Here is a 68,928-nt window from a genome sequence, read left to right as displayed (position 1 = left end):
CCAAAAACCAGGCCTGAAATTCCGTGTGTCTCCGTTTCTTTATTTCTTTTCACAATCGAAACTCCAAAGGACTAAAAGAAATCGAGGGTTAAAAAAAAGGAAAAAAAACAAAAAGCTCAACAAAAAGACAAAGCTTCGCAACAGAGTCTTATTATTTATTCTCTTTCTGTTTCAACCCTTTGGACCTCCTCCCTCTCTCTCTCTCTCTCTCTCTCTCTATCCTTTCTCTCTCTCTCTCTCTCTGAGGAGACAGAGAAGAATATCTGAAAAATGGTTAAAGGTGATCAGAGTCCACTCAATAAGAGGTCTAGAGCGTCTTCTTTTGACAATAATATTGGGCAACACATGAATATTAATATTATTCCAGAGTCACCAGATTGTGTAACGAGAAGTAATTCTAGATCATCAGTAGAGGGAAGTGTAGATCATGATGACCATCATAATCTGATGATGACAGAGATAAGCTTGAAATCTCCTGTGGTCAGGCCTTATGTCCGCTCCAAAATGCCTCGCCTTCGATGGACTCCTGATCTTCACCGTTGCTTTGTGCATGCAGTTGAACGCCTTGGAGGAGAAGATAGTAAGCTTTATCAGCTCTCTTACTGTATGTAATTACACACACACATATATATATAGTCGTCCAAACAGTAGTTATGATCATTATAAGTTTCAAAATAGAAGAAGTTAAGAATATATAAAGATTATTAGCAAAAAAGAAAATATAAAAGGGCAATTAATATAACTAATTAATGAAGGATTTTGATTGCGCAGGAGCTACTCCAAAAATGGTTCTACAGATAATGGATGTGAAGGGCCTTACCATATCTCACGTGAAGAGCCATCTTCAGGTTTTGAAGCAAGCCCTTCCCTCTAAGTTTATGAATCTAGAATTTCAGATTTGGGAAATTAATCTTATAATGGATAATTAGTCTTTCAAAAAAAAAAAAAGTTAATTTAATCTAACAAAAAGTTCCTTTAATCTATCCGGGTATTGGTTTGAAACTTTCATTGTTTTTTTTTTTTTCTTCTCACGTACGTACGTTATGTTATGGTTTTTCCATGGACAGATGTACAGGAGCATGAAGCATGAGAAACTGATGCAAGGTATTTATTATGTAAACACCATTAATTATATATTACTGCATGCCCTAATGGCACACACTCATGTATATGCAAAGTAAGGACCATAAATGAATATTTTCTCAAAAAATTAAACTAAAAATTAAAAAATCTCAGTACATAATTCTTGAGAAGAAGCACCAAAATTTAATAACTAGCTAGGGTTTTGGTGACGGAAAATTAAGACCTCGTTCATTTCATCGATTCGAGTTTTATTATAGTAAAACGCTATCAGAAACAGTCACATTTAACTTTTTTGTTGCAGTAAAAAGCTCTCACATAAAGTTACATCTCAACTCGAATAAGTAAACTAAACAGATCCTAAATAGTTTGAGCAGTCAGTTAATTATACATGTAGATGACAAGTTGACAACTAAGGTAACGCATAGATGCTGTCAAGGAATAAGTCTTCAGTTTATATATATTCATGTAATTTCAAATATCTTTTCTTGAATATTCAAAAAAATATATTTTCTTGAAATAATAAGAAATTGCCTTTCCATAGAAAAAAGCAAAAAACAGGTAAATTGGCTAATTACCTTAATTAATTAATGCTACTGCAGCAATGCTGGATCCTATAATACCAAGGAACACATACATATTCATATATAAACTGCAATTGTCAAATGTCCAATACATAAAGAAAGCCTTCATCATGAAAAAGAGGATCCAAAAGGGAAAAAAAAAATTATAACATTTTAAAAAAGTAATCAACCTATCTATTTAAGGAATTATGGTCCTCATTAAATGATATTAATAAAGGTAGGAAAAATATTATAGTTCCTTAGGATTCATAAAAAATATAAGTTGTATTTGTTTAAAAATTTTTCCCGGATTAACCTAGAAATTTGTATTTGTTATTTGTTTCTTCGCAAATTAAATAAAAATAGATAATTGTTTGCGGTGAGCGTGGATCGAACACGCGACCTTCAGATCTTCAGTCAGACGCTCTCCCAACTTAGCTATCCCCGCTTGATGAATGTATTCGATGTTTAAAATTTAATCAAATCGTAAAGTTATTTATTAGTAATAAATTAACTGGTCTGTAAAGAGTGGTCTAAAGTATATTTGTTACTTTTCTTGTTGCAGAAGCAGCAATGGCAGCGAAAGAGAATGAAAAAGCAAGGGCGTTCCAACATTCAAACTACTATTCATCACATTTGGACACAATAAATTGTCAACAATATGATTACTTCCAAGATAACAGGTGCAATGAATTAGTAAACTTTTCAGTCCCCTATCACACCTATGGGACTTGTCACATCGATCATGATCAACTTGATCTCAAGATTAACACCGCCAATATTCCAGGAGTACAATGGTATAATTACTAGTTTTATTCTTCTGATCTGCATATAGCTTTAATCTCATTCCTCTAATTAACTCATATATATATATATATATGGAGGTAGTACATGATATAAGATATATATGACAAAGGAAGCAGTATTTCCTTCTAGGCTTTCATTTCTTACTTGTCATGAGATATATTAATGGTTATCGTTTAGGGAAAAAAGATGCATTTGTCAGTATTATTAAGTAATTTTTTACCATTAATCTCATTTAGATTGTATTTTGCACATTTATAATTATGAATTCTGATATGATTTGACATTATTTAAAAACGCACAATACTAATATAGACCGCATTTTATATAAAGAATTATTATTAAGATATTTCTGTTATCACTTAATATATTCTTTTTTAGTTCTTAATTAAAATTTTTCATGTATTTTTTTATATTATTATTCATATTCTACCCTATAAAAACTTTAATGACGACTCAATAAGTGCATCACACGTATCTAAACTAGTATTAGGAAAAAGATGGACCATTTTTCTTTCATTTTTCCTCTATTCACTCGGAATATAATATTGTAAAACGATAAACTTAATCAAATTTCGAATATATCAGAGAAATATATTATAAATGAGAATCAATTAGACATGTCCTTTTTTGTTTCTTTTCATAACTCGTGGTAATCAGGAAAAAGAAGCAAGACATGTGGAATGTTGAGAAGAAAGTGAGAGAGCCATTATCGTCTGAAGTACAAAGTGAAAGAAGGAAATATTGGGAGCAGAAACCAAGCTCGTATATCATCTTCAAGAATCTACTCAAAAGATGCACTGCTCATCATCATGAACTGGTACTATAGTACTCTCTCTCTCTCTCTCTATACATATATATACAACATCACACGCACACTAGAGACACAAACATATATATATATATATATATATATATATTTACACACACACACACACAAATATGTACTGACACCGCATGGACGCACATGATCAGAGTACTTGATATTCGGATGAATCAGCTAGCCAAAGTTTCTCCCAGCTAATTGATATATTCCGTTTGATATTTTGTCAGGAGAGCAATATTGGATTAAAAGAAAAAGAGTCGCTACAAAATATGAGAGCTAGTAGTAGTACTACTACGTCCAAGAGCAATGATAAAGAAGCGGACGATAAAGCTGCGCCAAAGAGAGTAGTACTAGACGCGGACGATGCCTGCACAGTACTGTCTCTTTCGCTGAACTCATATAATACTTCCGGCCATGATCAAGTTTTGTGGCAGCTTAGTCAAGCCTCCTCAGGGAATTCAGATGCTTCCAATGATGTCTCTCTTGAGCTAACTCTTGCCCCAAAGTCGCGCATATAATCATAAAAACTTCTTGTGATATTTGACTAATTATATTACCTTTTTTTTTTGACATAATGTATTCCCGCGGAAACTAATTTGCATGGTAATGTGATTGTCGGATTAGTCTAATGGTGAAATTTTCATAATTGTGACCTCATAGTACTTTGAATTCCTCACCTCCAAATTTCAAAATAATATAGGGGTTTCTTTAGTAGAATTGAAAAAATTGAACTATTAGTAGTTCTAACTGTCATATTTTAATTAAAAATTTTTTGTTCTATATACTTTTTTAATTTAATGTGATTTTAACGAGATTTAAAGATCAGAAACAAACCTATTACTAGACCGGCCTACTGATGAAGAAGGTCACAAATTATATATATAATAAGAATACACACATTAATTTAAGTCACGACTATATATATATATATATATAGAGCCACACCAAAATCGTTTAATTCGTTACCGCACATGATATACATATTGCTAGTGGGGTATAGTACTTCTTGCTACATATAAGTCCACTACAATTTTAAAAGAATAAAAACTTTTATTTTACGATCTTTAGGTTGTGTTTGGAATTGATCCCGTGTTTGAAATTTTACTTCTTGCTACATACAAGTCTACTTTTCAACTGTTATATCTGTATTAAAAATGTTCTATTTTGCATACTTTTTCAATTTGATATAATTTTAACGAAATCTAAAGGTCAGAAACATACCATATTATGAAGTAGGTCACAAATTATATATAAAATAAGAATACACACATTAATTTAAGTCACGACTATATATATATATATATATATAGAGCTGCACACCAAAATTGTTTAATTCGTTACATGATATACATATTGCTAGTGGGGTTTAGTACTTCTTGCCACATATAAGTCCACTACAAGATCTTTAATTTTAAAAGAATAAAAACTTTTATTTCACGACTTTTAGGGGTTGTTCTTTTGTCCAAAAAACACAAAAAAAGACAACTCGAGTTCTAACTTTATTTAAGTTTATGTTCTTTTAAGTTTAACTTTATTCAACTTTACTCAACTTTATTCAAATTACAACTTCAACTCAAGTTATAACTCAAATTCAACTCAAAAACTACACTCAAGTAACTCAAATTCAACTCAAGTTATAGATGTACATATGCGAGTATAATGAAATTCTTGCAGTATATGTGAGTCATTGTGAAATCGATTCCACGTTTTCAGAATATCTATGATGAGATTTATGTGTAGAATTCAAATGAAATTAACATCGTTTTCCAATTAAGGATAGTTAAGTTGGTGTTTAGTGGACAAGTTACTTTTAACGTATTAAGTCTTGAATTCAAGTCTCAGGAACTTCCTGGAAAAAAAAAAATCGCTTAATTTATTTGATATATTATTATAACTCCATTATGATTCCTAAATGCATATATGCAATTATGTATTTGTTCAATTATTTGGGGCCGAAATTAGGATACCTGAAGACCTGCCAGGACCAATGATAGAGTGAGCACGTGACAAATTATGTCCATTTTTTGGTGGGTTAATTTCACCAACTATATATTTATAATACGTTGATTATTCTCGGCTGATTAACTATATATCTATAAATATATTGATTCTCTCTGATCTCTCTTGATCACCCGAGAATAATCAACGTTGTTTATACTAACCACTTATCAACCATTAGGAAACAGCTTATAATATTGGTGATGATTAGCACAAATCTTTATTAGTGCGCACAACATAATTAAACAAAGAACTGTTTATTTTGTTATTGACCGGCTGGTTCGCTGGCTGAATCCCAAACCAAAATACGCTGAAATTTTCTCCAGGCTTATTGACCGACATGTGTCCGAGAATCATAACACAGTGCCTATTCTACTTTATTATTAATTTTATTTAATTCTCGCCTTTTGCTTTGCTTTTTGTATATGTTGTTGCATTAATTGGGCACTGCCCAGTACCGCCCAATTTTCTAGCTAGTTACCAATTTATTGCGAAATTTCGGCCCATTTTAACTTGTTGTAAAATAATTTTATTTTTTATATGAAAATTAAAATAAAAACGTTTTTAATTTTAGATAAAAATTATTTTTAAATATATGTTTAGTAGTTTTATTAAGAGATTATTTTTAGTATAAAAAAATCTATTAATATCTCTATCTCTTTCTTTCTGCTCAAGAGAGGAGAAAATTCATTTCTCTCTTATTTTACACTAAACTAAAAAATCATTTTCATTTCCATTTTTTACATTTACTACACCAAACGCCGTTTTAAAAATATTTTCATTTTTTTTTCTTGAAAAACGTAAAAAATAAAAACGGAATCGATTATAAACACGGCATTCTTTTTCTTTCTCTCATTTCCTGGAATTTTCTAATTATGATCTTGGCATTCACAAGTTGGCCATTACTTCTAACTACTTACACGTATGATATAACATCATAAATCCATCCACTATTCAATTACACGTATACTACATTAATTTGGGATAAAATGTGGGATTAAAAGAGTGCAAAACTATTAAAAAAGAGGACTAATTAAGTACGCAACTCTAATACATATATAGAAATCATTTGGCAATTTCATCCGGAGGAAGATATAATGAATGAAGGGCTGGATCGGAACAACATAGAAAATAAAGATATGTGATTCTTAGAAAAATGAAGGGCTCCGGTTTGGATAATCTTTTCTGGACTCGCAATCGGATAAAAGGATCCGACGCTTTTTATTCTTATACTGCTAATCAATCATTGATAGAAATCATTGTCTAAAATTAGTTAAATATTTATTATATCGGTCAATAACTATTTTCTTAATTCAACAAAACTTAGAGATATTTATTAAAACCTACCATAAAAAGTGTCATTTTTTCTCATATTGCATTCATGTGCATGTAAAAGCTCTGTACCATTAAACACATATATTTATAATACTCTTGTAGCTAGAAAATAGTATAAATTAGCTGGCACCTTTGTTAATATTAATTACGATTACTAACATAGAATCATAGGTATATGATAGCGTTTCGCGGTGGATGATGATTTTAGATGGATTATTACTTCATCATTAAGTAACTAGAAAGAATTATAGCAAATACATGAATACACCATGATCGGAATATATTTGTTTTTATTTTATTTTTATTATTATTATGTTTTTACTATATACTTCACTGTTGTCATGCTTTGATCATTGATCTAGAACATTGAGGGAAGACCTATGTGTACGAAAGCTGGACTCCACTGGAAGGTGAAAATAATTAATAACAGGAGTTGCTGAAGTGGGAGTAGTTTGTGTTCCAATGTCAGACACTAGCTAGCCAGGAATACAAATTAGCCATATTATATATAAGCCGCGTTGTAATTTTATTTTATTTTATTTTTAAGCCGCTAAATTTTCTACGTAGAAATAGACAAGAACAGGAAAAAGAGAAATCTATATAAGATATTACCACAGAAACTACAATCTTAGTTAAGGCCCGTTTAGTTCGCTGATTTGAGTTTTTAATTTGAGTTGAGATGTGATTTTATGTGAGAGTTTTTCACTGTAGCAAAAAAGTTAGATGTGACTGTTTCTGAGAGCTTTTTACTATAACAAAATTCGAATTCTAAACTCAAATCGGTGAAATAAACGAGATCATATATGCATTCATCTTACTGTGTCTCTATCTTCTGATAGACTTATCTCTATCCGCATCAAATTAACCCTTATCAATCTCATAATGACTCTCATATGAATATATATATATATATATACACACACGTGTGAATACATACAATATATTATATATATATACATATATATAAACTGGAAAATATCCTATAGGGCTTTGCAGTGGTCCATATATAGATATATGTATATATATATATATATATATAATTTTGGTCCCTTAAATCCATTGTGTTCCAAAAAGAGTAAGTTGCTTATAATGAAAAATGAAGGAATAGGGGGACCCGTACGGAATAATTTTTGAGTTTCCAGGCGTACAATTTAAGAGTGTGCCACTCAGACCAAACCAAAGTTTCATAACCAAACCAATCTTACTTTTTTAATTTCTGGCACTACATTGGTCACATGGTCATCCACATGGCTAATTCGCTATATTTCCACATCTTATTCGTCTGCTTATGTGGACAACCCCAGCTAATAAAAAGCATCCACTAATTTGATTTGTTTTCTATTATCAATATTCCACAGCATTAATTTAATTTCTTTCATTTAGACAATGACACGTGGGTACTTTAGCAAATTACTTAAAAATGACCTTTATAATAATCTGATCCAACTAGCTAGTTCTCTCTTGCTACGCCAAATTAAAGGAATTCTCAAGAAGATATATACAATCACCTACTCCACCATATAGTATATTATGCCCTCGTTCGTTTCGCTGATTTGAGTTTAAAATTCGAATTGAGATGTGGTTGTATGTGAAAGTTTTTTACTGTAGTAAAAAAATTAGATGTAATTATTTGTGAGAACTTTTTACTGTAGTAAAATTTGAATTCTAAACTCGAATCAGCGAAACGAATGAGGCCTATATATACTCTCTGCTTGACTTAAAATAATGTTTTCCTTTGCTAGATTATGTGCAACCCGACAAATATTATTTGGGCTTTTGATTAGGAGGAGGCAAGGAATTTAGCCAATATCTCTGGCTTAATTTGAGTTTTATAACATTTTCATTAATATATTTTCCTTGTCCGCTAATTATATTGTTGACCTCCCAAGACACAATTAGCTGGACTTTTCTTGACTCGGACGTCATTTTTTGTTTTTTTATCTGCTTAGTTAGTGCTTCCCGCCAATTAAAACTCTCTCTTTTTAACAAAAAATATGGACCAGTAAAATTGGTTGCCATTGTTGAGTACCCTCTAGCTTTTCCATGGCTATATATAGAGGAAACACGATCAATGGAGGCCAACCAAAGTACTAACTTGAGCTGCTAATTGATTATGACAGCCATGGGTACACTTCAAAAAATTTTATGCATGGCTCTTCTTGCATGGAGTGTTGTTTGTGCTTTGAGTGAGGAAGTAGATGAAAGCAGCTATGGAAGTCCAAAAAGATGGGCGTTTGATAATGACTATGACGATGACTATTGTTCGTATAGAAGTTGGCGGAGTTGTGGGAGTTTCTTCGGCAGAAGAGGTCAGGGAATGAGTCGAGCTAAAGGGTATGGGCCAGCAGGTGGAGGCAGCGGCGGTGGAGGTGGCAGTGGTGGTGGTGGGGGCAGTGCGGGTGGTGGGTCGGGGCATGGCGAAGGCTATGGAGCTGGAGGTGGAACGGGAAGTGGTGGTGGTGGTGGTGGCGGTGGAGGCGGCGGAGAAGGCGGAGGAAGTGTTGGTGCTGGTGAGGGGTCCGGTCATGGGAGCGGGTTCGGAGCCGGTGCTGGCGCTGGTGTTGGTGTTGGGAGTGGTGGTGGCGGCGGTGGAGGAGAGGGTCGAGGTGGTGGTGGCAGTGTTGGTGGTTCAGGTGAAGGGTCCGGTCACGGCAGTGGTTTTGGTGCAGGAGATGGTGGTGAAGGAGGTATGGGTGGCGGTGGTGGTGGAGAAGGTGGGGGTGAGGATTCAAATGGAGGTTCTGGTCATGGTAGTGGTTTTGGTGCTGGCGGTGGTGTAGGTGGCAGCACAGGCGGAGGAGGTGGAGGTGGCGGCGGTGGAGAAGGAGGTGGTTCAAATGGAGGGCGTGGTCATGGTAGTGGTTTTGGTGCTGGTGCTGGTGGTGATACAAGCATTGGTGCTGGAGGAGGAGGAGGTGGTGGTGGAGGCGGCGGCGACAGTTCTAGTGGAGGTTTTGGTCATGGTAGTGGGTTTGGAGCTGGTTTCGGTTTCGGAGTAGGAGGTGGTGGTGGTGGTGGCGGCGGAGGTGGAGGTGGCGGTGGCGGTGGCAATGGTGGAGGAGGAAGTGGTAGGGGAGAAGGTGAAGGATATGGTCATGGTGAGGGTGGTGGGGGTGGTTTTGGAATGGGAGGCGGTGATAGCGGCGGGAAAGGGGAGGGAGTGGGACGTGGTGGCGGCAAAGGTTATAGTGGTGGAAGTACTGGGATGGGCATGGGATTTGGAATGGGCTTTGGAATTGGTTTTGGAAGGGGAAGTGGTGTTGGAGCTGTTACTACTGGTGACCACCCTTAGGCCTTACCCACGTTCGTTTTTTATAGATGATTTTCTAAACATGATTCTCTCATTGGCCTGTGCTGTTATGTGTAGTTGTGGCAATGGAGAGCTAGGAAACTGATATTCCCGCATGATATAAGCACGTAAGATCATTTGTTTGTTTCAGAATAATCTCTTTGTTGGACAAACCTAAATGGCTAAATTTATTCATGTTATGTTTGCATTTATTCTCGTCAATTGTGTTTATCCTTAACTTCCTACAATACCATATAGTCACCGCTCACCAACCCAGGCCTAATATGCTTTTTCTTATTATCTGATACGTAGAATTATCAGTTATGAAAATGATGGAAATGACGAAGAAATATTCAATTACTAATTATTCACTAAAATAATAATAACAATAATTGCAATAGTTATAAAACTAATTAAAATAAGAGAGGATGAACACGACTGAAATTAAAAAAGAAAAAGTGTACACGAGTAGGTCTTGTTAATTTAATATATACATGTACACGATTGTAGTTAGGGGTGTAAATTGGCCGGATAGGGTAGGGTTGAGTCGAAAAATTGAGCCTATCCGATCAGTGTGGGTTGAGAAAATTTTAGGCCGCGACACTCTCTTAAGTCTACAAACCCGCAACCTTTCGGGTGACCTCGGGTAAGGTCGGGTTACTCGGGTTGAAGTGTTGGATATTGTTTTACCTACTTTAAACATGTTCGGCCGGGTAGGGTTACCTTGGGTTCATGTAACCCCACCCCGCGCCCTTACCCGCGCAGTGCGGGTTAAGCATAATTAAAACCGAAAATTAAATAAAAAATTAGAAACTCATAATTTTTGAGTATGATCGGCTCGGCTCGGTCGGGTTCATCGGGTTTGAGGTGATTTTTTACGGCCCTAATTGTAGTTAGTGATCATGTGAAATAACATGTGTAAACAATCAACAAACTTATACCACAGAAGATAGGGGATTCTCAATCCTTCTTTCTTATTAATGAAAATTGTGATTTTTCTCATTGGTCATCGAGGAAAAAAGTACTTTCATGTGACAGAAAAAAAAAATAATTTAATTGTCAACACAGATGTAATAAAACACGTTAAAAAAATATTGGGCATGAAAATAATACTTTTCATGTGCTACACTACAATATCAAAACAAAAGGGCATATGTGTAATTGCATATCATTACCCACTTGCATGTTAAAGCCTAAAGGAAACTAACGCAGCTTCATAACCACTAACAATATCCACATTCTAAACAAACAACCTTATAATTTTATTTAAATTCATCATCAAAACGCACATGCATGATTCATTCATAGAATATTGGGTTTTTCTTTTTTTTTTTTTTAAGAAGAGTTTTGAGAAGGTAATTAAAAAATATTTGAAAATAAATATTACATACTATTTCCCGAGCCTTGAACTAAGAACTCGATATATTGAAAACCATTCACACATCCACTAAACACTAATTAAGTTAGCCTTAAACGACTAATAAAAATTAACCACTAAATTTCATAGTTGTTGACTAAATAATTAATAAATTTATATTTGATAAGCAAATGAACTGATAAATGATGAGTCAAATCTGGTTACTGTTTTATCACAAATTATAAGTAGGAATTTTATTAAAAAAAAATTGATATAGATAATTACTTTAAGCAGATGATCTTAGTTTTACAAAATTAAGAAAATCGTATTTTCGAAAAAAAAATTTCCTTAATTTAACTGATTTTTGATAACTTGTTGACTCATTTTAATTTATCATTGATTCATTAATTATTAGTTTATCAACGTATCTCTAATCTAATTTATCAATTTTCATTCACATAAATTATTGATTCTTAATTTTTTAGCATTTATTTTTAATTAATATCCTTTTAATCAGTATAATTCTTTAATTAAAGAGTGTTAATAAAAATCTGGACCCATGTATGTCTCCTTTTCTCTTACTAAAAAATATTTCTCGTTTGAATAGTGTCCGTGTGGCGCTTGAGGCCATAAATGCAGTACCGGGCTTAAGATTTAGTTTAGTAGTTGTAGCCCAATACCGGCCCATCATCGCTTCCACAAACAAACCAATACCATCGTAATTACCCGCCCTAGCGTCTCCCTCCGTTCGCCGTTTTCTCCTCTCTTTCCTCTATCAGTAGCACCAGGCCTCGCAAGAATCCACAGAGCAATCTCCAAAACCCTAGAAAAATGGCGGACGTAGTGCAGTACCGCCTCGAGCGCATGGTCAACGAGCTCGACGACCTCGAGCGTCGCGGTCTCTTCTCCCGCCGCGAGATCGCCGAGATAGTGAAGCAGCGGCGGAAGTTCGAGTACAGGCTCAAGCGGCCGAGTCCGCTCAAGCAGGATTACCTAGCCTACATCGACTACGAGACTCAGCTCGACTCGCTCCGCCGACTCAGGAAGAAGTCGGTAGCGCGCGAGCTCAAGAAGCAGGGTGTTGACGACAAGAACAAGACTAAGAGGAAGAAGTCGGTTTCGGACTACGCCGGCCTGGTGAGGATTGTTGAGATTTACAGGCTCGCGGTTATGCGGTACAAGGGCGACATTGATCTCTGGTTTCGGTACCTTGAGTTTTGTAAGCAACGAAGGAATGGCAGGATGAAGAAGGTAAATTTTCCTTTTTGTGTTGATCATTTTTTTTTCCTGCAAAATGAAAGAATACAGGGAATATTCTGGTTTTGATTGATTTCCCTTGAGCGAAATGCTCACTTCTAGTGAAAGCGCATTTAATTTGGCCGAATAGAGCTTGATTTGGTGTTTTTTCAGTTTCTTATTGCCGAAATTTTGACAAAGATAACTGTTTTAGATGAAGAGTCTTCTTCGATTTTGTTTGTTTGCCGAGAAAAGGGAGGAAAGATAGGAAAAAGTTCAAAAATGTAGAAGTTTGACAGTTTTCTTTTAATCCTACGTTTCTTTCCCTGCCTCTATAAAACCTTAAAAATAGCCAGAATGTTTATGCAGTAATTAGCAAAGCTTAAGAATTTCAAGCTCCTTTTGGTTTGTGAAAAAAGAATGAGAAATACGTCTAAAATGAATTATATACACTATGTTTGTGAGGTTTACTTTTCTAATCATTGGGACTTTAGGGATTTATTTATTCTAATCATATCGGGAGACCACAACAATCAGCCAAAAAATTGTTATATTAGGTGAAATGTATCTTGGTCGTACGTTTTCTTAGGTTTTAAGTAATATACTGATCAACAAAACTGAAAGGTTTCAAGGTCCTTTCGGTTTGAAAAAAGAAAGATGAGAGAATAAGACGGAGAATATCTCTTATCCACTAGGTTTGTCCGAATTACTTTTTCAAATTAGCGTGACTATAGTTTTTTTTTTTTTACTTTTTTTTCTATTTAATTTTGCAGGTCCTGGCTCAGGCTATAAGGTTTCATCCAAAAGTCCCAGGGCTTTGGATATATGCAGCTGCTTGGGAATTTGATCATAACTTAAATGTTGCCGCTGCTCGTGCTCTAATGCAGAGTGGGTTGAGAGTTTGTCCCACTTCAGAAGACCTCTGGATAGAGTATCTCCGCATGGAACTCACTTACCTTAATAAATTGAAGGCCCGAAAGGTTGCTCTTGGAGAGGATGAGGGGACTCTGATCCGTGATCAAAAAGTTACCGAGGAGAAACAGTGGAGAGAAGAAAATGAAGATTTATTTATGTCCCTTAATGACCAAAAAGAAAATAAAGAACCAAATCCGGAAAGCAAGGAGACAACGGAGAAAGTAGACTTGTTTCGAGAGCAAGGATTCAATATTTTGAGAACCATATATGCTGGAGCAATTGAAGCTCTTCCTTCTAGTCTTGATCTAAGAAGGAGAATTTTTGAGATATTGGAGGCAGTAGACTTGGCTCATTCAGAAGAAATGCGAGAACAAATACTAAGCGAGATGAAGAGAGATTTTTCAACTGAACCGGAGTATTGGGATTGGCTTGCTAGACTTGAATTTGATCCTGAAAGCGCAGAGGAAATGAGTGAAGAACTCGTGCTTTCTCGGACACAAAAAGCTGTTCAGGTACAAATCTACATGAACTTTTTTTTTTTTTAAAAAAAAAATTTAATTCATAGAATTCTTCTCATAGGGTTCAGTATCAGTTGTTCTGCATTGTTTGGCAACCATCTGAGTGAGATCTTTTACTTTCTGTATATCGGTATATGAAACTGAAGTAGACTCGTGTGGATCACCTTAATCTGTAATCCTCTTGTGAATAATCCTGGATTTTGTTATGAGTAGGTATTTGAGGAGGCTCTTAAAGTTGTTCCTTCAGTCAGAGTGGTGAATTTCTACACAAAGTTTTTGATGGGTGTTATTGTTTCCAGTAAAGGAGAAAAAGAAATTTCGGGGCTATCTGGTCCATTTACAACTTTTATACCAAATCTTTTTGAAGTGTTTGAGAAGGCTGAAACAATGGGGTGTATAACGGAGGATCTTGCGTGCCAGCATATTTCATTTTATTTGCAACTGGGAAGACTTGATGAAGCGAGGAAACTGGCAGAAAAGCTTTGCCATGAGATTTTTTCGTATTCAATTAGATTATGGCTATTAAAGGCCTCGCTAGAAATTAGACAAATTACAAGGGGTTCTGTGTCTCCATCTAAAGCTGACCTGCAATCCATCTATGGACTCATAAAGGATGTTTTGACAAAAGCCCACGTCTCAAAAGCTGAGAGCTTGTGGCTCATGGTACTCACCTATACTTTCTCCCATTGTTTATTGACTTTTGTCTACTTATTTTGGTTGCGATCCAACCTTTTTTTTGGTGATTACTTATATATTCCTCAGTGACATGCTATATACCTGATGGTAGATAAAGTACTAAACATTGCACTTTGTCCTTCAAAGATGCCAGAAACGTTGCATAGCCTCTTAACAGTCTTGCTGACATGTTTTTGGCTGGTTATGTGCTTAATTACTTAAGGTTTCACTGACGGGCATGTTCTTTACCCTACAGAATCTGGGATATATAAAACATAACTTCTTATGCCATTTTTCCTTCCAAGTCTTGAGAACCATTAAAATGACTGAAGATTTAAATATCTGAAACTTCTTTTTGCAGGCATTCAAATTGTTTTCTAATCAGAAGGAATATTTTGACAAGCTGGTTGAGATTGCTATTGTATCATTAGCTAAAGATGGAGGCAGTGACGATGGGTTCTCCCTCTCTGCTGCTATCGTGAATTTTGTCTTCCAAGAAGATGGAATTCGAAAGGCAAGAGACATGTATAAGCGGTATGTCATTAAATCCAAACTAGTTATAATTTATTCTTTGTTCTGGGTGAAGAATTGTTCGTCTTCATTAGCACTTTGCATTTGAAACATGTATGGCTCCATAATCCAAAAGCAATATGTAGAAAGGTTTTGCGCCTAGTTTCTGCTCTTGCTCTGGGTGAAATTTCTAAGATTTTATCTTGCTTTTGTTGCAGATTTCTTGCTTTACCACGTCCAGGGCTTGCCATATACAGAAATTGCATCGAGTTGGAAACAAACCTAGCATCAGTTGGTGGTAAAGATGGGCTCGCAAATGCGCGGAAGTTGTACGAATCGGCCCTTACAACTTACAGCCAAAATGTGAGCTTATGGCAAAATTACTATGGACTGGAGACAAAGGTGAGGTTTAGGTTTCCTACGCTTCAAACACATTAGGTTGGCAATGCCATTTGATATAATCTGGAATGTGGTTTATAATTAGGAGGCTCTACTGGTTTGACATAAGTGCCTTTAATAATCTACAATGTTGGCATGCTGCTATTTCATTCTCCATAAAGAAGAGACGAAAGTTTATTTCGTTATCTGTAAGCAGTAAACATCAGTTTTGACTCCTTTTAATAAGGCCAATCTAAACGACCCTTTTGTAATTTGACCTTAAATTCCAATCAACGCTTAGAATATTTATGTCCACTGACAAGGATTTTGTATCATTTTGCAGATGGGAACATCCGAAACAGCTAGCGCTGTCTATTGGCGTGCTAGAAAGATTTTGAAGGACGCTGCTGCTCTCATCACTCCTGATATGTGAAAACTGAAATTTCGTTGTACATTCAATCCAATTTTGACCTTTTAAATATTTATTGTTATTACTGTAGTTGGACAGTAAAAAGAAGAGAGGTGTAACAGCACTTGTATCGCTAATGATATAAACATTTTTCTGCCCTTTTACTAGTGAGATTTATAAATAGCCAATAACTTTAAATCATATGGATAACTGCTACGTTACATGGCTTATTTGGTCTTCACATGAAAATTCTCAAATGTGGAAGCACATCCCCTGCTGTTTTTTTTCCCCCTTTTTTTTTTTTTTTTTTTTTTTTTTTTTTTTTTCCTTCAGCCTTAAGATGGAGAAGATTGAGCTGCACTTGGAAAAGTGTGAAAGTGCTATACTCTTGGCCACTGTGGACTCACTACCTGCACGTGCAAACAATTCATCAAGTAGATAGTCAATACAACCTAAACTTACCATGATCAGGATATCTGGATAAGGAAATGAGAATATATATAACTGTAGCTAATTCCTTTTTGGCGCCTATTAGTATATTAGCCTCTTGGAGAATCAACAAACCTCAAGCGTGCTAAACACTAATTGCATTCGACTAGCAACAACTGATGGCTCCTCAGCTCGTCCCACTACTGCCATTTGCTCTAGTTGAAGAGTCTTCACAGGAAGCCTGCAGGCCAAAACATCGAAAAACAAATATTTATTAGAGCCTCAGCCTCAAACGCACGAACAGAAAAAAGTTTTAAGAATAATTATTAGCCTTGATAGAAGATGACACTTCTTTCAAAATATATTCAAAGTTCGAGTGAGGAAAAACAAGTAGGAAGTTGTTAGGTTTTTCCTAAAATGATAGAATCAAGTTAATTGCTTCAGATATTTGGAGAAGCCAAAATCACTAGATAAAACTGCAGCTGGTGCTCAAAGAAAGAAATGGAATGTGCTAGAAAGCACCCTTACCATGCCATTCCTCGCACGTAATATGCATTTGCAATGAGAGCACAAAAGCCCTTCCACTGAAGCCTTACTTCATCCGACACTGGCGGAGTTGACGACCACCTAACTACAGTCGGTTGCGGGGTACACAATATGGTGATGAATATGATGCTCAACCACAAAATGCACTCATCAACCTGCAACATGAGAAAGAATGTAAGAAAGCAAGCAAGAAAGAAAGGGATTTCACTTATTTAGCCCTTCCGCAAATTTCACATGTACACCCTGCTTATCACATCTGCATTCTAGAATAAGACTACGCAGCGAAATTTCAAGCGCTAACAAAGATGGAACCTGTTGCTCCAAATGAAGTTGGCTACAAAAGTCACATTCCCAATCCTAAGAAAAAGGCTTTTCTTCATAAGCCGATTAAAAGATCAGCCCTTCACACACATGTTTAGTTTTCACATTGGGAAATTTTGTAGATGAATAAAATGGTATGTTTCTAATGGATTAACTTAAGAAAGGATCGCCTCACCTCCTCTGATGAAATCTTGGACTTCAAACTCGTGTTTCCGCCATAACTTTGCATTGCCTCAATTTCAACGCCGGATTCTTTCATATCAGCGAGTTCTTTCCTTAAGCTTTCATCAGTGCAGCCTAGTGCATAAGCATTCACCCCAGCACTAATAAACTCCTGATTAACCAAAAAGGTTATTCGAGAAAAGATAATTGAGCAAACCTAACAGAACAACCGATCAAGCAAACGACTGAATATACTTTTAGGTTGTCACCTCCTCCACGGTCAACCACATTCCTGTACCGTCTCAACAAACTGATTGCTATGTTGCGTGATGAACGATACTCCTCATCGGATGGAACTGAATCATCCAACCGGCACTGCAAGAGTCAAAGTGGAAGATCACTATCAAGAACTTGAACAAAACCACACAATAATCTGCTAAAATTGGCCCAAAACTTGCAACATACTCACCCGCCATTTCTTTGAAGCCACGAGGTGAGAAAAATGATGGGTGTTCAGATGATTACACCCTTTCCAAGAAAATAAGGAACAATGAAGTGTACAATTACAAGGAGTACTATATAGCTTGGGTGTTAATGAAACATAACTCAAGGAATTTACATGGGTACTCTTAGAGGGAAATGCCTCATGTAGTGTATTAGAATCTGGGTATGTCAAACACTTTGTATTGGCCACCGGTGCACAAACCATCAACATGTTTAGACCATGATAAAGATTACCTTCAAATAATCCAATATCAATTCCAAAAATTAGATACTGAACAATCTAATAAACAAGGATATATATACTAAATTAACCATAAAAAAAAAATCAGCTTAGTTACATCTCTTCCTACGTTTTCTAAGCAACTAATCCAATATCAATGCAAAAACTCAAATTATGTTACATACATGATACATAGTAATCCAAAAAAAAAAAAATCAGATTAATTACATCTTTATTTACTTCTTTTCTTGTGTTGTCTAAGGCTCTCTAAGCTTCTAGACAGTATGAAAGTAAAGTAGTCCATCAAGCAATGGTCAAGTTCGTCCTAATTTCAAGTTCAATGAAATTGATCAAGCATGAACAGAAATAATCGAAAACCCTTTGTTCCGTTAAAATAATTTCTTAATCAAACCAAAAAAGATGCTCAATTTCATAGCTATCCAAGCAGATAATCACTAGCCCACAAATGGGTGAGCTTTGGAAACAACTATTTCCGGTAAACTTTAGACAAGTTGAAATATTTTGATGATCACAGATCAAATAAAAACAGCAACAAGAAAACTCAAACAACAGAGAGAAATTCAACAAGAATCAACCTTGTCACGATTGAGATAACCTCATCTGCAAATTTAAAAATAAATAAATATATAAGGACTGCAAATAAAAGCTTACGACTTTTTGTGTCTGAAAGAGAATATCAAATAACACAAAGAGCTTCAATATTCTACAATATAGCAAGGGATTTTTATGAAGTTAGAAAATATGGAGGGTCTCACTGAAAGCCACCAATTTTATGTATGGCTCCTGAGATTCGCCTTCAGAAGATTCATATTATTTCTAAAAAAAAAAATATTGAAAAGAAAATATTTATGGCTGTTATGAGAATCCACAAAAGTGGGGGACTTCCCAGTTTGGCATTTGCAAGGCAACCTTGATAACGACGTCGCTTCCTTCTCATGATTTCCTTGCTGACGAGTTTTTATTTCGACACTGGCCTTTTTTTTTTCCTTTGGTTCTTCGAGTGTTATATTTTTTTCTTACAAATTGACCCTTGACATATTGAAGGACCTTTATTACACAATATGCACATTTTGGCACAATATCATCCAACTTTCTATGCTCGTAAAACTCTCAAAAAGTTCGTTACCACATTGAAACCATTTAGTGGATATATTAGTATGATTCATAACCATCCAAGTAAAAAAGTTGTCCATAACTTTTTGCTTCAAAAAAGTTGCCCATATTGCAAAGTTTTCCTTAGGTACATCTCAAATGCAGATTCTTTTATGCTACTAGGAAGAATATTTCCTTGTAACGTGTTAGGAGATACGATAATTTATGAAATTTTATGTTAAAATTTATAAATTTAAACGATAAAATTATAAACTCAGAACGATAATTTTGTGAAATTTAAATTCTATGATAATTTACGTTAGAACTTACAAACTCGAACTATTCATCATAAAATTTAAAATTTCACAAATTATCGTTCTCAATTTATAACTTTATCGTTTGAATTTACAAATTCTCACGTAAAATTTCACAAATTACCGATACGGTATTAGGAAAAAGTGCTCGGACAACATAAACTAAATGAAATCAACATGATTATTTATAGCATAACTTATTAAGAAGTGGAATATACCGTTCCTATTATAAAAAAAATACAAAAAAAATATCACAGTACTAGAAAAAGCATCTCAGAATGTCTAGTTCCGAAGTACCAAAACTTCTTATATTGCATAAGATAAAACAAAGTGCCAAGCTCTTACTTCAACCAAAAAAACAGAAGTAGCAAGCTCTTACATAGGACATAAAACACCTACCAAAAGCCAAAACAAACCATTCTTTCTAATTCTACCCTTTACAGAGAGACGTCTCAACAAATTAGGCGGTACGTCACTCTGATCACCTGACTGATGCTCCACCGAATTAACGTGGACCCCACTTCTGACTTTGAGGCCCAAAAATCATGATTCAGAAATTTTCAGCCGTTGGATTGGACAAGTACACATGGGAAGAAGGTGTATCTGAGAAACACCTGAACAGGAGAGAGAGAAAGAGGATAGATTGGGGCACTTGTCCGGTAGTGCCACCACCACTCACTTACGATGGGCTTTCCGTTGGGAAGAGGAACCCTCGTCCACCCACTACACCCACACACCAACCCCATCTCTCTCTCTTGTTTTTTTTTTTTCTTTTTTTTTGGGTTTAAAAATATTTTTTTTATTTTTTTTATGCCCACAATTACAATAAATATTCGGATACATTATCTCTCTCTTCTCTCTGCCTTTGCAAACATAGAAATTTGTAAATTGCAATGCAACAACAGTCACACACATATAAAAGGCCAATCTCTTTTTTAATCTTTGTCTGCTGCGAGAGATGCTCATTTGGGCTCTCAGATTTCCCTTCTTCTGAATAACGCAACCCATTGAGCTCGGTAAGCGTTTTCTGTCTCTCTTTTTCTCTAAAGCAATTGGCTTGTTTATCATCTTTTCTCCAATGTCATGTCCTGTATTTTGTCACGCGAAAAAGGAGTAGAATTTGGAGATCTGGATGATTCGTTTTTGGAAAACATGACTGGGATCTGGATAGCTTATTGATTTATATAATATCCAATTCTTTTTCAGCGCTTTCTTCTTCTTTATGGAATATAAATCATACGTATATATGAAGTTTGATTAAATATTGGATTTTACAGTGCCAAAGTTTGGGTCTTTTTTTTTATTTTTTATTTATTTATTTATTTTTTATAGTTTGTGAAGTGGGCTACTGCCTGTTAATGGTGTTTGATTGAAATTTGTAATATATTCTTGAACTCTGTGAGATGAAACTGTTTGAGAAGAGCAAATGAGCCTTTTAATGGCTGGTTTGTTGAGTGTGCAATGACAAAATGCAACGGCACCGAGCAGTCTGTATGGATTCTTAATTTTCCATTTTGTGTAGGAATACCCTTTTGAACAAAATTTGCTTACATTCCTTTGTGGCTCATTGCTCTGTACATTTTCTGGGGAAATGTTACAATTATGATTCTTTTCTACCAATCTAGCGTGTTATTTCGAGTGCTATTGGGAAATCAATATTCAATCTTTCTTGTGTTTGCGTTAAGTTGTGGTTGTAATACACTGAAATGGATTTGCCATTTGTATCTAAAGGCTTGTCTGATTTTGTTGATCAGGTATTTTCTGCCCAGAAAATGAGGGGGAGTTTATGGCAACTCGGGCAATCAATCACGCGCCGTCTTGCGCAGGCTGACAAGAAGGCTGTTGCTCGTAGATATATTGCATCTGAAGCTGAGCTGAAAAAGACAGTTCTTTATGACTTCCATGTCGCGAATGGCGGGAAGATGGTGCCGTTTGCTGGGTGGAGCATGCCTATTCAGTACAAGGATTCAATCATGGACTCCACCGTTAACTGTAGAGAGAATGGTAGTCTGTTTGATGTGTCCCACATGTGTGGACTGAGCCTCAAGGGAAAAGACAGTGTTCCTTTCCTTGAAAAGCTTGTTATTGCTGATGTCGCTGGGCTTGCCAATGGAACCGGGACCCTAACTGTTTTCACAAATGAGAAGGGTGGGGCAATTGATGACTCGGTCATCACCAAGGTTAAGGATGACCATATATACCTGGTGGTGAATGCTGGATGTAGGGATAAGGATTTGGCTCACATTGAGGAGCACATGAAGGCATTCAAAGCTAAAGGTGGGGATGTCTCATGGCACATCCATGATGAGAGATCTCTTCTAGCTCTTCAGGTTTATCCCTTGATTTCATCTTATTTTGTCCAACTATAGTCAATAGTCAATTTTTATTTTTGCTGTATTCTCGTCTAATAAACCTATACTGGTAAAATTTTGAGGATATTTAATCACCTGTTGGCTACAGTTTGTACTTCAGATGGTACGTGGTAAGTGTTATCAAAGTGTTGAACACAGCTAGTCTGGATTAGAACTCAATCTTCTTTGGAACAATGCATCGCTTTTGTGTGACTCTTTACCTTAACCTTCTATTTTCCTCTTTACTTTTTGTGTGTGTACATTTGCTTATGTTTTAATTTCAACAGGTCTATCTGCATATTTCTCGCAGAAATACTCTTTCAAGATGATTTAGTGTGTCAGACTGTTCATCAGGGGCACCTTGTTGCATTAATTCATCTGATAAGGACTCCATCACCTAGTATTTGAATAGGGCTTACTATTGAGCACATTTTCTTCCTTATCTAGTTAAGTGTCTTATGATAAGTTGGTTGCACCTATCAAGACTTTCTTGATTGCTCATGTGCAGGGTCCTCTTGCTGCCCCAACTCTTCAACATTTGACAAAAGAAGATCTGGGAAAAATATATTTTGGAGATTTTCGAGTGTTGGATATCAATGGGGCAACCTGCTTTCTCACAAGAACCGGGTATGTTTCCCTTTTAGCTTACTTCTGCCTATAATTAGCAATTTGCCTCGAAATGGTCGTGGTGAATGTGCAACTTAATGTTGATACTCCATTTTCCGCTGAGGAAGCATGACTTGTATCATTAATTCCCGGGAAGATGCTCTGAATTATCTACTTGTTTCACTGTCTTTCTTTCCCCACCGTCACCAAAGGGACATAAAGATTTATGCCCTTTCTAAAATACTATTAGATTTCTGTCCTCACTTTCTCCCATTATATATTAGCTTAAGAAGGGAAAAGTTCTAAGAGAAGAACAAAAAACTAAAAGAGTGAGTTAAGAGGGCAGATTCTGTAATTTTTATTTGTTATGTTGATTTGTTGGTTGTCATTGACAGATTAAAGTTTGTGTTTATGACTTTCTGCTGTGACATCTGAACAAATTACTCAGACTCTTATTTTTAGTCTTTACTGTGTGTTTGGTTTTCATTTGCTGGTTGTTGGTTTTTGCCAATCTTACCAATCATTCTGTCTTTAGGATTTTCCTAATTTCATTGCTCTTTTCTTTCTGCTGAGTTGTTTTAGGTACACTGGTGAAGATGGATTTGAAATTTCTGTTCCTTCTGAGAATGCAGTGGATCTTGCCAAAGCAATCTTGGAAAAATCTGAGGGAAAGGTGAGACTGACTGGATTGGGTGCTCGAGACAGTCTGCGACTTGAAGCTGGATTGTGCTTATATGGCAATGACATGGAGCAACACACAACACCAGTGGAGGCTGGGCTTACATGGGCTATAGGGAAGAGAAGAAGGGCAGAAGGCGGCTTCCTAGGTGCTGATGTGATTCTCAAACAACTTGCAGATGGTCCATCAATCAGGCGTGCCGGGTTCATTTCTTCAGGCCCACCTGCAAGAAGCCACAGTGAGATTCAGGATGAGAAAGGTCAAAACCTTGGAGAAATCACCAGTGGAGGATTTAGCCCCTGCCTTAAGAAGAACATAGCAATGGGGTATGTGAAATCCGGGTCGCACAAAGCAGGGACCAAAGTCAAGATTGTGGTCCGAGGAAAGGCCTATGATGGGGTTGTCACAAAAATGCCATTTGTACCTGCAAAATACTACAAGCCATCCTAGTTTAAGGTGTGGCTTTTTGGCTCAAGAATAATCTAATTGGTTTATCTTGGACATCTTTTTTTTTTTTTTTTTATAAAAATTCAACTACTACAGTCAATGCTAATTTCAATTATCTGTTCTCCATTTTCAGATTGGAATGAAATATGTTTCTTTTCTGGACTTTTCCTTGTTTATGTTTCATCAGTACCAAAAGTGAATACTTAGATCATATGGGAATTAGATCTTAATATGTGGAAGGAAAGAGAGATGCGGTTTTGTCTTCTTTCATTCTTATTGTTGGTGATAAAATCCTGCCTATTGGGGGGAAAAAAATCATATGTATTCCTTTAGAAAATGAATGGCGTATTTACATAGTAGAACCAAGTTAAGGGTGGCAATTTAGGTCAAACATGTACCACTCAAAATTCGCATGAAATTAACGGGTTTGAGTTTATTATAAATGAGTTTGAGTCATTACCGAGTTAACACGGTTAATACGATTAATAAATAGTTTGGGTTATGATTGACCTATTAACATGAAGTGACACGAATTAACACGATTAATTATATATGTCACATGCAATCTAATGATGATATAACATGAAAGTTTATATGACATATTAAATACAAATAATATGAATTTCAATATTTGTAGGTAAAATTTATTTATTTTTCTCTTAAAGGAAAAAATAAATTGACCAATAAACATGTTAAACCTGTCATGATCGTGTTAAATAAGTCATTATTATATTCATTATTTATTCAATATATTAATTTAAACGGGTTATGCAGGTTAACATGATTAACACGATTAATAAATGGGTCGTATTTGGATTGAGATTTATAACACGTTTAATAAATGAGTCATATTTGGGTTGATGTTTTCTGACACGATTAATAAACAGGTCGAAATTAACATGACTCATTAACACGAATTACCACCCCTAAACCAAGTTATTCATTTTTGCCTTTTTTCAAAAAAAAAAAAAAAAAGATTATTTTGCCACTGCCTTCTCAAAAATTGACCTTTAAAAAAAAAATGGAAAACTTTTAATATTCAAGGAGCTTGGTGAAGTAGAAGGCTAAGGTTTGAAGTCAAGATTTGAAATGCCAATACGTTGTCTAATTCAAAATATCTCAAGGATCATATATGACTCAATAACGTTCATAATTTTCAACAAAATGAACCAATGAGAATCAGACTCAAAAAATAACAAAATTTTGAGTTGTAATTCGATGTTTCGAACCAATAAAATGAGCGGAGAAATCTTCTCTCATATAAATTTATTTTTCAACTCAAATCAACAAATAAACAGGCAATCCCATTTTCAATCCAACTTGTTTTGGTCGTGAGATATTCATTGACTGTAGTAACTTATAAGTTAAATATTTGTTCAAGAAACTTGTTGGGTTAAGACTTCCATTAAATAAAATCCAATTTGTAGTTATCAATAAAAAAAAAAAAAAGTAAAACCATTATTATATTTACCGCTACATTTTGACCTGATCTAATATTGTTTGTTTTTGAGCGAAAACCAAATGAAAACCTATACCCAAGTCCATTAACAACATAAAATATTCGACTGTAGTTACAAAGTCAAAGACCACCCTTTCATATGGTCTGCGAGGGAATTATTCAGACCATGTCAAGATTATGTTTTGGTCCAACGTCGCATCAAAAAATTTATCATTCAATCAGCATATAATTAATACCAGTAGTTGAGAAATTTTGAATGTTCATAGAATATTCAATTTGTGTGACGACAAATATATAATAGAAACTAGAGCCCATTATCTATCTATACGATTTCCGCACGTCAGCCATGATATATAGTAAGAGTTTGGTTTAAAGATTCGTGATATAATTTGAATCATGATTCGTGACTCGTTATAGTATTTTTTCTCACAAAAAACATATGTAAATCGATAATGATTCTGAATCTATCAACCAAACGTACTCTAAGTAAATAAATAACAAACAAAATTTGGACGTGCGTGTTTTTTTTTTTTTTTTTTTGGGATAAATTTAAGTTGGACGTGTTATTTTAAAGAACAGCTGAAGGCTGGCGTTATTTCTATGTCATATATGTTTGCAAATTGTGTGCATTAAAGAACAAATATATAAAAACAATCCAAAAATGATTGTGGTGATATATAATTCCGTGGTATTTAAACAGGGATTCTGATTTCGAAAACTATATTTGTGTCAATTTTCTTTTTCAATGATTATTTACAGAGCAGGTGGACCAAGGAATAGAGAATATAAGGACACGTTTAAAACTCGTTTTAAAATAATTTTATTTTTTATATGAAAATAAAAATAAAAACGTTTTCAATCTTAGACAAAAATTATTTTTGAAAATGCATTTGGTAGTTTTATTAAGAAATTATTTTCAGTGTAAAAAAACCCATTAATATCTCTCTTTCTCTCTCTCTGCTTGAGAGATGAGAAAACGAAAACAAAAAATGAAAAACAACTAAAAGTTATTTTTCATTTATCTCTCATTTTACACTAAATCAAAAAATTATTTTCATTTCTACTTTTTGTCTTTATTGCACCAAATGCCGTTTTAAAAACGTTTTTATTTTATCTTTCTCGAAAAACGTAAAAAATAAAAATATGATCAATTCCAAATACGGCCTAAATGTTAAACAAGAAAACGATAAATGGTAATATTGTAACAGCTACAAATAACTGCAGTTTAATTTAAATTTAGTTTTAACTCTACACAAATTAAGGGAAAAAAGACCAAGGAGAGTGTAGCTAGGATTTGATGTTATTATGGCAAGTATCTTTTTCGTTTTACATACATAAATAATTTAGTTGCTTAAAAGTTGTGTATTCCATTAAACAAGTTTCACTTTATCCCTGCTTTAATGATCGTTTTCAAAACACGAGACCAAAACTTGGACCTAAATATCAAACGATAGAGAAATTCAGTTTGTGACAAAAATTAATAAAACTGAACGTATTATTATAAGTTATACATACTTAAGGAATGATTTCATCTGGTAAAAATATATCGAGAGTTTAATTATTTATGAAAATATATCGAGCAATATTATCGATATCGATCTGTTGAAAAAATTAAATCACATATGTCATATATATATATATATATATATATGTTTCTCCGCATTATTTTGTTGAGGACCTAGATTATTTGTGATAAAAGAATTTTAACAGTGAAGTTATATATCTCTATACATAAGCCATAATAGGAAACAATAAACAAAACATTTGGACGCACGTATTATTTCGCATAAAAAGTATATATATTACAAACTTGAAGTCAACGTTGTTATAACTTGTGTAGCTATGTCATGTTACATATTTATACAAAGTTGTATGATTACACGAATAAAAGAATAAATAAATAATTATTATCAGAATCTAAAATCATAACTAATTAATTCAAAAAAGCTTGCTGGCGAACTCGTCAATGGCGGTTCCATTAGCGCGAGAAGCAGCAGATTTCGCCGCCAGCTCCTCAAGCTCGGACAAGCTTCTTCCCAGCTGCAAAGCCACCTTCATCTCAAACACCTCTGAGTCTACACTTTCTCTCTCCTCCTCTATCGTCTCCTCTAATAACTTGAAGAAGCCAGCGCAGTTTCTGTACATCTCGAACACCATCCCCACTTGCCCGCCGTGCTGAAAAGAGTTGACGGCGCCAGCCAACGCCCCCGCCGTCACCGCCGTAACGGCTCCCCAAGACCCACCGTCACCGATAAACGGAGCGCTGACGGCCGCGACGCCAGTCAGCAACGGCCCCGCAAATGCCAACGCCTTGTTTATCTTCAACGCCAAGCTTCCCAGCCTCTCGTAATCCTCTAAGTCTTTTCTCTTCACCACTTCCACAATTTCCTTCATCATAATATGATCACTATTACTACTATTATTACTATTTTCTGATCGCTTTCTCGGCCACCAAACAGCGGGCTCGAATCTTTCGGGAAACTTCTCGAGCATGGCTCCGATCAAGGGGAGAGGGTAAGCTCTGTCGAGCGTCAAAACCTTTTGCATGGCTTCCTTCACGTCGTTTTCTGTCGGAGAGCGAAGAGAGAGGACGGTCTGAATCTCGGTTTGGATTTGTCTAAACAACCTCGACGCATTTCGCTGCTCCTCGACGAGCTGAGAAGGCTGGAGCTTGTTCATCACGACCAACATTCCCGTGGCGGCGGAGAATAGAAGAGTCGACGACAGCTTCAGAGCCAAAACGGCTGAAGTTCCCGGCGCCGCCGCCGCAACTCCGGCGATGGTGGAAGCCGTGAGTGTGATCATGTTGATGGAGTTCAAGAACAGGGCGTTCCAGTTGTCGCGCTGTTCGCCCATGTTTTCGTGCATTTCGACTCTGTCCGCCACGGCTTCTAGAACGGCGTAGAGCTTTGCAGTACTGAGAACAGTTTCGTTGTGTTTATCGTTTTTAGTTAATACGACGTCGTTAGTGTCTGTTTCCTCAACCGCAAGCTTGTTTGGCTTTGTTGTTAATGTCGTTTTTGGTACTGGTGATGGTTTTGGAAACGTGAAACGGAATTTTGGAAGCTTGGGGACTTGAATAGCGGCATTGATATATGATCTCTTTGATGATGGATAAGAAGAATTGGAGGAGAATATGAGAGGTGAAGATTGTAAGGAAGACATTTTTATTGTTGACGTTTTTCTGTTTTAGTAATTTGCCTTTTTTTTTGCTCTTTTTGGTTTCTGTTTTTGGTGAGATCATTGCTATATGGATGTGCTATTTATAGCATAAGTTCGTAACTACCAACATCAGCAACGGAAAAGGAATGAGCCAGCTTTTGAAAATGTTGACTGCCCAACAGGATAGACTCGGCCCATGCACAAGCGGACCCATTCACAGTTTTTAATTAGACTATATATAGATATTAGATATAGTTTTAAATTAGAATACCAAAATATTATTCAAAATTTCTACCTCTGAGTGAGTCTTGGTCTGTTATTGCAGGTGGTGGTAAAACCTATAAAACCTTGCACTCCACTTCATTGCAGGACTGCGTCTTCCAAATGTTTCCTTCTTCTTCGGCTGCAATATTGCATGATGACAATAATATTTCACTTAGTTGGGAGGTCACTTTCCTTAATACAATTCGAATTTCTTGTTACTAAGTTTGAAAAGTATAACATTAACGATTCGAATTTCTTGTTACTAAGTTTGAAAAGTATAACGTTGTTGTTGTTATTATTATTATTATTATTATTTTCTTTTTTTATTATTTTTATTATTTTTTGCGTTAAGCGTTGCGGCCCGTGGACCACTAGCTCTGATGACTATATTTGAAGAAAATTGTTAAACTTACCCTTATAGTGCACGGTTTCCTTGATTAATATCCTTTCGAGTAATATACTTATTTGACTAAAAAGTGTATTAATCAAGGTTAAAAAATAAAAATTTAGAGCTATGCATGCTAGGTGATTAATATTTATCTCCATTTCCTCTATATTTGTCAATAAAAGCATTTTTAATTCAATATAACGTGTACCACTTTCTACGTTAATACGATGTACATGCATGAAAAGTAGAACTACTGTGTAATTATGTGAATGTAGCAAGAGAGTGTGTTCTTGAATTACAATTAAATCAAATTTCTTGTCACTAGGCTGAAAAAGTCCATTTTCCTTTTTGTGAATCAAGTGTTTTCTTAAAAATAAGTTTGTGTTCAATATATTGCTTTATTGGTCCATATATAATCTCGTATTACTAATTAACATCATAATTTTTTTTAACACATTCTAGCATGAATTAGACACAATTAAGATTCCAAATTGGATTGTTAAAAATTTTAAATTTTAGGGAGAGAATTATTCAAAGGAGGGAAATTTTATTATTCTGGGAAGACAAAAATGACTCGTAACTGGGGTGGTTCCCGTACAGAGCCCTCAAGAGAGCAGTTGCTTGTTCGCCAAGAATCAGCCTCACTCTCCTAAGACTTATCAACGCAGGAACTATACCTCTACCCGGAATAAAACACCTTTGAAGAATGTACGTTCACGTGCTGACTATAAAGAAAGCCACAAAGTAAGACTCTGGATGGGCCAAGGGGGTTAACTTTTCTTATAGCATTATATAAAAAAGTACTTTACAAATGACATTGGTTTTTATTATTTTATTGTATCATTATTAGGTCAATAATTACCACAACTAATTGTTATAATTAATTACTGGAATAATATGACAAGATAGTCACATAAATTCAAATAATAATAATAAAATCTATAAATCTTTTATTTTAGTTTATATAAAAAATTAGCCCTTTTTTTGCTCCAAAAACACGTGCCAAAATGTATACCTAAAACACACACTTTTTTTTTACTTTTTTTTTCTTTTGAAAAAGGATGGGGCTCAGAACATGCATCATAAATTACCTTAAAAAAAAAAAAGAGAAAAAACACATGTATCAATTTAGGGAAGTAGGTGATTACGAAAAAAACTTTAGGGAAGTAGGTTTGAGTAAAAAGCGGATTTATGTACTTTGCTATCAACATTATTAACACATATTCTCAACCAACCATAGATTTATATATTAACTCCAACACTATGATAGAAGATTTCCCACATTTTTTTTTAAGAAAACTAATGGATTTACCATTGAAATGTATAATTTAGACTCTTTACTCTTAACTAATATCGTTTTAATTAATATAATTATTTAATTAAAAAAATATTAATAAAAAATAAAAAAAAATTTAAACTCATATATTTTAAAAGTATTTGTCTTTTTTTTTTATTCCTCTCCAAAACATATTTGATAGTTTCGTTTTCGTTGCACCTGTCGGGTCATCTTAACCGGACATGAACCCAGTACTTGGCGCGGTCTCACGGCCAATAAAACCCAAAAGAAATGGGGACAGAAATGAACTAGTTTTATGCATTGGGCAGTCCAGTCCGTTACTACTGGCCCCACAATTGCTCCAGTTCCCAACTTCCTAATAATAAATGCTTATTATTGGCGTGAGAGATATTTCTATGTTCTTTTTTTTTTTCCCCAAAGAGAGATATTTCTACTTTCTTTTTGGTCTTCTTCTTCGGCCACTAGGAACAGAGTGATACCTAACTCTCTAGTTTTGTAACTGAGACTTGAATTTGGGACAAAATCTCTTCTCTTCTATTCATCGAAATCATGGGTTCGATTGCAAAGAAAGGGTTCCAGCAATACTTGATTCAGCTCCAACATCATCCCCTGCGAACCAAGGTCTAAAACCTTTTTTTTATTTATTTATATATATTTCGATTTCGTTTGTCATATGGGGGGTTTTTTTTTTTTTTTTTTTTTAAATTTATTTTACCCTTCTATTTGTAAGGAAAAAGAAATTTCCCTTTCTGGGTTTTCAATGTTTGATCTTTTTTTCAATTTTTTTTTTTAATTGTGAGAACAGGCAATTACAGCGGGTGTTTTGTCAGCGATCAGTGACATAGTTTCTCAGAAGCTCACTGGCATACAGAAACTTCAGATGAGACGGCTTCTTCTCAAAGTGGTAAGTAAGCGCTGCTCACTCACTGCTTTAGTAGTTATAAAATGCTGGCGAGATTAAATTTGTGACATTGATTTGTTACTTTTGAGCGAATTAGGTAACAGTGAGTGTTAAGGTTGTGGATGAAAAAGCAATAAGCATCGCTTTAAAAAAAATATGATCTCGTACTAAAATTTCCTCGGTTACTTGCAAAGATGGCATATCTCAATTTTGCCACCAAAATGGGGAAGTTCATACCTATAAAATAGATGTAAGGTGGTGTTTAGTTTGATGGAATGGAATAAGAATGTGTATATCAATAGAAGTATAATGGAATGAATAGGAATAGATTTAATGATATGTTCTAATTCCATTGTTTGGTTGAATGTTGGAATCACAATTATTATGTTTGGTTAAATCATTGGAATGCAATGGAGTGGAATAATAATTAACTTCGATAGAAATACCCCTTAGTTTAATATGTTATTATTTTTTAAAACTAGTAATATTATGGTATAAAGTAATTATATTACCTGAATGTCACTAGAAAAAGAATTCAGACTATTGTTTAGTTACAGTCTACTAGTGTGAATGGAAACTTCGGAAAACAATGTCAGAGAAAATTTTGTCTGAACGATTGTGGGCTATGGATCTGAATCTGATCTGTTCTTCACCTGCGAGGTTGTCAATGCTTTGTAGAGGGGTACCTTGTATTATATGTTATCTGACACTTCAAATGCTATTATGTCGATTGTCCTATGTGCATCTGCTGCACTTTTGTGTTCTCAATCATGTTCTGGTCTATCTGAATGCAGATTTTTGGTGCTGCTTATCTTGGTCCATTTGGCCATTTCATGCATAAATTACTAGATAAAATTTTCAAGGGGAAGAAGGATTCAAAAACGGTAGCCAAGAAGGTATGAATATGATTACTCACTCTTCATCTCTGGTTGGTCTCCCAAAGGCCTAATGAAGAAACATCAGGACTTTTCCCGAATCGCTTAAATGCCAAGCAAGTGTAAATGAAAGAGCATTTTTATTAAGTGCTTGAATGTATGGATTACCCAATTCTATATTCCTTTTCAAATAGAAAAAAAGGGTTGATTTCCTATGTGTTTAGGCATCTTGAATGAAGCAAGAACCGGCTAACAATAACATCAATTAATTATTTTTTTTAGAGGAGATTATTGAATAACTAGAGCTTATGATGCAGTTTGATTAATTTAAGTCAAAGAGAGGTTTTTTTTTTTTTTAAAATCAGTTAGAAGTCGTTCTAAAAATGCCTCATCAAATAATTTCAGGTGCTGCTGGAACAGTTGACCTTGTCACCTTGGAACAACTTGCTTTTCATGATTTACTATGGATTGGTTGTGGAGGGTAAGTTACATGGAAGCATTCGATTTACCTCCTTTTCTTGACTCACCTTAGATATAGGTGAAGCGAAGGGATCCATTGTAAATTAGTTAAATCTAGTGTTGCTGGCACTTGTTTTTCATTAATTTAGGTTTGAGTTGACTTTCATGATATTGTCGAAAAGTCAAAACTTAAAGGACTCTAATCCTGAAAAGTCAGCCTGAAAGGAATGTCAAAATTAGCAGACTTAAGTATGAACATTTCACAGTGAACGTGTATTAGGAATTTTGCTGCTTATTATTACTTTATGAAAATGCGAAATGCAGGAAGACCTTGGGTTCATGTGAAAGCTAAAGTAAAGAAGGACTACCCAGCCGTACAATATACTTCTTGGACGGTAATATTCTACGCTGCTCAATTATGTGTTATATTAAACAAACACATGGATCATTTTGTAATCTAGCCACCTAATCATATTTTGTTCTTTCTGCAGTTTTGGCCTGTTGTGGGGTGGATCAATCACCAGTATGTGCCACTGCAATTCCGGGTCATTCTTCAGAGCTTTGTTGCATTTTTCTGGTATGGAATATGCCATTTTGCTCTGCTCTCTAGTATTTTGATTCTTGTCCCTACTATCTCCATTGAAAAAAACATTATAATGATCCCCATTCTTTTTTTTTTTTATTCCCATTTTTTTCAGGGGAATATTTCTGAATCTCCAAGCACGAACCATGGCGTTACCGAAGGCCAAGTGAAGAAAACAAGTTTCTTATGAACCCAAGATAAATTTAATTTAGCTTCTACTCACCAGCTACTTTTAGTTTGCTCTCAGCTGCTCTTAAGTTGAGCTATCATGGATTCAAGATTGGTTATGGGTTTTAAATCTTCTTCATTGTGTATGCTGGCTCATATTATAGATTGTTCAACGTCACAACTATGTTTTTCCCTTGCATTCTGTTGCTTACAATTAAATAAATAACAGAATAGTTTATTGCCTTGCAACGAATATGTGTGTCCTTATGCAATGATGGAAAATACAAAACAAAATTTGGGTCGTTATGCTTCTATTCCAAGCTGTATTTCTCCTACTCGTTTGGTTGAGGCCACACGTGGATGTGATGGGGACAGCTCAAAGGAGGATTAGGGGCCATGTGAATAATTTGGTATTTTTCAAGGAAAAAAAAAATAACCCGAGTATTTGGTAGGCTTGGAATAAACAATAGTAAAATTTAAACTTGACTCTTTTTTTTTTTTTTTTTTGGATATGGGTGTATGTAATGATCTCACCTTGAAGTGCTATGTTCGGTAGGAAAGAAAGAAAATATGATAGAAAGGAAATATGGAAGTGATGAAAAATAACAATGGTAGAAATGAAATTGATTTTCTTTTATGTTGTTTGGTATTAGAAGATGGAAAGAAAATAAGCTTACCTTCACTTGTTTAGTATTGGAAGTTAAATTGGGGGAAAAGAAAAAATTTTACTCGTAAATTACTTTTATACCCTTAAATTTTTTGCTTGGATGTTGATGGAGAAAATGGTAGTTTAATAATTTTGCTCACTTTAATGAGTTGTCTCTATTTTTCATCCCATTTTTTGCCCACTTGTGGAAAGAAAAAAAATAATGGGGCCTACATGTATTATTTTTCACTCCATTTTCTCTTCCTTTCTCTTTTCTCTCTTACCAAACAACCTATATTTTCATTTTTCCTCCCAAAATCCCTCCACCTTCTTTCTTCCTTCTACTTTTCTTTCCTACCAAACATAAGGGTTGAATCACCTTGGGGAAAAAAATAAAAAAAAAATGCAATTTAAGTTTATATCATTATTGCAAAATTTACGTACATTTTTGTTATAATATGATGGGAGAAGTAAGCATTTGTAAATAGTAGCTTTTAGCAAATTTACTTGATAAATAATCTATAATTCCCGTATTATGAATATAAAATTACATACATACTAAAATATTTGGAAATCAATATAGATTCCCTATCATAGAGCCATGTGCATTCTGATCAATAGGCTGCATGCAAAGAATCAAGAAACACATTAAACAGAAAATTGGAAAACAAATTATTTGCCATATCCAAAATATTCGATTTTCTGCGTCCTTTAGTAAATCACGACAGAAATTATTCACAAAAAAATCACTTGCATAACTTAAAGCATAGTTATATATATTTAACCTAGATAAGTGAAAATACATTAAAAAAATAAATAAGCGTTGAACATGCGTTACCATTGTCGTCACAACTCACAACATTTATGTCTTTTTTTTTTCCCTTCATGGATTTATAAAATTATTTATTTTGTATCATATATCTACATACGTACAAAATTTGAATTAAACTATTATAGAAATTGATGCTTGAGAAGGGCCAAGCCAACGAGAGCCGAGTCAGTTTTTTGTCCCGAGGTCACTGCCTCTGTCAGGATTTGTTCTATATTGAAGTATTCCACAAGTATTCCACGTTATGGCCGTTGCAAAGTCAACTAAACCAGATTTCAATTTTAAATTCCCAATTGCCCCAAGCAGCCAAATAGCGGGCTTCGACCAAAATAAACTGACAGAATCCAAGATGAGAAGCAGTCTTAGCCGTAGGATTTGAGCTCATTCAAACTTTCAAAGCTTGAGAACATTTTCATTGACTTTTTCATTATCTTGTTATTAATTTCTTGTATAAATACCCATCTCTACTTCTTCTCCATCCCAATTCACTTCTCACTCTCATCTTGAAAAATCACAAACAAGAAAACACAACAACATCAACATCCTCGTAAACCTTCAAATCAATCAAACCTCACACAAAAATCACTTGTCCTAGAATATTGTTTGAGCAAATATTATGGCAACCCTTCTTTCTTCAACCGTGTTTTCTGTGAAGGGCACGTCTCAAATCCATGATTCGAGAAGATCCAACATCAGAGCCACCATTAACATACCGAAAACTCCGGTTGCTCTCCCGAAGCTCCCATCTAAAAGTTTTGCGGACAACTTGGAGAACATTACGAGTCGTGCGGAACAAATTATAGATCGTTCCTACACAAGACGTACAATTAGTCCAAATCTTTCTAACGAAAAGGCGATTATCGAGAAGATGTACGCGATCATGGAGGCTGTCGCGGACAGAGTTGAGATGCACAACAACATCGGAGCTCAGCGCGACAATTGGAACACTCTCCTCCTGACATCTGTCAATTCAATCACTCTCACCGCCGCCACAATGACCGGAATCTCAGCAGCCGCCACCGCGGTGTCTGGATCATCCGCGGAAGCGCTCAAGCTCGGCGCTACTATCCTCTACTTGGCAGCCACCGGACTACTGGCTGTGATGAACAAAATCCAACCCTCACAGCTCGCGGAAGAGCAAAGAAATGCCTCTAGACTCTTCAAGCAGCTTCTCAGAGAAATCGAAACTAAACTTTCCCTCGGAAACGTGACCTCTTCGGACGTAAACGAAGCGATGGAGAGAGTTCTAGCCCTGGACAAGGCCTACCCTCTTCCCCTATTAGGCGCAATGCTCGAGAAGTTCCCCAAGAAAGTTGAGCCTGCCGTTTGGTGGCCGAGAAAAGTTCACCAAAAACGAGTAGTGAAAAAAACTATGACTAGCAGTACTAATGGTTGGAGTGAGAAGTTGGAAGAGGAAATGAGAGAGATTTGTGGGGTGATAGAAAGGAAAGACCTTGAAGACTACTTGAGGCTGAGCAAAAAGGCATTGAATTTGAACAAAGTTTTGGCCATTTCTGGACCAGTTTTAACCGGTTTGGCTGCTCTAGGAACCGCATTTTCTCATCATGGAACGGTGCCTCTTGTCGCCGGAGTCGTCGGCGGGGCTCTGGCCAGCGTCGTGAACAGTTTCGAACATGGCGGGCAAGTTGGGATGGTGTTTGAGATGTATCGAAGTAATGCCGGTTTCTTTAGGCTCGTGGAAGAGACAATAGAGTCGAATCTGAACGAGAGAGATTTTGAGAGGAGAGAGAATGGCGAAGTGTTTGAAACCAAAGTGGCTTTGCAGTTGGGAAGGAGCTTGTCAGAGCTGAGAAATCTTGCTGATAACTCTAGGAATTCAAGATCAAGAAGATTCAATGGTGTGGATCATCATGATCGTGAGATCGAAGAAGAGTTCGCAAGCAAGCTTTTCTGATTTGTGATCTTATGATTTTTTTTTTTTTTTGACCTTTCTGATCATGAGATTTCAATTATGATCACATGTAGTTGAGCTGATACAATTTGTACATAAAAGTGTACCTATAAGCTAACAACATCATAATCAATTTGTTCATTTTTTTCATATTCCTTAGCCTTGTTTTGAATCTTATTCTGGATTCCATTTTATTCTTTGATTCCATGATGAGATGTTTGTGCTAGTTAATCAAGCAACTGAAGTTATAAGACGAGTTACATGAGGAAATTTTCGTTTTCATTAATTCTGTTGAACCCCATAAATTGAAACTCATAAATGGTCAAAAATAAAGCGCAATGAGTGTATTTATACTTAATTATTACAATATAGTATATTGATGAAGTGAAATGTACATGCTTCTCATATATGTAGTTTTTTACTAATGGTTTATTTATTTATAATTTCGTGTATTTATAGATCACGTGTAAGCTCTGCATTACAGCTATCAAAATGTGAACGAGGGGAGCTAAAGAAAAGAGACAAGCGTTGAAAGCTGTTTATAATTGTCTTACTCAAGTCATAACAAAAAAACATATAATATATTTGGAAGAAGTTATGAACATATAATAAATTTTAGATTGGTTATAACTTTATTATTGTTATTATATAGTTTGCTTGAAAAATGATTTGTATCTTCATTTCTTTGAAAGACGGGCTAAAGGAATGATTCCCTAATTTTCTCTTAGAAAAAGAAAAACATAAATTACAGGAAATTACTTACTTTCAAATATTTTTGGGAGTAAATAGCATATGTACTGGTATTGAATGGCATTTGTGAAGTTTTCATGTGTGTTATTTAAATTTTTACCCTTCTTAATTTTGGTTTCTTTCTTATTAGTTTTCCTCTTTCTCCACCCTTTTTTTTTTAAACTTTCTTCCAAGTTTCGGCCACTAATTTTAATAGTTTAGCAGAGTAGTACTAAATCTGGATTTACATAAAACTACTATTTATTAATTGTTCTCTAAATTCTATCATTACTTTTGTTGTCACAAACCTGTCGCTACAATTGTTTCGTCGCAAAAATAATTTTTGAGCGACAATCAATCGTCGCAATTATATTTGCGACGACAATAGTCGCAAATGAGTCGCTGTAATTATTTCGTCGGTTACATCGTTAAGGTGGCATGACATTGAGTATTTGCGACGCCATTTTATGAATTAAGTCGTCGCAAAAGGTGCAGAATTTGTTGACGTGGCTTATATTTTTTGCGACCACATTTGTCGTTGCAAATAATATTTTAATTTTTTATTTATTTTTTCTCATTTTAATAATTAATGTTGTATATTACTATATATTTAAACCCAATATTAAATATAATTAATAAATAATAAAAATAAAAATAAAAATTCTTATTGTAAAAAATAATTAATAAAATAAAATAAAAATTTAATTATAGTAGAAATGTACGGAAATAAAAATTGTTACATTAATAAAAATCTAATCTCCTAAATTAGCAGCATCACATTTGTTGCAAGTATTTTTTTACGTGTGGGTCCGAACGTGTCGTAGAAGATCTTGTCGAGCATGAGCCATCCCCTCGATAAACCTTTTGTGGGAGTGTGCGAGTGCCCATAAACTGCTCCATAATATCCTGCTCGTTAACTGCTCCTACCGCAGATGATCCAGAAGTAGTAGACTGCGTCTGGATTTGCGTTTCTCTTTCTCCCTCCTTCTGATGCTACAAATATTATAAGAAAAATAATTAAATACATAATGAGATTTAAATAAAAAAATATAATTAAACATTACGAGTATACTTACGACGTCGTCGAGGTGCAGCATCGGGCACTGTAGAATGAAATATATTTAGTGATCATATAATAATGATGTAATTAATTTAACAAATTTATAATTATATTCTAACATACCAGACTCACAGTGTGATGGCAACCTATAAGGATCGGGTGGAGGCGACGCTCCCCTTGAAGAGCCAGCATAAGTAGCGACTGGGATAGACATGATTACCTGTTATGAAGTTTTATCAAATTTTATGAAAATTAACACAAATTATATTGTAATATGTCTTTAACATCCAATTAACTATTTTATAATATTTATTTTTAATTTTTTTAATTAATAATATAATACTAATTTAAATTTTCATCTAAATTTTTTACTCATCATATATTATTTTTAATTTCTTAATATTTCCATAAGTCGCCTATTTTTTAATCATCATCACATAATCATCATCAAACAAATTTCATACAAATTTCAATCTAATTACCACAAATTTCAATTTCAATTCTAATTTACAATTCACAAACTAAAGTCAAAATCCAAAACAAAACCACAAACCACAACCAAAATACCAAAATCAATTTATAAAAAACTAAAATATTAACTCACAAAATCCAAACCCACAAACACCGGGGGTTAGAAAACGGTATGACAGCATGGCTGGGAGGGCAACGGCATTTGGAAAACGATGATGATGGTCAGAAAAATGGGCGGTGACGACGAGGTGAAAACTCCATTTTTTTAGAGTTTTTCGGAATACTTTTCTCCACAAATGAAGGATTTAAAGATAGAATGATATTTTTACGCTTTTTTAGAGTTTTTAGACGGTTTTTAGAGGTTTTGGACGGAGAAGGAGAGAGAAAACTAATAGGGTCATTAGAAAAAGTGGAGAAAAGAGTTCTGCGATCGCGGTTATACAGGTGGCTTTTTACGATGACATTATGTCGTCGCAAAAAATATTAAATAGTTGTCGCAATTAATATAAAAACGACATCGTTCTTCTTCACCACATTAATATTTCTGAGAATATTCTTGAGAAATATACTCGTGCTCTTTTTTTGCGACGACTTTATTAAAATGTCGTCGCAAATAATTTTAAAGAAACCGCCAAAGTTTCCGCCATTTTTTTTAAGAAATTTAAATTCTCAATTATTTGCAATGACATTATTAAACAAGTCATCGCAAAAAATGGTCGTCCTTGGTAGAATTTTCTAGAACCCTTTTTTGTGACGACAATTGTCGTCGCAAAAACAGTTGATCTGAAAAGAATTTTGTGAAACTATTTTTTGCAACGACTTTTCAATATGTGGTCGTAAAAAATAAAGAAATATCTGGAACCTATTAGTTGGTAAATGTCAAATTTTTTGACTCTTTCTGGCCACGTCACCGCCAGCTGTAACAATCAATATTTGCGACGACATGTCGTCGCAAATAATGGACAAACTTGCACCAATATCATTGGCGCTAGATTGGTTTTGGGGCCAACAGATATTAGCGATGACATGTCGTCATGAATAATATGTCAAATTTTAGTGACGACATATCGTCGCTAATACTGAAATTTTGTGCAACAACATGTCGTCGCAAATAGTGAATGTGAGGACAAGTCGTTCAAAAATTTTGTTTTCTTTTTAACGACGATATGTCGTCGCTAATAACCCGTTTTGTTGTAGTGTGGCTTAGGAACAACCACAACAAAAAATATATATATATATATATATATATATATAATTAATAACTAATGCATAACAAAATATAAGGACATGAACAATAAGTTGAATTTTATATCACCCTATAGTATGCTACGAAAAAATGAAATTAAGTTAGAAAATAACCTAAAACGTGGAAAATGAAAGGCCCATAATTTTTTTTTTTTGGTTGCTCACAATGAAACGCCCATAATCTTTGCAGTTGTCCCCATTGCAATATTGTTTTCGCTCTTTAACGTAAAGAGTTGTTGTCATTGTCCAAACTTCCAAAAAAGAAAATAACAAACTTGAAAGACCCTAGTTAGTTTGTTTTGGTGTAATTATGTCATGCAACTAGTGCTGGAACTTTAGATGGGCCGCCCGAAAATACTGAGTTTTTGCCCGATCCTGAGCCCGACCCTCCTGAAAAATTCGGGCCGCCCGCTTGAGCCCGAGAATACACTTGAACGGGCCGCGGGCTTATATTTGGTTGCCCTAACCCGGCCGGGCCGCCCGAGCCTGCCCGAATAGCCTGAAATTTTTTTTAATATTTTTTAATTTTTATAATTATTAAATTAGTTTATGTTAATATTATATAAAAATCAAAATCAACATTCAACAGACATTATTAATACAATTGAATAAATGAATCATGTATATTAATGATGTATATTAAATTCATAATTCATGATTGACTCGTTAAAAACCTTATCAAGAAAGACCCAATTGGGATAAAAACTTGGCAAGGAAAAAAGAGTGCAATCATTCTGTGACGAATTACAAATTTTACAAACTTACAAAGTTATACAATTACAAATACAATGTCAACAGTAAATATATATTTACAAATTACAAATTTACAATTTAATTTGAAGCTTAAGGATCGTCTTCAAAATTAAGTGTTAATCGATTAAATTCATTGATCCATTCTTGGCTTGCCGGTGAAATTATATCCTGTAGACGTTGATCGGCCCGATCTCAATCCTTAATGCAAACCAAGGCTTCAACAATATCCCTTTGCAATGCATTCTAGCGTTCCTCAAGTATTCTTGTTGTAGTACTGAATGCTTGTTCAGATGAGATAGTGGAGACTGAGATAAAAAATCTATCCATTGTCAATCGAGTTAGGATTGGCCAAGTTAATGCCCGTGCCCTCCACCATTGAACTAAGTCAAACGATTATGCCGTACCGTCGACTACTAAGTATGCAATGAGGTACGCCATAAGCTCGTTGAAGATGCCGCCGCTGCTGCCACTGCCACTTGTTGACGAAGATTTACTCCCAGCTTCTGTTTGAGTTGTCTTTATCTTCTTCTTCAACCCGAAAACATTCAAAAATGAATGCGGGTTTTCGTCTTATTGTTGCGGTTCCTGTACTCTAGGAGGTACTCTAAACCTAATCTCATATTTACTATAGATCGAATATATTTTTTCCTTTATTATTGGATATTGGTCCTTACAATTGATGCCTAAAAATTCACCTGAGTTTTCTAAACCACTTTCTAAATCTTCTAATTTTAATCTAGGATAAAAAATAGAACCTAACCATACAACAAAGGCAACTTAGACCAATATTTTATAAATTTCTCTTCCATAGAATGGATAGGAACTGCTAAGATTGAGTCCTCCCTATATTCGCTAAATAAAATACTAATATGTAAAAGTTCTCCTAAAGCTAAAGGTGATGTTGGGTAATATGTTCCATTAAGTTTTAGAGTCACTTTATGAAACCTGCCTAAAAATGGATACAAAACTTTAGCAATTTGCCAATCACATGCGTCTATATGTCTTACTCCTACTTTTACACACATATAGTTTGTTATATCATCCTTATAGGGGATGCATTGTTGAAGCATTATGTAAGTTGAGTTTCATCTTATAGGCATATCTAACACTAATGCTCTGGGAGGAATATTTAATGCTTGTAAGAACCTAAACCAATCTTCTTGTCTTTAGTTACTACCTTGAATCCATGTAAGACTATCTCTAATTCTTTTAATGTGATTACCCATTTCTTTTAAACCGGATTTTTCAACTAAATTAATTACGTGTCATGCACAACGTTGGTGGAAAATAGTACCGTCACCGAATAAACTTAAATTATTTTCAAAGAACTTGATTGCTTTTGTATTGGCACTAGAATTATCTAATGTTATAGCCATTACTTAATATATTAATTTAAATTCATCAATTACATTTAAAATGGTATTATATATTAAATCCGCACTATGTGATCCTAGAACACATTTAAAACATAATATTCTCTTATCTAAATTAAATCCTTTAAAGTAATGTCCATTACAGCTAAAAAATCTTTATTGGCAACAGCAGACCAAATATCTTCCGTTAACGCAACGCACCCGCTAGTCGAGTGTAAAAGGTTTATTAATGCTTCTTTTTTTTAAAATAATTTTAATAAATCTTTTCTAAGAGTAGTTTTTGAAGTGGACTGTGCATTAGGATTATGTACAACCTTAATATATCGTTACCAATTAGGATGCTCTACAAAACTAAGTGGTTGATCTAAAGCAGCTATCATTTGTGCAACGTCCATACGTTCTACTTGCGGATCGTATTTCCAATTGGTTAGACCACAAGTTGCGCGATCAAAAGATAATTGTGTTTGGCGGAGTTCGGGTCCGCCGGATTGGCTAAGCTTTTGAAGACACTTTTCAGAGTGTCTTCTCAAGTGTGTGGTGCCGTGTACAGTGTTACCTTGTAATTTGGATAAACAATATTTACACTGAGCTATATGTTTAGTGTTACCTTCATTGTCGATCTCCTCAATTATGTCGAAGTGATCCCAAACTGTCGAGGTGAGCTTGCATTTCCTCCTAGAGGTTGCAACACTTGCAGACGCAGTCGCACTGGCACTCGCCGTCGCCGCTTCTCCACGCCCACCACCATTACGACCACGACCTCCAGTACGTCCAGCAGGGCTCAGATTAGTAGATTCCTACGTAACAAATTTATTAGTGGGAAATTGTCCTTCTTCCACGTTGTGTGGGCATCAACGGGAATACCACTATAACCAAAAGGATCCATTATAAAAAAATAAGTGCGATTTGAGATAGAGAGCTTTAGGACAATGTGATAGTTTTTAGAAAAATTGTGATAAAGATTTGAGAGATTGAGAGAGATTTAGAGAAATTGAGAGAGATTGAGAGAAATTGAGAGGGATTGAGAGAGTTTGAGTGAGAAAAATGTGTGGGGGATATGGGTATTTATAGAGAAATTTTTGGGTTAAAAAATTGATTTTTTTTTTTTCAAAAAATTCGGGGTGCAACGGCTAGTGTAGGGTTCGGCGGGTTCAGGTTCGGGCAAAAAACTAGCCTTTGGATGGGTTTTTGGGCAGCTCAGGCATGTCGGGCATTCGGGTTTTCTGGCAAAAATTGGGTCGGGCACCAACGGTCAGAATTTTTACTGTTTTCGTGATTTTCGGGCAGTCGGGGCGGGTTGGGCAAATCGGGCTTCGCCGGAAAAATTCAAAACAAAACTCCGGCGGACGGCGGTTGACGGCGCCTACATGGCGGCTGGCTCCAGCGAGGTGCCGAAATTCGGGCTGCTTGAGCCCGAATTTCCACTTTGGTTGGGCCGGCATATGGGTCTACCCGCCGGCCCAAAGTTCCACCACTGCATGCATCGAAATTCCATTTAATTTTAAAAAAGGGAAAACAAAAACAGAAAGAACCCACAATAATTTTCGATAATTTGGTGAATTAGTTACTTTTAACTGCTAAATGCTTTGGAACACAGGACCAAATTTCGATACCAGTTGCTCATTTACAATAGCTAATATATTGTTGAACTAATATATAATTTGTTCTATGTTGAAGAATTCCCCGTTAAGGCAGTTTCAAAGTCAAATAAACCAGATTTCAATTTTCAAGTCCCAACTGCCCCAAGCAGCCAAATAGCGGGCTTCGACCAGAAATAAACTGACAGAATCCAAGATGAGAAGCAGTCTTAGCCGTAGGATTTGAGCTCATTCAAACTTTCAAAGCTTGAGAACATTTTCATTGACTTTTTCATTATCTTGTTATTAATTTCTTGTATAAATACCCATCTCTACTTCTTCTCCATCCCAATTCACTTCTCACTCTCATCTTGAAAAATCACAAACAAGAAAACACAACAACATCAACATCCTCGTAAACCTTCAAATCAATCAAACCTCACACAAAAATCACTTGTCCTAGAATATTGTTTGAGCAAATATTATGGCAACCCTTCTTTCTTCAACCGTGTTTTCTGTGAAGGGCACGTCTCAAATCCATGATTCGAGAAGATCCAACATCAGAGCCACCATTAACATACCGAAAACTCCGGTTGCTCTCCCGAAGCTCCCATCTAAAAGTTTTGCGGACAACTTGGAGAACATTACGAGTCGTGCGGAACAAATTATAGATCGTTCCTACACAAGACGTACAATTAGTCCAAATCTTTCTAACGAAAAGGCGATTATCGAGAAGATGTACGCGATCATGGAGGCTGTCGCGGACAGAGTTGAGATGCACAACAACATCGGAGCTCAGCGCGACAATTGGAACACTCTCCTCCTGACATCTGTCAATTCAATCACTCTCACCGCCGCCACAATGACCGGAATCTCAGCAGCCGCCACCGCGGTGTCTGGATCATCCGCGGAAGCGCTCAAGCTCGGCGCTACTATCCTCTACTTGGCAGCCACCGGACTACTGGCTGTGATGAACAAAATCCAACCCTCACAGCTCGCGGAAGAGCAAAGAAATGCCTCTAGACTCTTCAAGCAGCTTCTCAGAGAAATCGAAACTAAACTTTCCCTCGGAAACGTGACCTCTTCGGACGTAAACGAAGCGATGGAGAGAGTTCTAGCCCTGGACAAGGCCTACCCTCTTCCCCTATTAGGCGCAATGCTCGAGAAGTTCCCCAAGAAAGTTGAGCCTGCCGTTTGGTGGCCGAGAAAAGTTCACCAAAAACGAGTAGTGAAAAAAACTATGACTAGCAGTACTAATGGTTGGAGTGAGAAGTTGGAAGAGGAAATGAGAGAGATTTGTGGGGTGATAGAAAGGAAAGACCTTGAAGACTACTTGAGGCTGAGCAAAAAGGCATTGAATTTGAACAAAGTTTTGGCCATTTCTGGACCAGTTTTAACCGGTTTGGCTGCTCTAGGAACCGCATTTTCTCATCATGGAACGGTGCCTCTTGTCGCCGGAGTCGTCGGCGGGGCTCTGGCCAGCGTCGTGAACAGTTTCGAACATGGCGGGCAAGTTGGGATGGTGTTTGAGATGTATCGAAGTAATGCCGGTTTCTTTAGGCTCGTGGAAGAGACAATAGAGTCGAATCTGAACGAGAGAGATTTTGAGAGGAGAGAGAATGGCGAAGTGTTTGAAACCAAAGTGGCTTTGCAGTTGGGAAGGAGCTTGTCAGAGCTGAGAAATCTTGCTGATAACTCTAGGAATTCAAGATCAAGAAGATTCAATGGTGTGGATCATCATGATCGTGAGATCGAAGAAGAGTTCGCAAGCAAGCTTTTCTGATTTGTGATCTTATGATTTTTTTTTTTTTTTGACCTTTCTGATCATGAGATTTCAATTATGATCACATGTAGTTGAGCTGATACAATTTGTACATAAAAGTGTACCTATAAGCTAACAACATCATAATCAATTTGTTCATTTTTTTCATATTCCTTAGCCTTGTTTTGAATCTTATTCTGGATTCCATTTTATTCTTTGATTCCATGATGAGATGTTTGTGCTAGTTAATCAAGCAACTGAAGTTATAAGACGAGTTACATGAGGAAATTTTCGTTTTCATTAATTCTGTTGAACCCCATAAATTGAAACTCATAAATGGTCAAAAATAAAGCGCAATGAGTGTATTTATACTTAATTATTACAATATAGTATATTGATGAAGTGAAATGTACATGCTTCTCATATATGTAGTTTTTTACTAATGGTTTATTTATTTATAATTTCGTGTATTTATAGATCACGTGTAAGCTCTGCATTACAGCTATCAAAATGTGAACGAGGGGAGCTAAAGAAAAGAGACAAGCGTTGAAAGCTGTTTATAATTGTCTTACTCAAGTCATAACAAAAAAACATATAATATATTTGGAAGAAGTTATGAACATATAATAAATTTTAGATTGGTTATAACTTTATTATTGTTATTATATAGTTTGCTTGAAAAATGATTTGTATCTTCATTTCTTTGAAAGACGGGCTAAAGGAATGATTCCCTAATTTTCTCTTAGAAAAAGAAAAACATAAATTACAGGAAATTACTTACTTTCAAATATTTTTGGGAGTAAATAGCATATGTACTGGTATTGAATGGCATTTGTGAAGTTTTCATGTGTGTTATTTAAATTTTTACCCTTCTTAATTTTGGTTTCTTTCTTATTAGTTTTCCTCTTTCTCCACCCTTTTTTTTTTAAACTTTCTTCCAAGTTTCGGCCACTAATTTTAATAGTTTAGCAGAGTAGTACTAAAAAGAAAAACATAAATTACAGGAAATTACTTACTTTCAAATATTTTTGGGAGTAAATAGCATATGTACTGGTATTGAATGGCATTTGTGAAGTTTTCATGTGTGTTATTTAAATTTTTACCCTTCTTAATTTTGGTTTCTTTCTTATTAGTTTTCCTCTTTCTCCACCCTTTTTTTTTTAAACTTTCTTCCAAGTTTCGGCCACTAATTTTAATAGTTTAGCAGAGTAGTACTAAATCTGGATTTACATAAAACTACTATTTATTAATTGTTCTCTAAATTCTGTCATTACTTTTCATTCCCCTTTATACGCTCTATTTTTCTTTCTCTCCGAAAATGAAAATGAGTTTTCCAAATGCAGTATACACCCACCAAGCGAAAGCCCGAGTTGACAACTTAAGGAATTCGATCGGTTGTGTATGGACTCTGCTTCTATATTAAAAAAGCCCTTTTCTTATTATGAATTTGTCCACACTGGTTAGTAACTAGTCAACATTCAGCAAACTGGCTTATCACTTTGTGTGTGTCTATATATATATATATATATATTAATAATGTGACTCTGATTCATGAGTTGGTTATTAACAGATTAAACTTGTTATAACTAATGAGACTGCAGCCTAATTAGTTGTTGAGATAAACTTAATTATCTCAGTTAATCAATTGTGGTTAATTTCCTAACTCGGGTTAATATAAGGTGTTCTATTTTATACGTAGTATAAATAGAAACCGCAGAAAGTTAGTTAATAAGTCTTTCATTTCTTATTTTGTGCTTTCTCTTTCTAGAACATAATTTGTATTTCTCGGTGAGTGCTAGAGAGAGAAACAGTGAGAATTTCTAGGTAAACTTGGGATATTGAAACTTGTAACTGAGTGATTCATCAAAAGTGAGAACTGTGAATTTATAGTGCATTGGACTAGAGGTTTTCCAGCGTCTGCCCTTGGATGTTGGATTTCCTAGAAATCCGAACTAAGTAATTCCTTGTGTTCTTCTTCTTCTTTTTTATGTATGATTCTTGGAAGACATTGGCTTAAGAGAAACAAAATATATATATATATATATATATATATATTATATAACAATAGTCACAATTAATAACTAATGCATAACAAAATATAAGGACATGAATAATAAGTTGAATTTTATATCACCCTATAGTATGCTACGAAAAAACGAAATTAAGTTAGAAAGTAACCAAAAACGTGGAAAATGAAAGACCCAGAGTTTTTTGTTTTTTTTTTGGTTGCTCAAAACGAGAGGCCCAGAATCTTTACAGTTGCCCCCATTTGCAATATTGTTTTTGCTCTTTAACGTAAAGAGTTGTTGTCATTGTCCAAACTTCCAAAAAAGAAAATAACAAACTTGAAAGACCCTAGTTAGTTTGTTTTGGCGTAAATTATGCCATGCAACGAAATTCCATTTAATTTATCAAAAAGGGAAAACAAAAACAGAAAGAACCCACAATAATTTTTGATAATTTTTGTGAATTACTTTTAACTGCTAAATGCTTTGGAACACAGGACCAAATTTCGATACCAGTTGCTCATTTACAATAGCTAATATATTGTTAAATTAAGCATTAAAAAAATATAATATATAAAAAGCTGAAGTAGTCAAATAGTACCAGTAATTTGACCCATATGTATTCGGAAATCAATGAGGCCCGTTCACTTCGCTGATTCGAGTTTATAATTTAAGTTGAGATGTAATTTTGTGTGAAGACTTTTTACTGTAGCAAAAAAGTTAGATGTGACTATTTCTGAGAACTTTTTACTGTAACAAAACTCGAATCGGCGAAATGAACGGGGCCATTATTGCAACAGGGAGTTCATGTGGATGAAAATTCCATGCTACCACCACCAACCCTACTTATTTTCCACAAATTTAGACAAAAATATGATAAATAATATATAGATTATGTGTATGTATGTATGTAAATGTATACTTATGTACATATATCAATCTCTCTCACAACGCCTTATTTACATATAATAATGTATACTCCACTAGCTACTAACAATATTCCCCAATTGCATTCAAGCTGTACGTCTTGCAATAGTCATTGATCATGATGGATAACTGGTTAATTAATTAACTACCAACTAAATTAATAAATATATGTAAATCAAAGAAAAGAAAGAAGAACAGTAATTCTTAAAAAAAAAAAAAAAAAAAAACTCGAAAGAGAAAAGAAGATGGATATATATATATATATATATATATATATAGAAGTAACTGGATGGTTAACCTAACTAATTGTCATCAAATCAGGGACCAACTCTAAATGCATAGGATTAACATTTACATTAATTAATACCATTTCATGTTGAAGATTATATTTTTGACAATTTTTGTCATCAGTATCAGGAAAAAAAAAAAAAAAAAAAACTGGTGATATCTGTTAGTATAGTAGTTTTTCCAAGTGAGAAGCATATTATAAGGTTGATATAGCTTGTCAGGGCCGGAACATTTATAAAATAATACAATCTCAGAAAGAACTCTATCTCCTTAGTAATTTTCGATTTTAATCTAGTTGTTACCAAAACCTTTTCCGAAAAAAGTTGTATCCTTTAAAAAAAAAAAAAAAAAAAGACTTTCCGGGTAATAGGTGACCATATCTACCAATTATGATGAAAAGTTGGTGAAAAAAAGCTAACAGTTTGGTTGTTGATTCTCTAAGCAAACACTCAAAGATTTTAAAAAATAGCCAGAGAGGATATTAATGCATAAATTATTGTCACTGTTTCTGGTGAGTAATTTAAGGTGATTAAGCTATCGCTCTCTGAAGTAGAAGGTCAATAAATTGATGCTAAAATGACCAAATTTTAACTGATCAATATTTTTTGTTGCTCCATTATTGTGCAACTATGCTAGTCTCACCATGTCATGAACTGCAAGGAAAAAAAATGGCCATTCCTACTAGAGAGGGTAATGTGCACTCATAAAGAGCGATAATACGAGTAAATAAAGGTCATATTCATTTAACCGATTTGAGTTTTATTACAGTAAAAAGTTATCAGAAATAATTACATATAATTTTTTTATTGCAGTAAAAAACTCTCACATAAAGTCACATATCAACTCGAATCAGCGAACTAAATAGATAAAAAAAACACGCATTAGAGGACTTAGACTTACATTATATACAACTTGGTTGTCACGAGTTGTGTTAATTAGTTTATGTGATGAGACGGGATAAGAGCACCCCAAATACGCTCCGTTTATATTTAAAATAGTCTTTAAAAAAAATAATAAAACTTTCGGGTCTCAAATTAAAAAAATTGGGATGGATGACGAACAAACCATGGATTAGGCCAATTATATATATTAACCAAGTAAGAGGGACATTTTTTTTAATGAAATAAAAGGGACATTTTGTTTTTACATAGCAAGTATATAGTTGTGTGGCGTAATGATGAATACAATGAGCATGAGCTCGAAATCATTTCACTGTGGCAGACTAAACCAAGTAGACGTGATGGGCAGTTGGAGGTAATACCAATTAAAGAGCTGTTGCTTTCCAACTCCTTTTTTTTTTTTTTTTTTTTTGAGTGGTGTTGCTTTCTAACTTTTTTAAAAGGGGCGTTGCTTTTCTAACTTTCGATAGTTAGTAGTACTAATACATATTTATGAGTTGTTTAGTTAGGAGATTCGTATTCCGATTCGAATCATAATTCGTGGTTCGTTACAGTATTTTTTCTTATAAAAATACACGTAAATAAAAAATAATTATAATCTCATTATTCTAATTCATGAACCAAACGTCTCCAACCAACGACTGATAATCTCATCATCTGTTTTTATAGCAAAATTTTCTTTCCCACCAATATACTACCTTAAGCATTTTGTTTAATTAAAGTTTTGAGGGGTTCAGTGGGACTATTCTTACAGTTTAACATCCTAATTTCAGACCAACCTTGTGGTTTTTATCTCAACATGTCTGCAACTCTTCTTTTTGGTGAGTTAAAAAAAAAATATATTATAGTTCATTATGGTATAGTGGGAATGGCATATTATATATAGTTGGTTCCATTTTCATACATAGTCAATTAATTATAATATTATTTAGGAAAACAAAACAAAACAAAAAAAAAAAGAAAAAGGAGGAGTATATTTGTTTCATGCATTTTCAAATTGTGCTAAAAATAAGTTTCAATTGAAAGTTTTCCCATTTGAATCATTATTGCATTTTGGATTTGACTGACTAGTTAGCACATCGAGTTTGAAGATATTGGATTTCTCAAATATTGAGAACAGAAGGATTTGACTCAAATATAATAATATTGTTGATTACAAAATTTTATTTGTTGCTTACTAAATTTACTCGAGTAAAAAAAAAACGTTTTTACAAAATTTTACATACCAAAGTGAGTGCAAATGCAATTGATATTGTGCAGAAGTATAGGGCATATTTAGTGCACTATATTGTATTGTATTATATTGTATAGTATTGTATAGTATTGTATTACATTATAAAATTTTTATATAACACGGTATTTGATTAGTGGTATTATTAAATATTATACTATTGTAATCTATTTACGTATTAATTTGTAATAAGATAAAATTTAGACATAATCATAACTTAATTCAACTTTAATCTCGACGCAAGAGAGAAAGTAGATGCTAGGGTCTTTTATAAAAAAAAAATTGAAAAGTGGGTCAAATTGTAATTTTGGGGAAAATATAATTTTGAAAAAGTTGAGGGATTAAAATATAATTTTGAAAAAATTGAAGGGTCAAAACATAATTTTTAAAAGTTTAGGGGTTAAAATATAGTTTTTAAAAAGTTTAAGGTTTAAATGTAATTTAAAAAAAAATATAAACTCAACATCATTCTGGTTCTGAAACTCGACCGCAACGTCGGTCCTAAAACCCAACCCTGAGCCTTGATATTTGTGAAATATTTTATATATTTTTAATATAGTATTTTAAGTTAAATTGCATAATACGGTCTAGTATATAAATTTTTTTCTGTATTAGATATCACACTTCGTATTGTATTAATTTTAAATATTATCAAACATTATATTATTATTAAATAATATAATACAAAGTGTTCATACGGTGTACCAAACATACTTTAATTGTATAAAAAAGAAAGTTAAAGGGACTTTTATTGAGGACATCCTATTGGCTATTACATTTCTTAAATATTAAGAATACAAGAATAATTTTATTAGCAAATTTTCACCATTCTAATTTTAGATGTCTAGTGTGAAAAAAAAAAATCTCTTCTTTCAACTTTTAAGAGGTTGTTTGGTTGGAGGATTCATACCCCGATTCGAATCATGATTCATAGTTCGTTACAGTATTTTCTCTCATAAAAAATACACATAAATTAAAAATAATTTTAATCAATGAACCAAACGTCGTTTTTAAAAATAGAATAAATAATTATTTAAAAATTATAAACATAAACTATAAAATGACTTCCAAACCAAAAATAAGGGGAAAAAAAGAGAAAAGAAAGAAAGAAAGAGAAAGGAGAAACAATTGAAGGACTTTAAACGACAAAAACTTTTGAAGCAGATACCACATCAATATTATTAAAAGTCTCCCTCTCCCTCCTCAATAACTTCCATTATCGATCCATCGATTCTTTCTTGAGCTCCGAAACATCCTCCGGTTCTTCTCCGATTCTCTACGCCCCAGCCTACGACAAAACTCTGCAACCTTACACAACTTCCGTTCCTCAAACTCAAAATCCATCCAAGCTCTTGCCTTTCCTCGTTCTGTGTTGAGAGAGGATGATTCAGCTTCTGTTCATGGTGGTTTTGTCGGAGATGGCGGTGATAATCCTGATGTCGTTCAAGACGCCGCTGCGGAAGCTTGTGATCATGGCGTTGGATCGGGTGAAGCGCGGCCGTGGACCGGTCGTGGTGAAGACGGTGTCGGCGACTGCCGCAGTGTTGCTCGCGTCGAGCGTCTACAGCATGGTTAAGATCCAGAAGCGCTGGATCGACGACGGCGCCTCCAATCCCACCGATCAGGTCATCATGGCCAAACACCTTCTCGAGGCCACTCTCATGGGTAAATTTTGCCACCCAATTTGAACAGCTTTTCGGTTGATTTTTTCATTTTCCATTCTAGGTATTTTTCGTTTGTTTTCTTTTTCTTTTTCTGATGTTAATTTATATACATTTGTGTGTTCTGGTTTGTGAATTTTATATTTGGTGTTGGCGATTCCGATTAAAATGTGCTTGATTAGGATGAGAGGAATTGAGGATAATAAAGATGATATTTTTTGTTCCTTTTTTATTTCGTCAACAACATTACTGTTTTATTAATTTTGCGAAATTTTGAAAGATGATATTTTTGTGCATTTTATTTTGTGAGGATCAGTGTTTCGTCCATTAGGGTAACTTGTAAAAGAAGTTATCTTTAGTTTTCTGGATCTGGTTGATTTGTTCCCCGAAAACCTTTTTTTTTTTTTTTTTTTGAGCATTGTAAGAATTCGTGATCTGATGGTGATTTGCATTTATTATTTCTATGGTGATTGCTTCTAGGGATTTTAGAATTGACTTTCCGTATTATTTTATGGAACCGGTTCATATGCCCCTTTTTCATGTCCCATTCCATATTTCTCAATAATAACATGTCACGTCATGACTTTTTAATTGACGTAATAAGAATTTTTTAATTAATGTGACAGTTTAATTGACGTGTCACAATATTATTGGAGGGACATTGAAAGGGACATAAATAGGGGAACACAGAGTTAGTTCCATTATTCTATCACAGATCACATAGATAGAAAGTTGCTGCTTGATGCACCATATCTTTCAATGGATAATGAAATTAATGAAATGGATTGTTAAAGCTTCTTTTTATGTGCCTTATTGAATGTCGATCCAGTAATCAGGGTATGTGCTAATTACTAGAAAGCTGGATTTCAGGGCAAGAAAAATAAGTATAGATTTTGTTAAATTTTAGGATTTAGAATTTTTGTACGCAAGGAAAATTGAAGGCTTCATATTTTTACATGAATCATTATGTTATATCATTATCTCTTTAACTTCTGATCCTGATTTCCCAGGGTAGCGCTGTTTGATGTGTTTCTCTTTTAGTCACTGAATTGAGAGGAGGCCATATTTCTTGTTCATATTTGACATTGTTTGTTGCCTATAAAAGCAGGTTTAAGTTTTGTTTTATGTTGGATAGTTACGATGCATTTTCTGTGTTTTTTTTTAAGAAATAGAAAAGGAAGTGCTGAGATTTTGAGCTCTAGACAGTTAGCTTAAAGCATTACTTAAGCCATTCTTATCTCCGTGTCTTGATCTCTGTAACTCATTTTTCATAGAAATTTAGGTTTAGGGAAATCTAAGGTAGACATGGACAATCAGGTGATTCTCATTCTTTAGAATTGGAGTTTCTTTTCTGTTTGATTTGTTTCGATCTGTTCCAATATGTTTGGATTGTTACTGCTTCTATTTGAATGTACCTATTACAATGCTTTATTTACTTCGAGATTTTCACTTTATATATTTTTTAGTATAATTATCTGATAATCTCTAAGGAAGCCTTTTGGGTTATGCTAACCAAGTATAAGGTGGCTGGAATTGATGTTGCTTTACGGTCCTCCCATATTTCTTAATGTTCTCGTACTGTTTCACTTCGGTTGACATGTTTGCTTAATGAATTTCTTGTTAACTGTTGAACAGTGTAATATGATCTAAATTCGGGGCAAATACTTGCAGGATCATCCCTATTTCTTGTCCTCATGATAGATAGATTACACCACTATATTAGAGAACTTCGTATACGAAGGAAGACTTTGGAGGCTGTTAAGAAACAGAACCAAGCATTTGAGGATGGCAAGACAGGCGGTTCTGATGAAATCAAAGCCAAAGAAGAAGAGATGGCCACACTGCGGACAACACTGAAGCAGCTAGAATCAGAGCTTGAGACAAAAACAAAGGACATACATGCTGCAGAAGCTAATGCAGTTGCTTTGCAGAAACAATCAGAAGGATTCCTCCTCGAGTATGATCGTCTACTGGAGGAAAACCAAAATCTGCGGAACCAGTTGCAAATATTGGATCGAGGATTGTCGCGTTCGAATAGCAAGAAAAATTCCTAAGGAATCATTGACCTCTTAAAAATTTCATTTTATTTCAATTTTTTGAAAAGTATTTTGTAGGATTTGTTGCGAGTTCAATGATGGATTTGTTAGTTAGAGTTCAGTTTTCATCTATAGCATCATTGCAAGTGTGGAGAAAATACAAGCAGCAGAAAAGAAAAATAAATAGGATTTTAAGTTTTGTGTTTTAATTTATCGAAGAGCTGGAACTGAAGTAGAATGGATGAGTTGTAGTATATACAAAACTTTGATTGATTGCTCTGTTATGTTTTATTTATCTATATGTTTTCGTATAGTATGTAAAATTTGACCAACTATGGACAGGGAAGCCAGAAAAATAGTATGATCTAATTCCAAATGTCTGTCCTGACGATCATATAGTTTTTTTTTTTTTTTAGTTACAATTTTTAGTGTCGGACTTACTAATATATAGACGTTTCTGTTCAGCTCTCATGGTCTCTCTATCATCTATAGAACTTTAAAAATTTCCGTTTAATTTTATTTTTTGACACCAGAATATGTTGTTTAACAAAGAAGGGAAGTTGAGGGAGTTCAAATGTTCAATACAAACGTTTGCTCAGTAGCATGGTTTATCGTTTAAGAACAACATATTTATATGAAGTAAATATTCAGGGAAGTTGTGGGAGTTAATAACAGTTTTGATGTTCAGGTATGGATTAAATAGGAATAATTCATCAGTCATCATCAGCATACGTTGATACAAACTTCTCTGAATCTGAACCGGGCCTTATTCCATGTCTCCTGTTCTCAAGGATCTTAGTAAAAATCCGAAGTTTTTCGCAAAAGATTATTGTTATTAATGGCAGTGAGCGTCATCAACCCAAGAAAGACCAGTATCGAAAGAATTGACAACACCAGCATCAACACAGAAGCTATGCCTCCTTTTTCCTTCTTTGCGTATTCGGAAGACGCCAGAGCAACAAGGGTCAGTGGGAATGAGTATGCCCACCACACAACAGTGAACCTCCTCATCGATTTCTTGAAAAGGGCTGGCCTGCAAGCCTGTTTTACGGCAAACAATTATTTGTGAGATAATAAATTATGAATGTTTGACGGAATCTGCTGAAAATTTGTCGAAAATACGTGTATATGAATAAGGACACAAGGCTTGAGCGCGACTTTACCAGGGACGTGAAGAGAAATAAAGAGAGAAAGAAGAGCATCTTGGAGACGGTGTCGAAGGCTCCGGATATGGAGGTCCAAGCCAAACTTGCCAAGCTTGGTGCAGCTGAGAACAGGAAGAAGGCTGGTCTCATCATAGCAGGAAACCTGCTTCCACCGGCTAACCGCTGATAAAGAGTTACAAACAGCACAAAATAGTGTGCCATTCCAAGCGAGAACATGAAAATCGCGCTCTCTTTCCAGCCCATCTCTGCTGCCGCCAAGGCACCCGCCAAGTTCCCTATCACAGAAATCTGGCTAGTAGGATTTGCCACCATTGATAAGAACCTTTTCTCGGTGGTGAACCACTGTCCGTAGATTTTCAAGTCGAGAACCAAGATCGGGACAGTGAAAACCCACCACAGAACTTGGTACAAAATGGTTTTCGGAACGATCACCGGCGCTGATTGTAGAAGAAGAAGCCATGAAATCCAAGGAGCGTACAAATAGTTGGCTCCTATGTGATGCAAGAGCTCGGCTCGCACCATGTCAAAGTGAAAGAAACATTTGAGGACGTAGAGAAACGACAGCGAAACCAGTGTCAAAATCGCGAGGCACCAGAGCAGAAGAAAGGCCATCGAAGGAAGCGTTCGGAACATCCGCTGGATGTCAGCTTTAGAGTCATCGGTAGAGAGTCTCAAGATCTTCCATAGAAGAGCCTGGGCAGCGAGAGAGATGGTTATTCTGAAATAGCCTGCATGGATTGTGGTTAAGATGGAAGAATGTGATTGCAGTGTTTTGGTTTTCTCATGATCAACAGACAGTGCTACTGCATGGTTGACTAATTGGGTGGAATTAGTGATGGAAACATGGATTGTGACCTCCTCAAGTGTTGGTTTATTTTCTACGTCTCCCATAATTATCAGTATACTTCTAGGATACTGATGATAATTTATCAGTGGCTGATCTTGGAGCGGAAGATGATCTGCGTTTCACTTCATTTCATGCTTTGTGGTACGTGTATATATAAGAGAATTTATGTTTTTCTAAACTGATCTAGTCAGCATAACAAAATTTTGGTCACCTCACCATGATAACACCCATATTGAATTATGAATTGAAAAGTTAATAATAAAGACAAATATCCTTCAGAGTCTATAAATTTAGATTTTTACTCTTTATTTTTAAATAATATTGTTTTTAATCAAATGACTACATTAATTAAAAAAATTTTAATTACAAGTAAGGATAAAAATTCAGATACATGCAATTCAGTAATTTTCTCTCTAATAAATGGTTTACAGGGAAAAAGCTTTGTTATTCTATAAACAGCACTGCTCATAATTAATGCCGTTTTATTAAATTAGAGAGATCGGAAAATGGTTTGATTATAAACGTGACCAAGTTTAAGATTTATTGTATTCATAAAAAAAAAATTTAAGATTTATTACCGAACGATTGAAAAGTCGACGAAATATAAGTTGTATAACGTTGTAATTTTATAAAGATCTCAATATTGTTAATTCACTATATAAACATATATGGAAAATTATCTAGAGAAAATGTTTAAGTTCTACCATTATTTTTTTCAATTCTATTATTTATACCACTATACAAAATTTTAATGTCACTACAGAAAATAACCTACAAGTTACGAAAGATAACCTGTAGGTCATAAAAAAATAACTTATAGGGCGATCAAAAGAAAACCTACATGTTATTAGTAACATAAGATAAATTTAACAACAGTGACATAAATAAAATAATATTATTTTATTGATGATATTTTTGAAAATCCTCTAAGACGCCCTTAAAAGACTTGATCATTGAACAATTATGTTCCTAATCAAACAAATAAAAATGATTATTTTTTTTTTAATCTTTCTTCAATTTTTCAAGAACAATTAATATTAAATTAAGTGGTGAAACATTTTTTTTTGTGTTTCATCAACCACCAAGAATAATGAACGATTAGGGGTTCAACCAAAGTGACTGATTCGTAAATGTACTTTAGCCATTAATCAAGGTATATACTATATACGAAAAACATTAAAAGAGATGAAGACAATATTTGAGGAGACTTTTAATCCAAGTATTGGGGATGACGAAGAAAAGTAGTCAATCTTTCTGCTTTTCCTAATTCTGATTGTGTGGTTGTGCCGCTGTGGACTCAACTTTAAAATAAAATGTGTATATTATAATTTTCTTTTTTTTTTCCTTTGTTTTTCTTTCTTCATTATGAGGCCCTCAACTAGCTATTACGTCCTCTCGATTCATAAACGATCTTTCCTGCTATGAGAGGCCGAGATACACCAAATTTGCGTTCAATACTTGGAGGTGGATATTGATAATTTAAAAATATAGTGTATATATATGTGTGCACGCGTGGATATATATATATATATATATATCTAGATAGAAATATATACATATACTTTTTATTGTTCCATAGTTGATCTTGATAAGATTACAACGTGTATAGAATAATGCATAGCCAAAAGGGGGGGAAAAAATATACATATACTTTTTATTGTTCCATAGTTGATCTTGATAAGATTACAAAGTGTATAGAATAATGCATAGCCAAAAGGAAAAAAAAAAAAAGAAAAAAAAAAGAAAAAGAAAAAAGAAGAGTGTTAAATCAGCAACCAAAGAAAGACTCAGAATCAAAATAAAACATAATATGAATAATAATAAAAGCTACAAAAGAAAGATATATATTCTCGCCGGCCGGTGATATTCTGCCGGTACAGAAAAGCAAAGCATTCCTGTGAACCAAGTTAAAAGTGAAGAGAGACCTTTCACGGTCATGAGCGAGCAAGTTGTTAGTTTACTAATCTATCCTAAAAACTTAAACTGTTAGGAGGTGGGTCAATAATAATTTTATATTTTAACACTTTCCCTCACGTATAGGCTGAACAATGGGCAATCGTGTGGGTAAATTAATTAAAAAGACTAACACGTTAATATTTAAGTCCAAAATATATTAAAAACTCAACACATGACAATTTTAAATGAGAATAAAGAGTGCAATTACATGAATTTGAACTCAAGACCTCCCGCTTTGATATCATATTAGTTTACCAATCCATCCTAAAACCTTAAGCTGTTATAAAGTGTACCAATAATAATTTTATACTTTAACATAAGTAACTATTTTTCTCATCTTTAAAAAAAAGAAACAGAAAAAGAAAAGAAACTGGTGAAAAGCCTAGTCTCAACAAAATTTCAGCTTAAAATGCAAGTCTAATATTACTGAAGAAAAGGAGAGTTAAGAACATGAATGTAATATATATACAACATATTCATCTATATAGGAAAGGTCTTTAGTCTGACGGTGTATTTTTTATTAGACTAATCAGGCGCTCCATATATAATAACATATATAATGGATCACATAAATAGTTTTCTACGTAGATAAGAGATGGATTTAAAAAAAAAAAAAAATTGAACTAATTGGGTTTGTGTCGCTTGGTGCGGTTATGATGTATTAAGTTCAACTTATGGCTAAAAGTTGTGCTAGCGATTGGAGAATGGAAGATCAAAGAAGGATAAGGCTATGGCTTTTACATAAAATATTAGGTATTAGATAAAGTCACATTCATTACCGATTCGAGTTTTGTTACAATAAAAAGCTCTAAAAAACAGTCACATTTTCTCACATAAAGTCACGTCTCAACTCAAATTAAAAACTCGAATGAGCGAATTAAACAGGTCCTATGTCAGTCAAAAGTAAACTTATTTTTGGGGTATAACACAGCCAAAGGTAAACTTATCAACCCATATTATGGCTAAAAGTTGTGCCAGCGATTGGGGAATGGAAGATCAAAGAAGGATAAGGCTATGGCTTTTACATAAAATATTAGGTATTAGTTGGCCCCGTTCATTTCACCGATTCGAGTTTTGTTAAGTAAAAAGTTCTCAAAAACAGTCACATCTAACTTTTTTGCTACAGTAAAAGCTCACATAAAGTCACGTCTTAACTCAAATTAAAAACTCGAATGAGTGAACTAAACGGGTCCTAAGTCAGTCAAAAGTAAACTTGTTTTGGGGGGATTACACAGCCAAAGGTAAACTTATCAACCCATATTATGGCTAAAAGTTGTGCCAGCGATTGGGGAATGGAAGATCAAAGAAGGATAAGGCTATGGCTTTTACATAAAATATTAGGTATTAGTTGGCCCCGTTCATTTCACCGATTCGAGTTTTGTTACAGTAAAAAGTTCTCAGAAACAGTCATATCTAACTTTTTTGCTACAGTAAAAAGTTCACATAAAGTCACGTCTTAACTCAAATTAAAAACTCGAATGAGTGAACTAAACGGGTCCTAAGTTAGTCACAAGTAAACTTGTTTTGGGGGGATTACACAGCCAAAGGTAAACTTATCAACCCATATTAATGTACTACTCGACCTTTATTATAAGTGCCCAACTAAAGAAATAAATAAGATCATTCAGGTCCTACAATGTGGTACATTGTATCGTGTATTAACATATGTTACTTCTGCCTTTTCTTTTGGCAGCCACTTTCAAGGACTTAATTATTAAAATTTTAAGAAAATAAACGAGTAAATTTAACTTGCAATTTGAAAACCGTTTCCAAATGGATCCTAATACTGTGGGCGATCAAACCTAAGAGGTTGTTTGGTTGGGGAATTCGTTCCCTGATTTGAATCATGGTTCGTGGTTCGCTACAGTATTTTCTCTCATAAAAAATACAAGTAAATCGAAAATGATTCTAATCACATGGTTCTAATCCATGAACCAAACGTCTCCTAATTTTGTTTAGACTATATATTTAACTTATAACTTTTTTATTGGTGGCACTAAAAGGGATTCTGTTTTCTAATTTTTTCCAATTTGTGTTTGAGTTTTAGCCAAAAAAAAAAAAAAAGGTATTTTGTGCCTGCTTATGTCTTAGTAATCAGTCTAGCTCAAGGTCAAAAATAAGAAACCAATCATGCATGAAAAATAGTAAATACTTGTTTCCAAAATCTTGGTAAAAATAGTAAATCCTTGTTTCCAAAATCTAGGTAATCACAAAGTACATCTTTAGTACACAATTTAGAAGGCATCAAAGGGCCTCTTTTCCAATCTCTAACGCTATCATTCTTACTACTAATTCCACCACTACTATTTGTATTGCTACGACTATCCTTGCAATTTTTGTTCCATTTGGTGGCCAATCTCGAATCATCACCACAACAAGTCCAATACGTGTCTATTAACGTCATGTTTGTTTTCTCAAGCCCACAAGTCAGCCCATGTTGTTCTTCCGGGGCCCAATGGTCTCTCACTGTGACCCAATCTTCATCTGAGGCCCAATCACCGAATCCCAAAGGGGACGACGTCGTACTATCCCCACTCAAGCGACGGATCCGCTCAGCCGGAGAGTTCGTTGGACTTGAACTTTCATGACCCGACTTCCCATGTTCCATCGAGTCCAAGAAACCACTATCCAACACACTCCTCGGACTATCCAAACCCGAAGAACCAAATCCAACTTCCTTCGCGACAAAGTCTCTGGAACTTTCTAGAAAAGGGTGTTTCAGAAGCTCACTTGCCGACCACCTCTCCGATGGGTCCCTCTTCAAGCACTTCCCCAAGAAATCCCTCCCTTGCTTCGACACGAAGCTAGGTATCTCCGGCCCATCACCGGAAAACCCAATCTTAAAAAGGGCCGAAACCGGGTTCACATCACAACCGGCCCACGGAGCCCGACCCGTTGCCATCTCTATCACCGTGCAGCCCAGCGCCCAGACATCGGCGGCGAAGCCCTGCTGTTCCCCACGCGCCACCTCCGGAGCCATGTAGACGGGGGTCCCACCTATTGCCACGTCACCCGCCAGCTTGGCGCAGCCGAGGTCGGCGATCTTCAATCCCTCGCCGGTGACCAGAACATTCCGGGCTTTCACGTCGCAATGAGCGATTCCGACGGAGTGGAGGTACTCGAGCCCTAGAAGAATCTCCTTTGTGCAGGATCTTATTACGGCGTCGTTGAGGGACCCGCCGCTCCGGCGAATTTGATCTGAGAGGGACCCGCCGGGGGCGAATTCCATGAAGAGGTTGTACAGAAGCTCGCCGTTCTCCGACGAGACGCCGAACCCTCTGTATCCGATGATGTGGGGACAATTCAATGAAGACAGAATCTTCTGCTCTCTCTGGAGAGTCTCTGATCTCGAAAGCTGTATTGACTTGACGGCGAATATCTCGCCGGAGCCACGAGCGGTCGCGACGGAGACCGCGGCGGAGGAGCCACGGCCGATGGTTCGACCCCTCGTCCAGTCCATTAGAACAGAGAGCTGAAATTAGCTTGAAAGTTGGTAAAAACTTGGATGTTTTGAGGTTTTGGAATATGGTCATATATATACGTGAAATGTTTTCGGTTAGTTTGGCTTTGGCTTAAGGAAAAAGAAATCGATTTGTCTTTTTTTTTTTTTTAGAATGAGCATCACTATTAGTTTATTATTATTTTTTTGGTAGTTTAGTTTATTATTATTATTTCATTGATAAAAAGTATTTTTGTTCACTTTTTGGGTGTGTTATGGATTAAATTTTCGGTCGCCGTCTTTGGAACTTTATTATATTGAGTAATTGACACTATTGGTACTTAAACTCCTTAGTAAATAACACTTTAGTCTCTCTTTTTTAAAATTTTAGTAAAAAGGTCCATAAACTCTGAAAACATTGACAATTAAACCCTTACCGTCTATTTTTATTAAGTTTCTAACGAAAACGATCACGTACACAACATGTATTCCAATTTAGAAGGGCATATTGGCAAAATAATATTAGATTACAATTTAAATAAAAAAAGTTGCAGACCCGATCTAAAAAAAACCTTAATTAAAAGAAACTTGAAATTAGAGGGAGGGAGAGAGAGAAAGTTGGGGAGGGAAGGACAAGCACAGCCATGGGCGGAAGGATGCGGCGTCGATCTTACGACGGTAGGAAGGGGTAACTGCAATCTCGCAATGACAGAGGGAAGGGGCCTAGATTTTGCGATGGAGGAGGAGGGTGCTTCAATATCGTAGTGACGGGGAGGGAAAAACAACGAGATCTGAGCGGCTCTTCTTCTAGTGGCTAACGAGATCCGGTCGGTAGAGTTTTGAGCTCGCAGAGAATGGCTATAGCAATGGAGATATGCCTTACGTGACGGGGGGCGGTCGCAAGGGGTGTGGCCTCAGGGGTCGTCAGGAGTATCTACCCTTGACGGTGACGATGATGGGGGAGAGACGGACAGTGATGGTGGTAAAGGTTGTAGGGTTGGCACTTGGCGGTGGTGATAAAATTTGAATCAAACAAGGCTTGCAGATATTTCCTTTATCATAACAGAGCTTTTGAGACAATGGATAAGTAGTAATGGAACAATTTCTGATAATGGAACAACAAATTGAGAAGAAGAAGAAGAATTATTTATATTAGACCAACCTAGTCCCCAACAAACGACAAAGAAATTTCCAGTTGTAAACCAAAAGTGAAATTCAAGTTCAAAACAATCAACTCAAACAAACGACATATTGAGACACCCATAATTTCCTTTTTTTAGTATAACACCCGGTTTTAAATTACCCATAAACATTCCAACCTCTGCTTTTAGTTCGTCATTCACAGTACAACACTTTCAATAAATTCAGACATCCAATGATTTCCTTTTACTTACTTATTCTATATATTCTCCTATGTCTTTGTCTTCTTCATTGTCTTCTTTTTTTGTTATTTTATTTTATTTTTCTCTTTTGGTGTTAGCTTTTGAGGGTATTTTTGTCCTTTAATTGAAAAAAGAGTCACCTGATGGTCACATGTAACTTTCTGTAAGAAATTTAATGAATTTGGACAGAAAAGTTTCAATTACCAACATTTTAAAATTTTAAGGACCGTTTTACTAAAATTAAAAAATTAGAGACTTAATTGTCACATGTTAAAGAGTTTAAGGACCAATAATTTATAAGATTACACTGGCCTCTTTCTTTCATATGAAGACTCCACGTGGCGGAAGGAGGGTGGGAGTGACAACCTTTTGGCCGGCGGTTATTACGTGGCTTTGGATTGGCTTTGCTAGTTTACTCAAATAAATTATTCTTTCTTGCCCATGTGGCGGCACGTGGTCACGTGAGAAGTGGCATGGAGATTGTGGTGGAGTAATGAGTTAAGCCTTAATTAACCGTGCTTAGATGTGATGACATGATAATTTTAGGTGCTTAGTTAAGTTAGATACAATGAATTGGGTAATCCGAATGGTATATTCCTTTGTTTTTAAGCTTTAATTAAAGTAAATTTAACAGGTTGGATTGACTTTAAATTAAACTATTTAATACTTTTTATGAACGTTGGATTGGATAAAATTACAAACCAATGCCCTAGCGCCGCAGTTTGGATAATTTTTTGATTGTAGCTCTAATTAAGCAAAATTTTATTTTATGCTTGGTGGGTTGCAATTGGATAAAAGCCCCAACTTTGGAAGAAATGACAAAACTCCGGAAGACACATAATTGAACACATTTCGCTCACAAATCCTCATCAGCGCATTAAGGAACAAAAATAATTCACTTTCTTTTTTTCTTGTTTCAAAAGGCTAAATTGGATTGAATAATTGAACCTTGGTGATGAAGTTTTACAACAACGAGAAGCAAAGGGCAGTGAATGAAAGTAGGGATTTAAGGGAATAGAAAGCCGGAGGCTTTTAGTAAGCAAACCACCAAAAAGGGGTAAAGTATCTCCCGAGGTGTGAGAACGTGACAATTGAAAAATGCAATTTGGCAATTTTGTCGAAAGCGACCAAAAGGAAAACTACTCACATTCCTCTCTCATCTATCTCATTTGTGGAACCAAACAAACGGTCTCGTATAGTTCGTTACAAGATAATGTACAATGTCCACCTAAGTACTTAGTTAGTTACACTGGCGACAGTTAGCTTATGATATATATATATATATATATACACATATATTTTTGTTGGACGGCTGCTATGTGGATGTGGAGGAACTTTGCGTGCGCGCTTTGTGGGAAGTGAATGCATATTCACTGCGTTCCTTTTAAGCGATCGCTTTGTTGGTATGCCAACCACAATAATAATAATAATGATGATGATAATGAATATTATAATATGCCATACCTTCCCTTCCTTTGCCTTGTATTTGCCCTGCCTTTCTCACCTACGCATTTGGTGTGTAAGCTTGCCACTTGTATCGTCAGCTTTCGGCAAAGCTTTTTCGTCAGACCACCTCTTGGCTCTTTCCTTGTCCCAAACAGAATTTGCCTTGTTTGGTATCTTATGACTCTTCACCTTGTAACGCCTTTTGTTTCTCAATTCTCACCCTCTTTTCTTCTCGCATTTTGCTACCTAGATTCTCATTTCCCATCAAATCTTCTTTTCAAAAATAATGACGTAATTTGATGCCATTGCGTAGCAAGACGAGCCTTCCTATGTATCTTCAATCAATTTTGAGATTGTATTTGTCACGATTGCTCGATAATAATACTAGGCCGTGTTTGACTAAGTTAAAGCAATGTCTAAAATTTATCCTTAAAATTTTTTCTCCTCCGCACTGTTATTCTCTTCTATTATTGAAGTGGGAATCCTGTATTTGAAAATTTGTGGTTGTGGGTTGATAGAATTTTTTCGGAGCTATTGTGATGTGTCCATGAATATGGACCGGCTTTAAGACAAGCGATATGACTTTTTTTGAAAGAAAAGGCTGGGTCTCTCAGGGCCTACGATTTCTTTCTTCGGACACTTGGTAGAATAAAAGATTAAGAAAGACGGCAAATATTTATCATGTGATCTTTAGCATCAAGAATAACCCTCGTGAAAGTTAAACCTTGCCTCTTCTCAATGATTAGGCCTCGTACCATTGTCGTATTAGTGTCTGCTGAAAATTAAGAACGTCCATGATCCACTCAATACTAATTGGGCAGTCTCTTATATACGCCAGCACTAACCGGGCAGTTGAAACAAAGATTTCATTACAAAAATATAAACATTTTAGTTTGTTAGTAGTTTATTAAGATGTTATGCATATCATTCGTTTTGTTTACAAAAGTGAAAACAAACTATTAACCCGGAGGTCATAGATAGTAGTCCATGTCAAACCTATACGTACAAGATTGTTAATTTTTAGCTAGCTTCTCTGTCCAAAACACTACACAAGACATCAGTCAATTAAGGCTAAGAAAAATGTTGGCGTGGGCTAAGAAAAATGTTAAGTGTCACTTTATGTGTTTAGTGTCACTCTCTGTATCAAACACGTGAACTCTATTATATCATTTTCTATTTAAATAATAATATACTATATTAATAAAGTGCACGTGTCAAATAATGAATGTAATAATAATAATAATAATATATCATATTAATGGAGTTCATGTATCAAACAGTGAAATATTATATTAGTGAAGTTCATGTATCAAACTGTAAATATAGAGATTAATAGAAAGAGTAACGGTTCATGTATCAAGCAGTGAATACAGAGATTGACAGAAAGAGTGATGGTTGTAGATTCTTTTTCTCTAAATGTGGATAGAAGAACAAGGAATTCATGTACTAAACAGTGAATATAGAGATTAACAGAAAGAGTGACAGTTCATGTATCAAACAGTGAATACAGAGATTGACAGAAAGAGTAACAATTGTGAATTCTTTTTCTCCAGATGTGGATAGAAGAACAATGCTTAGCAATTATTTGCACGCCACTAAAATCTAACTGGAATAAGCAATCTTTTACGTTCAGGTTTCTGAGGAACAATGGTAAAGCCATTATGAAGTTGATAGGCCTTTTTGTACCTTATTTGCCTGGTAATTGAAGGAGAAAGGGACAGAGAGAAAAAGGCAAGTAAATTAAAGAGAAATATATATTTGCATTGCTCAAGGTATTTTTTCCACCTCCGATTTTTATATTTGATAGAAAAGGACGAAAGTGAATATTTACAAGCACAAGTTTCAAACAGACGACAAACAACTAAAATATTCCACTGTCACCTTCATCATGTTCTCAAAGGTACACAAAAAGCTAGTAAATAAACATTAAATATTTAGGAGAAAGGTTCTAAGCCAGCTTCATTATGCTGCCTCTGCAAATCCAACTCTCAATTTCCCGTAATCAAAGACAGTGTGGTACCTACCCATAAAGACATCTCCCAAAATCCTGCATAGAATATGTATTAAGTTTCAAAAAGGAGAAAATTGTATCCAAAATTCCACCGTTCAAACAGAATAACACATGGATAAACAAACAAGCAAATTTCAGAGGATTCTTTTTTCTATAAGGAATAAGATGACAGTACCAGAGAGGTCCGCGAGGAGGAGGAACATCCAAACCAGTGAAACCGCTGATGCACTGGGCTTGAGGGCCCTCACCCACCTTAAGGATGTACTGATCACACCATCAAGGCAAAAAGTTGTCATGCGCAATGGTAACATCACACAGAATACAACTATATACACTTATTCTTCATCAAAAAACTAGATACTCATTCTCAAGATGGTGAAGAGTGGTACAGCATATCAAATAAGTGTGTGTCGATAAGAACTGTGTCCTGCTATGCTATGTCACAATTTTATTTATACTGCCACATATGTACTAATTGCATTGCATCACACGCATTTTTCGCAGTCTTAACTAAAGGGATAATCATATATGCAACCAGTTGAACTTTTGTCAAAGTTTCTTCAGGAAATTTCACTTGCTAAGGACAATTGGAAATGCCATCATACCTCCTGTGGGGACAGTTCAAAGATTTTACCACCAATGGTGAAGGCAACTTTGGGCATCAATGAAAGGCGTCCACAGTCGACAGATGATTCTCCCATTGGGTTTGGCACTCGGTCACAAAGCTGAGATTGTAAAGCAAAATGTGGAGTCAGCAACAGAAGCAAATCCGTAATGAATACAAAAGCGAGAATTATACATCTACTTCACCTCATTGACATAGTCCAATATATGCTCTCGTGTCTGGTTCTGTGTTAGCTGGTTTTGCATCCATACAACGGTCATCTCACATGCAGAGCACATGGCATCATGAAGGACGCCAGATTTTCCATTGTTTTTGTCCACCACACTTTCAATGCCAATGCTATAGACATGGACCAAGAAGCCAACCTCTAGTCAGGATAGAGAGAGAATAGCCATAGATGCTACATCTTTTGAACCACGCCAAATTTAAATGACAATAGCAAGGGAAAATTATTAAAAAGGAATAACCTGAGGTAAAATGGTAATAACAAGCAAACAACAAACATATGAATAACAACATTCTCAACACCAAAATATCATTCAACACCAACCTAACAACTCGAGTACCATCAAAGGTGCACAATCCAATTTGGGAGCAGACCTTCTTAGGATGGACCTGTCAAGACAGTAGAGAAAACAGAAATCAGTCGCAGACGTTCATAGGACCATAAAAATATATTATTTGTCTAACCAGCACCATGAAGCCACTTGAACAAATTAACGTTATCCAATGAATATTTCAGAGACATCTGACAACTGGATTTCTCACATAAAATAAAGCTGTCATTACCTGTGCCATAAGCAAATCTAGAATGTTTTGTCCGTACTGTTGAACTACAGATTTGCACTCCTTGCTAACAACTCCAGAGGCTCCGATGGCACTATTTATCATGGCAATCACAGTCTGCAAGTGAGGAGAGAGAGAAACAGCATTAAAATGAAGACTAAGCTTATAGAAAATAAGAAGGTCAAGCTAATACGTCAATTTGAGGCTTTCTGAATACATAGGTGTGTCATAAGTTAGGGCCCCTTTGTTTCCAAGTTATATGGTGAAACTTTCAAACAAATAAAAGAGAGTCTAGGTGAGTTTTAGGATTAGCAACTTAAAATACTTAGTAAAAACGTGCTTAGCTATCAGCTCATGCAAACAACATATGCAAGAAAGCGATGAAACCGCTGACAGCTATCAATTACCATAAACATAACGCCGCATTCATATGCCTAGCCAAAGAGATGAGATGAGGGATAGGAAGGGGAAATGAAAAGAGGGGGGCATTTCAAAGGTTCACAAATATGTAATTGCATCTCCATTCTAACATAAAATACTGCTAGACATGCTTCTCAACCAGCCTCCTTAACTGGAGTCAATTCTTCAATCTATCTGATCACTTACTGTGGTTATAATGTTATATTTGATCAAAAATTATATTCAGGCCACCAAATGAAAAGGAAAATTAGATCTAACATCACGAGAGAACATGTATCCTCCAAAGAAGATAGATAAACAAAAA

At 35.1% G+C, this 68,928-nt stretch overlaps 12 protein-coding genes and 1 non-coding gene across 18 annotated transcripts in view; 7 read left to right on the top strand and 6 right to left on the bottom strand.

The window, feature by feature from the left end:
* Window positions 1–2,018: 2,018 nt before the first annotated feature.
* Window positions 2,019–2,091, bottom strand: TRNAF-GAA. Its single transcript has one exon. It is a non-coding gene; the product is annotated as a tRNA-Phe (tRNA).
* A 6,664-nt stretch (window positions 2,092–8,755) lies between these two features.
* LOC21397342 (glycine-rich cell wall structural protein 1) lies at window positions 8,756–9,898 on the top strand. Its single transcript, XM_010100892.1, has one exon. It carries the CDS (start codon window positions 8,756–8,758, stop codon window positions 9,896–9,898), a length of 1,143 nt encoding a protein of 380 aa, XP_010099194.1.
* Window positions 9,899–12,028: 2,130 nt separating this feature from the next.
* On the top strand, window positions 12,029–16,051 carry LOC21397341 (U3 small nucleolar RNA-associated protein 6 homolog). The gene is made up of 6 exons (XM_010100891.2): window positions 12,029–12,503; window positions 13,262–13,915; window positions 14,135–14,584; window positions 14,958–15,130; window positions 15,325–15,508; window positions 15,828–16,051. Exons 1-6 carry the CDS (start codon window positions 12,084–12,086, stop codon window positions 15,915–15,917), a joined length of 1,971 nt encoding a protein of 656 aa, XP_010099193.1. The 5' UTR covers window positions 12,029–12,083; the 3' UTR covers window positions 15,918–16,051.
* On the bottom strand, window positions 15,935–18,948 carry LOC21397340. Of its 4 annotated transcripts, XM_024167421.1 has the most exons (8): window positions 18,748–18,948; window positions 17,971–18,089; window positions 17,821–17,829; window positions 17,607–17,726; window positions 17,365–17,523; window positions 16,851–17,023; window positions 16,458–16,563; window positions 15,935–16,303 (listed from the first exon to the last, which is right to left on the bottom strand). In XM_024167421.1, the coding sequence occupies exons 2-8, from the start codon at window positions 18,064–18,066 to the stop codon at window positions 16,274–16,276; spliced, it is 693 nt and encodes a 230-aa protein (XP_024023189.1). In that variant the 5' UTR covers window positions 18,067–18,089; window positions 18,748–18,948; the 3' UTR covers window positions 15,935–16,273. The 4 variants fall into 4 exon arrangements, with proteins under 4 accessions (XP_024023189.1, XP_024023187.1, XP_024023188.1 ...); XM_024167419.1 differs by having other exon boundaries at window positions 17,821–18,089; XM_024167420.1 differs by having other exon boundaries at window positions 17,821–18,089; window positions 18,852–18,948.
* Window positions 18,949–20,216: 1,268 nt separating this feature from the next.
* On the top strand, window positions 20,217–23,955 carry LOC21397339 (aminomethyltransferase, mitochondrial). Of its 2 annotated transcripts, XM_024167416.1 has the most exons (5): window positions 20,217–20,518; window positions 21,257–21,832; window positions 22,362–22,480; window positions 23,042–23,594; window positions 23,719–23,955. In XM_024167416.1, exons 2-4 carry the CDS (start codon window positions 21,275–21,277, stop codon window positions 23,586–23,588), a joined length of 1,224 nt encoding a protein of 407 aa, XP_024023184.1. In that variant the 5' UTR covers window positions 20,217–20,518; window positions 21,257–21,274; the 3' UTR covers window positions 23,589–23,594; window positions 23,719–23,955. The 2 variants fall into 2 exon arrangements, with proteins under 2 accessions (XP_024023184.1, XP_010099191.1); XM_010100889.2 differs by lacking the exon at window positions 23,719–23,955 and having other exon boundaries at window positions 20,218–20,518; window positions 23,042–23,702.
* A 3,027-nt stretch (window positions 23,956–26,982) lies between these two features.
* Window positions 26,983–28,239, bottom strand: LOC21397338 (probable F-box protein At4g22030). The gene has a single exon (XM_010100888.2). It carries the CDS (start codon window positions 28,207–28,209, stop codon window positions 26,983–26,985), a length of 1,227 nt encoding a protein of 408 aa, XP_010099190.1. The 5' UTR covers window positions 28,210–28,239.
* A 2,300-nt stretch (window positions 28,240–30,539) lies between these two features.
* LOC21397337 (peroxisomal membrane protein PMP22) lies at window positions 30,540–33,394 on the top strand. Its single transcript, XM_010100887.2, has 7 exons — window positions 30,540–30,776; window positions 30,961–31,059; window positions 31,851–31,952; window positions 32,337–32,412; window positions 32,715–32,785; window positions 32,882–32,967; window positions 33,089–33,394. The coding sequence occupies exons 1-7, from the start codon at window positions 30,705–30,707 to the stop codon at window positions 33,141–33,143; spliced, it is 561 nt and encodes a 186-aa protein (XP_010099189.1). The 5' UTR covers window positions 30,540–30,704; the 3' UTR covers window positions 33,144–33,394.
* Window positions 33,395–35,151: 1,757 nt separating this feature from the next.
* Window positions 35,152–36,531, top strand: LOC21397336 (probable F-box protein At4g22030). The gene has a single exon (XM_010100886.2). The coding sequence runs from the start codon at window positions 35,233–35,235 to the stop codon at window positions 36,529–36,531; it is 1,299 nt and encodes a 432-aa protein (XP_010099188.1). The 5' UTR covers window positions 35,152–35,232.
* Window positions 36,532–44,139: 7,608 nt separating this feature from the next.
* On the top strand, window positions 44,140–45,519 carry LOC21397335 (probable F-box protein At4g22030). The gene has a single exon (XM_010100885.2). The coding sequence runs from the start codon at window positions 44,221–44,223 to the stop codon at window positions 45,517–45,519; it is 1,299 nt and encodes a 432-aa protein (XP_010099187.1). The 5' UTR covers window positions 44,140–44,220.
* A 6,436-nt stretch (window positions 45,520–51,955) lies between these two features.
* Window positions 51,956–54,894, top strand: LOC21397334. The gene is made up of 2 exons (XM_010100884.2): window positions 51,956–52,514; window positions 54,182–54,894. Exons 1-2 carry the CDS (start codon window positions 52,232–52,234, stop codon window positions 54,562–54,564), a joined length of 666 nt encoding a protein of 221 aa, XP_010099186.2. The 5' UTR covers window positions 51,956–52,231; the 3' UTR covers window positions 54,565–54,894.
* Window positions 54,895–55,320: 426 nt separating this feature from the next.
* On the bottom strand, window positions 55,321–56,603 carry LOC21397333 (S-type anion channel SLAH1). Its single transcript, XM_010100883.2, has 2 exons — window positions 55,710–56,603; window positions 55,321–55,587 (listed from the first exon to the last, which is right to left on the bottom strand). Exons 1-2 carry the CDS (start codon window positions 56,601–56,603, stop codon window positions 55,342–55,344), a joined length of 1,140 nt encoding a protein of 379 aa, XP_010099185.1. The 3' UTR covers window positions 55,321–55,341.
* Window positions 56,604–60,643: 4,040 nt separating this feature from the next.
* LOC21397332 (mitogen-activated protein kinase kinase kinase 18) lies at window positions 60,644–62,010 on the bottom strand. The gene has a single exon (XM_010100882.2). It carries the CDS (start codon window positions 61,973–61,975, stop codon window positions 60,644–60,646), a length of 1,332 nt encoding a protein of 443 aa, XP_010099184.1. The 5' UTR covers window positions 61,976–62,010.
* A 4,535-nt stretch (window positions 62,011–66,545) lies between these two features.
* The window catches only part of LOC21397331 (aspartic proteinase), a 4,983-nt gene continuing 2,600 nt past the window's right edge, over window positions 66,546–68,928 (bottom strand). For both annotated transcript variants that reach the window (XM_024167443.1, XM_010100881.2), the window contains exons 9-14: window positions 68,208–68,321; window positions 67,969–68,033; window positions 67,604–67,757; window positions 67,399–67,518; window positions 66,969–67,057; window positions 66,546–66,829 (exon numbers count right to left, since the gene is read on the bottom strand). In XM_024167443.1, the coding sequence (XP_024023211.1) occupies window positions 66,745–66,829; window positions 66,969–67,057; window positions 67,399–67,518; window positions 67,604–67,757; window positions 67,969–68,033; window positions 68,208–68,321 (627 nt within the window). In that variant the 3' untranslated portion in view covers window positions 66,546–66,744. The remainder of the gene's footprint in view (window positions 66,830–66,968; window positions 67,058–67,398; window positions 67,519–67,603; window positions 67,758–67,968; window positions 68,034–68,207; window positions 68,322–68,928) is intronic.

This window comes from Morus notabilis, unplaced genomic scaffold, assembly GCF_000414095.1.
Source record: "Morus notabilis unplaced genomic scaffold, ASM41409v2 Scaffold1292, whole genome shotgun sequence".
Classification (NCBI taxonomy): domain Eukaryota; kingdom Viridiplantae; phylum Streptophyta; class Magnoliopsida; order Rosales; family Moraceae; genus Morus; species Morus notabilis.
The sequence above is the reverse complement of the archived record's forward strand: the minus strand, read 5'-3'. Positions and strand labels throughout refer to the sequence as shown.

Bases quoted from the DNA above. Each gene is read 5' to 3' on its own strand.
- LOC21397342 (XM_010100892.1), top strand. From the start codon at position 8,756: ATGGCTCTTCTTGCATGGAGTGTTGTTTGTGCTTTGAGTGAGGAAGTA.
- LOC21397341 (XM_010100891.2), top strand. From the start codon at position 12,084: ATGGCGGACGTAGTGCAGTACCGCCTCGAGCGCATGGTCAACGAGCTC. The intron at 15,131-15,324 runs GTATGTCATTAA...CTTTTGTTGCAG, and splicing joins GCAAGAGACATGTATAAGCG to ATTTCTTGCTTTACCACGTC. The intron at 15,509-15,827 runs GTGAGGTTTAGG...ATCATTTTGCAG, and splicing joins ACTATGGACTGGAGACAAAG to ATGGGAACATCCGAAACAGC.
- LOC21397340 (XM_024167419.1), bottom strand. From the start codon at position 18,066: ATGTTGATGGTTTGTGCACCGGTGGCCAATACAAAGTGTTTGACATAC. The intron at 17,024-17,364 runs GTGAGGCGATCC...CTCATGTTGCAG, and splicing joins CCAAGATTTCATCAGAGGAG to GTTGATGAGTGCATTTTGTG. The intron at 16,564-16,850 runs GTAAGGGTGCTT...TTTGGCCTGCAG, and splicing joins TACGTGCGAGGAATGGCATG to GCTTCCTGTGAAGACTCTTC.
- LOC21397339 (XM_024167416.1), top strand. From the start codon at position 21,275: ATGAGGGGGAGTTTATGGCAACTCGGGCAATCAATCACGCGCCGTCTT. The intron at 21,833-22,361 runs GTTTATCCCTTG...GCTCATGTGCAG, and splicing joins GATCTCTTCTAGCTCTTCAG to GGTCCTCTTGCTGCCCCAAC. The intron at 22,481-23,041 runs GTATGTTTCCCT...GAGTTGTTTTAG, and splicing joins TGCTTTCTCACAAGAACCGG to GTACACTGGTGAAGATGGAT.
- LOC21397338 (XM_010100888.2), bottom strand. From the start codon at position 28,209: ATGTCTTCCTTACAATCTTCACCTCTCATATTCTCCTCCAATTCTTCT.
- LOC21397337 (XM_010100887.2), top strand. From the start codon at position 30,705: ATGGGTTCGATTGCAAAGAAAGGGTTCCAGCAATACTTGATTCAGCTC. The intron at 30,777-30,960 runs GTCTAAAACCTT...TTGTGAGAACAG, and splicing joins ATCATCCCCTGCGAACCAAG to GCAATTACAGCGGGTGTTTT. The intron at 31,060-31,850 runs GTAAGTAAGCGC...ATCTGAATGCAG, and splicing joins GACGGCTTCTTCTCAAAGTG to ATTTTTGGTGCTGCTTATCT.
- LOC21397336 (XM_010100886.2), top strand. From the start codon at position 35,233: ATGGCAACCCTTCTTTCTTCAACCGTGTTTTCTGTGAAGGGCACGTCT.
- LOC21397335 (XM_010100885.2), top strand. From the start codon at position 44,221: ATGGCAACCCTTCTTTCTTCAACCGTGTTTTCTGTGAAGGGCACGTCT.
- LOC21397334 (XM_010100884.2), top strand. From the start codon at position 52,232: ATGATTCAGCTTCTGTTCATGGTGGTTTTGTCGGAGATGGCGGTGATA. The intron at 52,515-54,181 runs GTAAATTTTGCC...AAATACTTGCAG, and splicing joins TCTCGAGGCCACTCTCATGG to GATCATCCCTATTTCTTGTC.
- LOC21397333 (XM_010100883.2), bottom strand. From the start codon at position 56,603: ATGGGAGACGTAGAAAATAAACCAACACTTGAGGAGGTCACAATCCAT. The intron at 55,588-55,709 runs GTAAAGTCGCGC...GCCGTAAAACAG, and splicing joins TATTTCTCTTCACGTCCCTG to GCTTGCAGGCCAGCCCTTTT.
- LOC21397332 (XM_010100882.2), bottom strand. From the start codon at position 61,975: ATGGACTGGACGAGGGGTCGAACCATCGGCCGTGGCTCCTCCGCCGCG.